The sequence below is a fragment of the Helianthus annuus genome, chromosome 14 (genome assembly GCF_002127325.2).
Source record: "Helianthus annuus cultivar XRQ/B chromosome 14, HanXRQr2.0-SUNRISE, whole genome shotgun sequence".
Classification (NCBI taxonomy): Eukaryota; Viridiplantae; Streptophyta; class Magnoliopsida; order Asterales; family Asteraceae; genus Helianthus; species Helianthus annuus.
In genome coordinates, this window is record NC_035446.2 from 99,174,205 (window position 1) to 99,246,293 (window position 72,089).

At 37.1% G+C, this 72,089-nt stretch overlaps 2 protein-coding genes and 1 long non-coding RNA gene across 19 annotated transcripts; 2 read left to right on the forward strand and 1 right to left on the reverse strand.

The window, feature by feature from the left end:
* Positions 1-5,780: 5,780 nt before the first annotated feature.
* On the forward strand, positions 5,781-10,726 carry LOC110905623. 5 transcript variants are annotated; one of them, XR_004878225.1, is made up of 8 exons: positions 5,781-5,921; positions 6,545-6,629; positions 7,139-7,181; positions 7,337-7,732; positions 7,802-7,889; positions 8,165-8,359; positions 8,432-8,535; positions 9,703-10,726. It is a non-coding gene; the product is annotated as an uncharacterized LOC110905623 (long non-coding RNA). The 5 variants fall into 5 exon arrangements; XR_004878224.1 differs by having other exon boundaries at positions 6,545-7,181; XR_002573279.2 differs by having other exon boundaries at positions 7,139-7,732.
* A 239-nt stretch (positions 10,727-10,965) lies between these two features.
* LOC110908762 (60S ribosomal protein L21-1) lies at positions 10,966-12,404 on the reverse strand. Its single transcript, XM_022153738.2, has 2 exons — positions 12,121-12,404; positions 10,966-11,365 (listed from the first exon to the last, which is right to left on the reverse strand). The coding sequence occupies exons 1-2, from the start codon at positions 12,355-12,357 to the stop codon at positions 11,108-11,110; spliced, it is 495 nt and encodes a 164-aa protein (XP_022009430.1). The 5' UTR covers positions 12,358-12,404; the 3' UTR covers positions 10,966-11,107.
* A 1,585-nt stretch (positions 12,405-13,989) lies between these two features.
* Positions 13,990-19,121, forward strand: LOC110908760 (nuclear distribution protein PAC1-like). 13 transcript variants are annotated; one of them, XM_022153737.2, is made up of 11 exons: positions 13,990-14,343; positions 15,176-15,353; positions 15,536-15,723; positions 15,804-15,948; positions 16,367-16,506; positions 17,006-17,116; positions 17,202-17,216; positions 17,945-18,040; positions 18,127-18,250; positions 18,366-18,530; positions 18,711-19,121. In XM_022153737.2, the coding sequence occupies exons 3-9, from the start codon at positions 15,691-15,693 to the stop codon at positions 18,127-18,129; spliced, it is 543 nt and encodes a 180-aa protein (XP_022009429.1). In that variant the 5' UTR covers positions 13,990-14,343; positions 15,176-15,353; positions 15,536-15,690; the 3' UTR covers positions 18,130-18,250; positions 18,366-18,530; positions 18,711-19,121. The 13 variants fall into 13 exon arrangements, 4 of the variants coding, with proteins under 4 accessions (XP_022009429.1, XP_022009427.1, XP_022009426.1 ...); XM_022153735.2 differs by lacking the exon at positions 13,990-14,343 and adding an exon at positions 14,350-14,853 and having other exon boundaries at positions 15,501-15,723; XM_022153734.2 differs by lacking the exon at positions 13,990-14,343 and adding an exon at positions 14,350-14,853.
* Positions 19,122-72,089: the final 52,968 nt, after the last annotated feature.

A 72,089-nucleotide genomic window follows, 5' to 3' on the forward strand; every position in this document is an offset into this window, starting at 1 on the left:
AAATAATAAGTGAAATTCCTGCAAATAATGAGTATAGAGATATAGTTCATGTGAAGGTTATGTAGGAATAATGTTGAGTATGCTTTATGCTTGGTTGAATGGATTAACAAAGGTCATATATGAGATGTGAAATTGATATGATTGTTCATATGTATAAGTAAATATGCTAATAAGAATGCAAATGCAATGACATGAACGTGTAGGAATCATGTCAAAATGGTTGAGAGCATGGAAGGCTAACGGGCTAAGAAGACTCAAGTAAAACAAACGCAAATACGGACGCACAAGGTAAGTGAATCCCGGACTTACACTTTAGATGTAAAATGTATTGTAGTATGATGATTATTGTGAAACTTGTGAGAAAGTATGAGACAATGGAAGTAATAAGGTAAGTTTACGGTAAATGAGTCGAAAGTAGTTAAGAAATAGTTTCTATTAAGTATAGGTAAGAAGGAATCTTACGTGATGATATTATGCATAAAGGTGAAATAAGTAGTTATACGCGTAGGTATGGGTCTAATTGTAAGTAAACAATTGGGATTCATAGGAGAGAATGACTATGAACACATAAGTATGGATAATTATGTGTATACAATTTACATGTATAGATGGGTGTGTTTAGGATTACAAGTAATATGTGTAGAATGTAAATTGTAAGTACATGTACAAATAGAAAAGGGTATGTATGCATGTATCGGAAGATAGTTAAATGTATAAATGAATGAGACTTGTTATGCGTATACATTGCTATGTTCGTATGAATGAAATCTAAAGATGCTAACCGTTTTCCTATTTAGAATGAAATAGGGAATGCAGGTATACTCGTGATGGAAGTTGAAGGTAGGCGCCAAAATCCAATGCGGGTGGTTTGAATGGATGGATGAATGGACTAACATAAGCGAGAGCATGATATGTTAACGCCTAATTATGCATGTTTAAATTTTATATATGATGACACCGGTTGCTAATGATGTGATTGTACGTGGTGTCTGCAGGTTGTACAGAACTGTGGATTCTCACCCTGGAGTGTAAAAGGTTGAAGATCGAGTCAAGAGATGGATTGTACATGTGGGCGCATGGTCACGTAATTTAATAGTAGTATGTCCGATTTTTATAAATTTATAGAAAGCATTAATGTATTTAAGGTAAAAGAGTGAATTAATGTATTTCTAAGTATGTTAGAACGAATATGATGAAAGAGAATTTTTAAGTTCGTATTTCCGCTGCGACTTTTGGTTAAAACGTGTTAGGGCGTTACAAGTTGGTATCAGAGCCTAGGTTTGAGCGAAATCAAGTACAAATGAGTGAGTACTTGAACTCAAACCTATGTGCTCTTGTGACTATTGACCCGTACAATCCAAGACTCGATCAAGACCGAAAGGTAAGATTTAATATAAGTAAGTATGTGAGAAGTTACTAATAAAGATGAATATTGAAAGGTGAGCTCGGTGGATAATGGGGATGTTCCGCAGTCGCAAGCTAGTACGAAAGCTAAGGTGTGTGGTATGTCAGGAAAATGGACCCCAGGTACACAAATTTTAAAAATTTGCAAGCATTAGTATGTAGCATACCCTTATATATGAGGGTGAAATCCTCGAAGGATTTATATGAGTGTGGCATGAACTTAAGACCGGTTCCTGGATATAAAGTGCTAATTCTCATGAAGGCACGAGACTAGTATGTGGATTGCACGCCTGGCCAGTGTGCAAAAAGCATAGGACGCTCGTGAGACCATGAGAGACACCACGTGTATGTCCGGACGAACTGGGATGGGGGTCGTGTGGGAGGGAAAAAGGGGTCCAACGATTCTTTAAGAATCGGGTTGAACATGAGAAAGAAAGAAAAGAATGGAAAGTATGAGTGAAAGGTTTTAATTCGTAAATGAATTCAAACATGAATGGAAAGGAAAGAATGGAAGGTATGAATGAAAGTTTGAATGCGTAGGTGAATACGGATCAAATTTATAAAGAATGGAAAGAAGGAACAAACGGATCAAGTTCGCGGAAAAAGTATAATTCGATGCAAGGTAAGTAAAGTTTACGCTCATTTCGTAGAATGCTTATTTGTTTCATGGGTGGTAAATACGATAAGGTAAATTGGAAATACGAGGTTCCGACACGAAATGATACGGGTCGGAATGAGTGAAAATGATGAAGACCATGCTTAATGGTAAAAAGGGGTAAAATGGTAATTTAGCCATGGAATGACGAAGGTACAATGAGTTTTATAAGATTTTGATATGATGTATGCCATAATGAAAATATAAGGGTAAAACGGTAAATTAGCTATGTGTAGGTAAGTGTATAGGGAAATTCAAAAAAGGGCACCCTATGGCGTAAGCAATGATGGGTTGAATGTGTAAGGGAAAGGTTTAAAGATTATGACCATATGGTGAAAATCTGTAATGAGTCAAAGGAGAGAATTAGTAAGTAAATACTACTTTAATTTCAATGCAAAAGGTTTGGGTCGTTTAGACCAAATGGATCAATTAATGATGATATAATCATTTGACGATGATGACTAATGAACGTTCGTTGAGTTTTATGTTCACAGGATGGATAGCGTATGGAAAGTTCGTTGCTATTATTTAGTAATTAAAAATGCAAGGTACTTAATCGGGTCGATGCTTTGACTCGGGTCAGGTATGTGTAAGTAAAATTTTAGTAAAGATGTGTGATTTTGGTCAATTACGTAGTTGAAAGTCCCTTGTCGTAAAAGAAGGGCTAAAAATTGACCAAAAAGCCCTCGAAAGGCAATTTGGGTAAACGACCCTTAAAGGTAGTTTGGAAATAAGTTTTATAAATGAATAAACCTTTTTGGTCGTGAAGAGGTGAAAGGTATGTGCCCTTTTGCTTAATGCCTTGTAATGGGCATTTTTCGTAAATTGTCAAACCGAGGGGTAAAATGTGGAATATTAGATTTTAGCAAGGTAGATCCACCACGGATATAGTTGTGGTGGAAAACGAAAAAAGTCTTAGTGTGAAAGTAGGAGGCATGAAAAGCTAGAAGCGAATAAAGGTGATCCATATTTAAAATAGACTTAAATACCCTTAACGGGTCAAAAAAGACATATGAGCGAAAACGGGTTTAAGAATGTATGTAAACCCGTGATATGAGCCTAGTACGATAGACAATGTTAAAATTTGGGGGTTCATGAGAAAATTGGGATCAAACAAACGTGTTTGTTTGATAAGTGCATAAACGGGTCGAATAATTCTTAAATGAATATTAAGCCGAAAGCTTGTAAGTTAAGAATTTTCTTAATCCGGGCATGGGATTTTGAGTCCATATGAAAGAGGACTAAATTTTGGGCATATAGGAAGAAACGGGAGGTTGAACGGGTAAATGGTTCAAAAGTTATGCGCGTTTAAGTATGCAAGAACGACGGAAAAATCTGCTGATGTGCAGGTTCCACCGTAAATTACGGTGGGTACTGGGGATGAATGCTTGCACCGTAAGACAGGGGGTTTGCACCATAACAAGGTTGCATCGTAAGTTACGGTAGTACCGTAATTTACGGTGGAGGTCAAAATTGAGCAAATATGTATGTGACATTGTGTAATCATTTTGGGATGCACTTTTTGGCCGAAATCAAGTTCTGATGCATTTTTGATAAAGGACTCCTTGGACCCCGCCAGGGGCTGCCGCCCCTTGGACCCCACTTCTCTCAGGGGTGCTGCCCCCGAACCCCTGTTAGTATAGAATGGTATGTACGTAAGTATGAGTTATGTATGAATGTATGCAAGTATGAAGTAATGTATGAAAGATATGCACGAATGAAGTTACATAGTAATGTATGCACGTATGAGGTTAGGTATGATTGTACACACGTATGTAGAAGATGTAGGAATGTATGTACGTATGAAGATGCGTATGTAGGTAAGTACGAATGTATGCATGAGTATACGTGTAAATGTAGAGATGAAGTAATGTATGAACGTATGTGGATATGTATGAAGTAGGCATGAATGTATGTACATATGCATAAGGAAAGAATTATCGTCCATGAAGGTATGAGGGGTATGTATGAATGTACCCATGTACGTAGAGGTGTAGGAATGTATGCAAGTATGTGCATATATATATATATATGTATGAGTATATGCACGTATGTAAGTATGTATGAATGTATGCAAAAACATATGAATGTATGTAAGTATGAATGAATGAATGAAAGTACGTATAAGGGTAGGTATAAACGTATACACATATGTAGATATGTATGAATGAATGTATATATGTATGCACGTGGGAAAGCATGTGCGTATGTACGACTTAGATACGTTCAAGTATTAACGTTATTAACCGTGTTTCCGTTGAGAAAGCAATGTAATGCAGGCACGAGAACATTGGATGCATGAGGAATTGAAGTTGATCTTAGAAAGGGTAAAGTTACGTTATGTTACGAATTGAACCAATTATGAACCTTGTAAGGGTTTTACGAGTACGAATATGTTATCATGTCTAAAGTGTTGAAGTGTTATGCGTGTTCGGTCCAAGTTGTTTGTTTTGATGGGTTAACTTACCATTTTGTCTAGTAAATGTTAATTAGTAAGTGTCTAGTTTGTTAGTAAGAAGTTTGGATCCTAAACTTTTGTGTAGTTTGTACAAAACGTTCATGGCGAACCTTATATGATCTTAACCTTTGTTATGTTGGAAAGTGTCGTAGTATTAATTATAACGGTATTGTTAAAAAACAGGGAGAAAAGTACTTACTACGAACGGGTCATGTCAAAATTTTGTAAAATTGTAAGAATTTTATGTTGTTGGTCGATTGAGAAAAATTTGGGCGTTTCCCATGTATAGTATAATGCTGATACAAATCAGAAATTTGTGAAGGAGATTGGGTGAATAAACACCAAGATAAACAAAAGAATTAAATGAATAAGATAACCGTTGATGTAAATATAAGAAGGATGAAGCGACATGCTGTAAGTATGCTCGGATTAGAAGTAAGTACAAAGCATACTCTAATATGTAATGACCCGACATGAACAGGTCAAACAAGCGAAAATGATATGTTAGGGAGTGGTCATGCATTGACCTGTTACAAATGGGTTAAACAAACCAAAGTTTTAAAGAAACTAGAAATGGGATTGAATGTGCACAAAGGAATAAAGCTTGTATGAATTTATGTATGTATGTATGTATACATGTACGAATGTATTCATGAAGGTATGTATGTATGTATATATGTAGGAACATACATGTAAATGTAAGTATATGAGTATTATACTTGATTTAAGAAAGTAATAATAGGACGTATAGTTATATATGTTTATGAATGAGACCCTTTTTATAAGATATGAGTGAATGCTTGCCATGGTGTGTGTTGTGAATGAAATGAGTGAATAGCCAAGTAGTGATGATCATCACTAGGGGACTAACATAAGGCAAGAATTCGAGATCTCAAAATACGTATATTTTAGAATTGTGCCAAATAAAAAGGACTGGTGTCAACTGGTCAGTTAAGGACTATGGTCCCGTGGAAGTAAGCAAGGTTTCGGGGACGAAACCTTCTTTAAGGGGGGTAGACTTGTAACACCCCAAATTCTCGTATGTCCTAAAAGTATAATGTATAGTGATGTTCTAACAGATTAAAATGGGAAACATATATATATATAGAATTATGTCAAAATAAAAGTTAGTAAAAGAAAGATGATTAAGTTAGAAAGTAAATTACCAAAGTGAATAGGGGTTAAATGATGAGGGACTAGATGTGTAAATATTGTTATAAACATGATAAAAAAAAGAAAAAGAAACCAGACTTGAGTCTGGTGTGCGATCGTGAGAAGACCAGGAGGGACTCCTTCCCTCTCAAAACCCTAAATCTTTAAAACTCCATCAATTGAAAGCCAAATTAGTGAAGAATCGAATGCATGATCTAAGAATTCTGATTATCTAAGTATTCTTGATCTCAAGTAAGTGAAATTTCTTGATTTGATGATGTTTGATTATGTGGGTTTAATGTAATTAGTGAATGTAATGCAAACATTTAGAACGATTAATGGTTGCTATGAATGTCTAGACACCAATAGATGCTAAATTTCGAATATGAGCATGATTAGGGCAAAACCCACTTGCATGTCAAGTAATGGTTAGAAATTGTGAAGTTTACATGTTAAATTGATTGTTGTTGATGAAATTGTAGTGAATAATGGATTTGGAACCATATGTTCATGGTCAAAATAGGAAATTAAAGATTAGGGTAATGATTTTTATTATTATGAAAGAATTAGTTGATCTATTTGAAGAATTTAGGATGAATGTGTTATAAATACTTGTACATCATGCTTAGTAAGTAGTACGCACACCAAGTGTTCGATGAAATGTCTAAAAGAAAATAATAAGTGAAATTCCTGCAAATAATGAGTATAGAGATATAGTTCATGTGAAGGTTATGTAGGAATAATGTTGAGTATGCTTTATGCTTGGTTGAATGGATTAACAAAGGTCATATATGAGATGTGAAATTGATATGATTGTTCATATGTATAAGTAAATATGCTAATAAGAATGCAAATGCAATGACATGAACGTGTAGGAATCATGTCAAAATGGTTGAGAGCATGGAAGGCTAACGGGCTAAGAAGACTCAAGTAAAACAAACGCAAATACGGACGCACAAGGTAAGTGAATCCCGGACTTACACTTTAGATGTAAAATGTATTGTAGTATGATGATTATTGTGAAACTTGTGAGAAAGTATGAGACAATGGAAGTAATAAGGTAAGTTTACGGTAAATGAGTCGAAAGTAGTTAAGAAATAGTTTCTATTAAGTATAGGTAAGAAGGAATCTTACGTGATGATATTATGCATAAAGGTGAAATAAGTAGTTATACGCGTAGGTATGGGTCTAATTGTAAGTAAACAATTGGGATTCATAGGAGAGAATGACTATGAACACATATGTATGGATAATTATGTGTATACAATTTACATGTATAGATGGGTGTGTTTAGGATTACAAGTAATATGTGTAGAATGTAAATTGTAAGTACATGTACAAATAGAAAAGGGTATGTATGCATGTATCGGAAGATAGTTAAATGTATAAATGAATGAGACTTGTTATGCGTATACATTGCTATGTTCGTATGAATGAAATCTAAAGATGCTAACCGTTTTCCTATTTAGAATGAAATAGGGAATGCAGGTATACTCGTGATGGAAGTTGAAGGTAGGCGCCAAAATCCAATGCGGGTGGTTTGAATGGATGGATGAATGGACTAACATAAGCGAGAGCATGATATGTTAACGCCTAATTATGCATGTTTAAATTTTATATATGATGACACTGGTTGCTAATGATGTGATTGTACGTGGTGTCTGCAGGTTGTACAGAACTGTGGATTCTCACCCTGGAGTGTAAAAGGTTGAAGATCGAGTCAAGAGATGGATTGTACATGTGGGCGCATGGTCACGTAATTTAATAGTAGTATGTCCGATTTTTATAAATTTATAGAAAGCATTAATGTATTTAAGGTAAAAGAGTGAATTAATGTATTTCTAAGTATGTTAGAACGAATATGATGAAAGAGAATTTTTAAGTTCGTATTTCCGCTGCGACTTTTGGTTAAAACGTGTTAGGGCGTTACAGCGAGAGAGAGAGAGAGAGCGACCGGTACAGGAGTAGAGGGCGACGGGGGATGTTAGCTCGAAGGCTTCCATGGCTCTGACAGTGACGAGGTTAAACGACTAGGGTTCCGATCAAGTTCCGGCATCTTTCCGGTAAGCCCTTTTCTCTTGCATGTTCTCTATTTGGTTAGATCTGACGACTCATGTTGATCTGATGAGTAGGTAACCTCCGGTGAGATTCCAGCAAAAATTCCAGGGAACGAACTTGAAGATGCATGTTTCTTTTTCGAGTAGACCAACAAACCCCGAGGTTAGGTTCTGTGATTTAGCGTTACTCCATTTTAGTTTCCATCATCTGATGATAGTTTTCCGGTTCTGCAACTGGCTGTTGATGATCTGATTTTATGGGCTCTTCAATTTTAGAGGAGACCGAAAATACAATATGTTGAAGAAACTTGCATGTTTCAATTTTAAGGAAACCCTTAAATTTGGCTGAGTAATTGTTATCTGCAACTACTATGTTTAGGAGTTTAAGCGAATATGCATATTCTAATGTAACTTAGATTCTTTGATTCGGTGTTTTAGAGAGCACGCACACGAAGGTACAAGCCAGATGCTTCTGATGACGACGATAGTGGATCCAAGGTAACGGTGGAAGTATACAACTAAGACAAACCCACGAGAGGTATAAACACCTGGGAAGCCGGAAACGAGGGACATCACCAGCGGTCTAGAGTTTTGCTGTCGGTCGCCACATGTGAGATAGCCATGCAATTTCTGGTAAGTTTTTGGTTTTCTCCATTTTCGACCAAAATTTCGCAATTAAATAATAATAATTGGTGTTCTTCGCAGGTTACCACAACCCAACATTTGCTACTTCAATCGCAGGCCTGATTAGGGCTCCAATCGAAGGTAGGCGTCTGATTAGGGCTCCAATTTCAGTTCAGAACGACCAGGTAACAGTTATAATTTCTTGATTTTGATATGTGAAACGGGTTGGTTCTTTTTTATGGGGTTGGGTTGTGTAAGCAAGGTGTTCGATGAAAGTCCTGATTGAGGAGTTTAAGAAATCATTAAAAAAGGATTATCTTCTTTGATGTTCATCTTCATGGTTTTACTATGTTTGCTGGGGAGATTTCTTGCTTTTTACTCTTATAAATTGAATCTTGGGGTTTGATAGCTTAGTTTTCTATGAACTGTTTGATGCATTTACATATGGGTATGGTTAACCAAAGCTTCAAGTTCAACATAATATTTGAGCAATATCTTAACTTGATAGACTTTTAGTAACCCAAGGGTTTTATTTGGTTTATCTTTCTATTACTTGGTAACACCAAACGCATTACCTTTATGCACAGTAACTTTTAGTAAACTCCAGATTCAACCAACAACCGTCCCAACGAATAGCCTTCTGATCCTAGGCGTCCACATGTGCGGCTAAGATTACCCCACATGTATATTGTAATCAGTGACTGAGTTTGAAGAACTATAAGGAGTTAGGGACACCCAATGATATTTAAAATTTATGAACACTTATTATTATTTTTATTAGCGGAGCCATAACTCATAAAGAGTTAGTGAAAAGAAATTGAAAAGCGTTTTTTTTATAATTTAGAGTTTATTTCTTCATTAATATGATTGTTTGACATCTTCCCATTTTGCGATCAAAATATGAAAAATTATGTTTTTTTTTCTTCCCATTTTGGATTTAAGCTCACACACTGTCATGGTTTTTATAGTTTTAGAAGGCAAAACCATGATTTTTTTGGAAACGCATGGATTTTTAGGTTACACACTTTTATGTTGAAATTTAGATGTTTACTCAGTATTGTTTCAGTTAGAGGCAGAGCCACATTAAATACTGTTTTGCCATACTTCATGAACATAATAGAAGTTTAGTTGCTCTTTAGATTCCGATTGAATATTGAAGATTGATAATTTTAAACAAAATCATACATGGGGCACACCAGTGGGAAAAAAAACATCAAAAGTTTCTGTCACATGTTTATTCACTAAGAAGCGCGTTGACTGTGAAAGTTAAAGGATGCTAACAAATTTAAAAATTTTCTATCGAAGTTCTGTTTTTAAACCACTGATTTTGACTTTCAATTATACATGTATAGGTTTGTGGATCAATGATGACAAAAGAGCAGCCACATGCAATGCTGATACCCATTGGATATTTTCTAATAAGGTATTGACTTCATAAGCCGAGCCTGTTCACTGGCCAGCCCTAGAAGCCCAACCCATCAACGATTTCCCCAGAATAAATAACGATTCTGAAACCCGAAAAGAAACAAGAACAACCCATGAAGCCCAAAAAAGGTCCCCAAATGGAACGGGTATCAAGTGCTAGGCTTAGAAATGATTCAATCTTACATATAAAAACTGGGTCACTGAAGGAATTTCTCACTTTAGGGAAGAAATTAGGCCAAGTGCAATTTGGTACAACTTTTCTTTGTATAGAAAAGTCAACCGGTCAACTATATGCTTGCAAATCGATTACAAAAAAAGGTTGACCGAAGATCAAATAATGCATCATTTGGCGGATCACCCGAATGTTAGAGCAATGAAAGGGGCTTATGAGGATGCACTCGCGGTTCATGTTAGGAATTATGTGTGGGTGGCGAGCTTTTTGATAGGATTATTCAAATTGGTCATTATACTGAAAAAAAAGGCGTCCGAGCTTACAAGAACGATTGTTGGTGTTGTGGAAGATTTCATTCTTTAGGTGTTATGCTTACGGATTTAAAGCCTGAAAAATTCTTGCTTGTGGATAAGAAAGAATAGATTACTGATGCAAGAAAAAATGTTTGTTCTTTTTGTTTTTAAGATTGAAGACCAGCGACAACCACCCTTAAAATAGCAACACTCCAACGGCTAGATACGGGAAATAAGAAGTTAGAAAGAGGTTAGAAAAAGAAAAAAAAGCGGCTAGAATAAGGAAGCTAGAGATGAAGAGGAACATGTTTGTATTAATTCACAAGTGATCAAAGCACAAACGAACGTGTTATCAAACCGTGAACGATCCAGTTTTGTGCACGGGCATTGTGTTACCAAACCGTTCAAATTCGGCTTTGCGCGTCGCAACGCGTGCAGAGAAAAAAACTAGTTGAAGATAAAATCAACATATTTAGCTATTTTAGTGTAGGTGATTGTTGATTGTAATTTTTTTAAAATTTATATTCCATCTAGTTATATCTAAATTTAAATCTCATTTTCTTGAAATTAATTTGTTAGCGAGCTTCAACTTCATCTATATAACAGCTTTGATTCAACTAGACAAGAATTTGTGCGATAATAACCTCTTTTATCCTAAAATCCACACTTCTTTTTTTCAACATTTTAGTCTTACCACTTCTTTTCTAAAGAAATATAACATCAAATTGTTCAAAAACACTTAACCCAATACTTGGCCTTGAATAACAACAAAAACACATCCAGTCTAAATCAAAGTTAAAGAACATAAAAAACACATAAATGTCATGAAACAAAAACTGACAAAAAGATTCAAAACAAGTTTTAAACTTAATATCCACCCTTGAGATCATTGACCACATCATAAGGAATAGGAGTCACAGTCTCTAGGGTGGTTCCTTCAACCATAAATCCCGGTTTGGGTCCAAGCGGCTGCCTCTTAGTACTGATCACCACACCCTTCGCCTTAGCCTCAGCCTTTAGTTGATCGTTCTTCTTGATCCTCTGCTTCAACTCTTCGTTGCACCTTGATGGCATCACATGCTCAATTCGCACATGAATCCTCTTCTTAATGATTCTGTTACCAACCTGCGATATATAAAACATACAATCTGTCACAAAATATTAAATATTTCAACTTCTTTAACAGCAAAGTGATAAAAAATGCTTCCTGTAACAAGTTCCACAAATAAATATACGAGAGAAATCAAGGGAACTTAGAGAACTCGGCCTTCCTATACGAGAGTTTTGCACCCATTTTTTCCCTCTAGATTAAAATGTTTAAAAGGACTGCCGTAAAAAAAAATCAAAGTGGTGTTTTTCGGCCCATTACAGCATTTACGGCTGCCATGAATGAAATAAAAAACAAGGTTTTTTTCGGAAAAGTTAATTTTTTAGTATTTTTGGTAAAAAAAATTGAAAAATCCTTTCGTAAGGCCAAGTTATCTAAGTTCACACGACTTGTATAAGTTTTAAGTTTAACTTAACCCTATATACATAAACACTGATTAACAGTGTTTAGCATTGCTTATTAGCAGATAAACAGCTAAATAAACAAACCCTACTTCTCACAAAATACAATACACAATAATTCAAGCAGTCTGCTTCTATCCAAACACTCAAAAACTTTTTATTTGTTGCATCAAAACAGTTTTAATAAACACACCAAAAACCTCAATTTTGTTCAAATTTAAAGGTCCAAAATATCACAGTGCCCTTAGAAAATCACATGTACAAACATTGTTACAGTATAATGCTTTCAGATCAGATGCTCTATATGAAAAGGAAACACATAGAAACATTGGAATTATAGATCAATAAAAAAGATGGAAAATAAAATTGACCTGTTTGTTCATCTCGACTCCAATAGCACGCTTGGTGACATTCCAGACCTGACCAGTGCGACCATGGTAGAACTTGTGGGGCATACCCTTGTGAACGGCGCCGTTAACCTTGATGTCGACGTAATCTCCGACATGGTAGGTTCTGAGGTATGTGGAGAGATGGATGGTTCCCTTCTTCCTGAACCCTCTTGCGAACAAATCCCTTGTTCTTGAGCGTAACCCGTGACCAGCCGGCATCTTTAGTTAGGTGGGTGAGATTGGAGAGGGTATTGAGTGTCAGTGTCGCGGCAGGGTATAATATGAGATGTTTGGTTGCTAGGGTTTTTTCGTTTGGGCTTAATGGGCTTGAGTTACTGGGCCTTTTATAACAAAAGTGTTTGATGAATTAATGGAGGTGTACATTTCGGGTTTGGGTTTGTTTGTTTGCTAAATTGTCTCAGATCGTAAACCAAATTGGTCTGGTCAACTTTTGTAAACCTGGTTTAAGTCAAAATTGATGAAAAAAGCAAATCGAAACCCAAATCGTAAAGTTCCCGTACAAATAATTTTAACATACAAAACGTACGAATAGCATGAAAAAGGCAAAAAAACGCGGTGACATTTTCGTGATTATTTGCTTGTAGGTGGTTAAAATTACTCTACACACGAACATTTTACAAAATTACTCTACAAAGATCAAAATTACTTTACAGGATCATTTGTAGAGTAATTCTGATAATTACTAATAATTACGAAAATGCCACTAAAAGGAATTGGTACCAGATTAGTAGATAATCGGAAGTTAAGAAGAGTAATTGGCTAACACCCAATCAGGGGCGAAGGATTTAAGGGGCGGGGAGGGGCGCCCACCCCCCGAACTTTTCGGTCAATAGTGTTATATATGTACGTTTCGTATAGAATTTTGTAGGTATATACGTTTTCGACCCCCGGTTTTTAAAAAAAAATTAGGTATATACGTTTTAGACCCCCCGGTTTTAATTTTTTTATTTATATAGCCCAAATAAAATATTTAATTAGTCCAATTATTATAGCCCAAATCATTATATTTGGTAGAACTAGATTATTAGACCCGTGTACTACACGGGTTTAAAGATATAAAATTATAAGTTATTTAATTTTATGGTGTCTTCATAAATTTATATAAATGATTTTTTTTACCATAGATGACGGAAGAGTTGGTCATGCGTAAAAACCAATTCTTTTAAAAACAAACCAACTTTACATAGAAATTGTCTTGTATTTTTATTTATCGTCATGGCAAAACATAGGGCGAGAGGAAACTGTCTTCTTTTCAATTTAAACGTAAGCCTTCTGTTTGGCAGTATTAAACGAAATCTAGGAATAAACATTCAAGTGCCAGTATTACCTCCGGATAATATAAGTGCCTCAATAACCTGATCACCCGGTGATAGGATCTGTAGTAGAGTTCCAGACATAAACTATTCTTTTGATCAATATAACTCCATTTAGGACATCTGGCGAGTATAGATTTGCATCAAAATTATTGTGAATATATTCTATCCTTAAACCCGTGTATTACACGAGTCTAATAACATTAAAAGTGTTTTTAACGCATGAAAGTAAACCAGTTTTCAAGTATCAGATTAACCTATTCTTTACCATTTTTATTATTATAATATAAAATAATAATTTATTTGATAGATGTTTTAAACATATAGTAAAAAAAATCATTTTAAAGAATAAGAAGGTGTTGTCACATTAACATTAAGTAGAACTGTTACTAATAACTAATCTATCTATTATACTAAATGAATTCTCTTAGACCACATGGACTATTCTTAGCCAATCAATTGGGTGATGTGGACACCCTCTTAGGCTAGATAATTGTTGATGAGCGCCAAACCCCCTTTTCCTTTATTCTCCGCTCTTTTTCTATTCTCTCACACAATGCATCTTATTTCCTCTTCCTTCGGTCATACGATTCAAACCCTAAAAATCAGATGGATGCTTCCCTTCAACGATTCCATTGAGAAAACCCTAAAATCTTCCATACGTTTTTGGCTTTTCACATACGCTTGGTCATAACCCTCTCTCTCATCCTCTCAAAATCATTCAAACGGCGAATCCTCTCCTGCGAAACCCTAATCGGCGATTCCTGTCCTCACGGAGAGCGGCAATAACAACCTCTACAGATCTCCTTATATCTTTCACGTAGCGAACCCTATCATTCATCACTCTCTCAATCGTTCTGATCTTCTACTGGTAACTAACATTTTTCATGCTTGCTTTTATCGTGTTTTACCCTACTTTTGCTTTGATTTTATGTTTGTAAACAAATATTCCAGATTTTTTGTGTATCGGAACAATTAGGGCTTTCGAATCTGATCAGTTTAACTCGATCATCGAGTGTTTGTTTGATGTAACGATTTGGGTTTTTTTCTTGCTAAATTGATGTTAAAAACATGTCAATTCGGGTTGATTTGGTGAAACTGATTGGGAGCAGCAGTCGGTTAGGGTTAGAAGGGGGTGTTGATGGTCGATTATGGGTGCAAGGGGGAGTGGTGCAACGATGTTGGTTGTGGTGGTTTCGCAGCGGTGAAGATGAGTGGAGGCGGTGGTTGGCTGCACGGATATGGTAGTAGATGGGTTATAGGTGGGTGTGGTATTCGTGCCATTAGCAAAAGAGATTTAAAAACAAAACTGATGATGCAACAATATCTTTACGAGATTTGATTAAAATTTGATTTACCAAGTGGAATTCCCCTGTCGAAGGTAACAAGTCTTGCTTAAAACTTATAATTTTCTTAGTATGATTTACCGTTTCCACATGTTTTTAGTATGATTTAGGGCTTTTTATACAAACTCATGTTAATAGAGTTGGGTGAAATTTGAAATTGTATTGAACTGTATTGAAATTTGTATCAGTAGAGGTCTTTGTTTTGGTTAAAATCTCGAACATACATTATTATTTTTACCTAAAAACAAGCTTATCGTAATATTGTTCTTTTATGCTGGTAAAGTGATTTTCATCATTTAAGCTTAATTTTTTTTGTATATTTAAAAAATTACAACCTTTGTTGTGTGCTTATGACAGGTTGAAGACATGGATCATGGAGGAACTATGTTTCCCTATACATGTATCCATACCGATCTGGCCCATTGAAAGACATTTATAATTTTTGAGATGGCAATGGATTCAAAACAATCACTATGCGGTTAGGAGGGGATGTGATTGTTGATGTGATTGTTTTCAGCCGTACATATTGGAACAAGTAATGTTTAATGTTGTTTGATTCTTTATTTGAGTTCTTTATTTGATGTTGTGGTCGATTGATTGATTTTACGATTACAAGATATGGCCGAATCGGTTGTGTATCCAGATTCGGTTAGATATTTATGACATTTTTTTCTTTCTAAAGTTGATCTAGCATTTGATTTCACCTTTGGATGATAGATGACGGAGTTGAAGGTGGATTAATTGCTTTATACGGGAACATCTAGAAAGCTGTGGAAGTTAATTCATCAAACAAGAATATTACAGTTATAATTGATGATATTTCTCTTCTGGAAGTGGCTGCTAATGGTTCTACAAAAGACATTCTAAATTTGATGCATTACTACCATACATTAACCACACAGTTTGTAAGACACCATTTGATCTTCATTCTGAGACATATAAGCATGTTGATTTGAATGTTTTAACTTATTTTTTGTTTTGAGAGGGTTGTACGATAATTACTGTTCTTCCTGAGGACATTTATTCAAGTGGAGATGGATTTACATTTCCTTTACAAATGGAGTACCTTGCTGACATCACCATAAACCGAGCCTTTGATAACCGGGTTGGCAGCAAATGTTCACGGGCAGGTATTTGCTATATTTTTTGCTCACATTCACCGGTAATAGTTATAGTTGTACAAACATGGAACACTGTTGTTGAAATTTGCTTATATGGTTAGTGTTAAATAGGATTACAATTCTTATATTGTTTCAGTAGTGATATATATTTTTTTGCAATAAAACGATTTGAGGTAGGGCCTTGTGATCCATTTGACCCGTTTGAATCTTTAGCAAAACTTATCTGAATCAACAATTCTCAAGAAATGGGTAAATGGGTTAAAAATGTAACCTGTAGAAGTTACTGTCTTCTATAATATTTAATATGAATGCATGATCTTTAAGGGTGAATACACATTTATGTTAAAATATTATACATTAACCTAACAAGGACACTTGATAATATATTGATTTCTTTATACTTCTGTTTTATTTTTTTTTTCTTCAGATTTTGACTTCTCACTAAACAACCAATACCTTGCGTCATCTTCACTGGATAAAACTGTGAGGGCATGGGATATTCCAAATGGTCTTTGCATACGAGTTATATATGGATTTACCTCCCAGCTTTGTATTCGATTTCATACGGTTAGTGCAAATCAACATTGCATATATCTTATATAGTTATGTTATAGGGAAAATTACATAAATACCATTTTTTAGCGTACATACCATTGGTTTTTAGTACAAAATACACTTCAAAAATTATGTGAAGAGTGCTAATGGATTTCATTTTAGGATTATAGTTGATAAAGAAAGATATTTTGGGCATACACTAATCTTAATCTATGTAACTAATTGCAAGTGAATAATAGTTTTCTTACACTTGGAAATGCAAACAGAGAAGTATGGGTAATAATGCAAACAGAGAAGTATGGGTAATAATGCAAATCTTATCCTACCTTTATTTTTGTGGGTAGATTGAATTTGAAAGAATAAAATAATAGTAACAATATAGGCTAAGTAACGTGTGTTCCAAGTTAGTTTAAGTTGTAATTAGACTATAAAACTAATTAACTAATTAAGGAAGTAAATGATAGTAATAATATTTTAAAATAATAGTCTGATCATGTATTTCCTATCTTAGGTATTCAATTTTAGTACAGGAATATTAATAAGTAAGATAGTTGTTGACGGTGAGGTTTATGCCCTCAATTATGACCATATGGGCCAGTTTATATTCTGCGGGGATTCACAGGTCAGCCTTTTTCAAAATCAACAAGTCAACTCTATCCTGATAACACAGACACACAAAGACTAAACTGTTACTTTTGATTTCTTAGGGTTCTAGATATTCAGTTAAGTGAACTCTCATCAAGGTTCCTTATTGCGGACACACCGCACAAGAAGTAGCATCAAACAAGAATCAGAATTTACGACCATACAATATAGAACATTTTCTCTTATGACACAAGGTCCAGTGGTTGATACATCTGTTGACAGATGTTAAAAATAAAACAATGGTTGATACGTCTGTTGACTTTGGTCAACAGATGGATGGAAACAAATGTTTGAAACCACTGTTGGGTTAAAACAGTGTTTTTTGGAGAAAAAGTGAAAACACTGTTTTGGGTTAAAATAGTGTTTTGAAACCACTTTTGGGTTAAAACAGTGTTTGAAACCACTGTTGGGTTAAAACAGTGTTTTGAAACCACTGTTGGGTTAAAACGGTGGTTTGAAACCACTGTTGGGTTAAAACAGTGTTTTGTAGAGAAAACAGATATTTAAAACCACTGTTGGGTTAAAATAGTGGTTTGACTTTGGTCAAACAGACTTTTGAACCACTAAAATAGTGGTTTACTCTTTTAAACAAAGTTTTTATTTTTTGTCATTTTTCTTTTTACTCTTTTAAACAAGTTTTGTTATGGATTAATGAAGTTATATAAGTTGTTAATAAATCAGTAAATCCAGTATGATATATAATAAACAAGTTCATTATATTATATTCATTAAGTAATTACTATTATTACACTATTTACAAAAATTCAATAATAATAATAATTTGGAGTTTTGTTTTTGTTTTAAGACATCTGGCTGGAGGAGACCTTTCCACATTAGGGATGAAAGAACTGAAGTAACTCGACAGCTGAGGATGGGGGTCGATCGTGTACGCTCTAGAAAGGTACGTTTTTTCTACCAATCCAATTTCGCTATAATTAATGAAGTTATTATTAACGTTAGTAAAAGTTATACCTGTAATCCTAATAGTAATTGTGGTGGTGGTGCCCTTTGATTGGTTGAACTGGTGGTTGCCTATGATTTCTCCACACGGTGCATAAGGAGCTCAGCTACATGTGGTTTTATATGGCTTAACGTACAAGCGTCTAGGAAGGTAAACCTTAGGGTTTCATTCTTAATAAGTAATACTTTGTACATATGAGTCGATATTTGGATTAAATGTTAAAGACTTATGATTACTGTATATGATTGTGATGCATTTCTTGCAGCTACAAGTGCAACAAGTGCTTAACGCTGCATGATAATGAGGGGAATTACTTATACACATACATGGGAAACGACCTCGGGCTAATTTGCCAAAGATAGCTGCTCATGGGGCGAAATATGCACTGGCACAGTCGTTGCCGCATAAGCGTAGCATCAGTCTAACTCAGGTAATGTTCAACGTAGGTTGTGTTATAAATGTAGTTTTGGCATAGTTTTTGTTACAATATGGGGTCGTTTGTGGTGTTTACAAGTCATACAGTGTCAAGTGTTTTGAATTGTGCTATAAAACTTTTTTCGGTCTCTTTAGGATTTAATCGTTAATGTAACATTGAAATCGATTGATGCAGATCATGAGTATCTCATGGCACTTATAGCACTTATAGGGTCTGGATTCTGGAATAGATGTCATGGTTGGGGTCTCTAATGATCGGTTCGCTACTGTTAGTTCGTCTACTGCTGCTTCTGATTTGTGGGTTGCTTAGAATGTCACAAGATAGATGGTTAAAAGTGGAGCTGATATTAAGTATGCCTGATCTATGATACCCTTTTCGTAGTTTTGTTTGTGTGGGTTGTTTGTTATGATGGAGTATGCTGGTTTGTTTTCATCTGGAAGTTTAGATGATGGACTGGTTGCTTTTTTTGGCGGACTGTAAATCGAGTGGTTTTGAAATGATATTATTAAGTGATGCCTTTGTAAACATTTAGTAAAGATGTTTGTTTGAGATTAATTTATAAAGTTATATCTTCCGATTACACTACATCTATGTAACTCAAATAAAGTGGCATCATCTTAGTAAACTTAGGGGGCGTTTGGTTCACGGAATGATTTGGAATTGGAATTGGAACTTTTATAGGAATTAGAATTTGAAGGAATTGGATTTGGAATTTAAACATTCCAATTGTAATTGGAAATTGTTGGAATTGGAATCTCAATTCCATTTTTTGTTGTGTTTGGTTGTCAAATGAGTTGGAATCCATCACTCCGGCACCCACAACCACTACGGGTCGAAACGGTTCGGATCGAAGTGGTTCGATTCGAAACGGTTTGCGTCGAAACGGTTCGATTCGAAACGGTACTGGTCGAAACGGTTCGATTAGAAGGTATCATCCTCATTGCATGTGGTACATCCTCTTTGGAAAGTTTTTTTTAGTTGTTTGTCACGTGCCTTTTACATTTACACCTCATGGGTGCAGTTTTATTTTATCTAGGTGGTCATTGTTAGCATTTCGTTTTTGAGAGTAACAGTCATGTTTTCTTATAATTTGTTCCAATTGGTGGGTTTCCTGAAGGCAATGATGACACATCTTTGTACACTAAGATAACAATGAGCCTTTAGCATGTCTTTATGGTGCGACCGAGATGGTCATGCTATAGTCATTGCTATCACTTGGTAATCGGGTACTGTGTTACCATGTTATGTGTGCTCTCTCATTGACGGAGCCTTATCATCATCTCATCCCAATTTCTAATAAATTTTTAGATTGTTATTTGCTGTTTTGGATCCTCATTTTAACATTTTGGTCAACTCTAATTAGTCATTCATAGTCATGGCGTTTTTCACTTAATGTTTTCGAGTTTTTGGTTAATTACTCTTTGTGTTGTGTTGGTTTCGTCTTCTTGACTTCCTATTTTCTTACTAATAATAGGGTTACGCTAAAAATCATTTTTTATGTTTCATATATATAGAATTTATTTTTTAAGTTGCCTTGCAAAAATATTTCTTGCCCAGCCAATGTATATAATGTATATCTTTCTTTGTATGGTTGGCTTTTTTTTCCCTTGGACCAGCAAGAAGTACGGCGGGGCGACCTCGGCCGCCCTCAAGAACGGTTTGATGACCTCAACAACGACACCAAAGCCTTACTTTCATGGTTACTTTTTGGTGAAAGCATTGGTAATACATTTTCATTGGGCAATTTTGAGCTTTTTTTATTAATCTTTGGTTTGATTCTTTAACGGGTTTTGTATATATTTTTTTTAATATGGTAGGGATGAATAAAGATTCAAAAGACTTCACCAGAGAGTTGTTTGATTCACTTTTTCGTGCCGAAATATGACTGTTGACTATAAATGAATTTTAGCAAGTATGGGTATGAAATGCAAATTATTTTAAATCAAAACATTTTTCTATTATTTAGCTCTGGTTTTAGCCATTTTTTTTTCATTAGTTCACTTTGTAACATGTACTTGAATTTTAGCATAGAAAATACAGTCAAGAAAATGGTGATATTTGAGTTTTTAAGTTTTTGTTTATTTTTTTTTATTTATCACTTTTATGGCTATTTCAATATTAACATAGAGCCACTAGTGTGATAATTGAACACCAGCCCTCATACGGGGCGGCATATAATAAGGCGATTTTGTGTTTTACGGGCCATATGATGGTAACACATGCATGTATTTCTGGTACGATTGTTTGTTTTGTTTTTTAAGGATGTTTGTAATTTTTTCATGACGGTATGTGTGAGTATTATATATGTTTCAAAATGTTCTTTACCTTCATGAAGGTTTTGTATATTTCGATTTGTTAGACTATTGGTTATAATTCGCTTTTAGTGTATATATTTATATGGTACTTAATTGTAATATCAAACTTTGTATATAGAACCTTTGTATCAGTATCGTCAAATAAAAAAATTCAAATTATTGAATACGTGCTGTTCTGTTCTGAACATCTTATATATAGTGGTAATATTAATGGGTCAGGTAATGGGTCAAAACATAAACATGTAACTATTAGCGTGAGTCAAAAGTAGTTGGGTCGAGTCAGTCTGCAAATATTTTTATCTTTTCATTTGAAAAAGTATTAGCGTGTTATATATGACCAAAAGGCATGAAAAGATCATGAATGCTTTAGTCGACAAACAGTTAATATGCAAAAGAGATGAGCGAGATGTACTATTCGGATGTGCTCAACGGTCTCAAAATATTAGATTTACCAAATCATAAGTTAACGTTTGAAGTTGGTGTTCCAGTAATGCTATTATTATGCTATGTTTAGAATGTTTTATGTGTTTAGTTGGTGTTAAGCCATCCGCGAAACTCGCGGGATCTTAGGCTATTTAGTATGAGTTATGCACGAAGATGACCACATAATTCTCTAGCAATACCTAGACTGAGAACCGGCTCAATAGAAGTCCGAAGATCTCGACGAGTCATAGTTTCTTTTATATGTAATGTTTTAAATTATGAAAATAGTTTCCATTAGCTCTTTTACAGGTGACTTTATATTATTCAAAATTTAGAAAAAAAAAAGTTTACATGTTTTATAGTTCTATAAAGAATCTCTTTTGATACTTATTAGGATGACCCGGTGACTGCGCATAATGTCGTAAGAATCTCATTTGATACTTATTAGAATGACCCGGTGACTGCCCATAATGTAGCTAGTACCTACAGTCATTACATATTTGATGAGTATTTTTTCAGTACGGGTCAAAATGGGTTAGTTTGACCATTCAACAATTTTTGTTTTCCCTTCAACGGGTTTGGAAGACCTTTAGCAGTAGCGTAAAGATTATCTATTTGATATGTTTCATGTTTAGGTATAGCTTTAAAGTTTACCTAACAGTGAATTTAGAGGGCACAATAACTTAAATGTTTTATTTTACTTTTTGCAAAGCATGTGTTTAACTTAGATACTTGCAAGCTTTTATTGGAATGCGACCTCTACCGAAGATCGCATGGCTTTGATCAATGGTCTATGTTAAGTGGTGTATTTATCCAAAGTTTTTTTTTTTATTTCATGTGTTTACATGTGTGGATTCGGATTGTGGGTTTTAAATGACTTTCTATCACTTGCTGGTGTTCGGGTTAATTTCGATACGTTTCCACACATTGTAGTTAAAGAAAGAATAATTGCCCTAATCCCTTCTATTAAGAAGATTCCTTTTGCTTTTTAAAGGAGGCAATTTTCACTGTTGTATGTTTCGCCAATGACAACCAACAAAAGTCAAGGGCAGTCACTTTCTAGAGTTGGTTTATAATTGAAACAACCCGTATTCTCTAATAGTCAATTGTATGTTGCTTTATGAAGGGTAAAAACACAAGATGAAGTCTAATCACTAATACTTGATAACAATGGTAAACCTACAGATAAAACAACTAATGTGGTGTATAAAGAGTTTTTCAACGAATTGTGATTTGTGCATATTGATGGTTAATAAAAGGTTTTGACCTGATACGTTTCAACACGTGTATTTATTGATAACATTTTATGTAAACGATTATGATGATGAGATATTATCTTTTAATCAACCCGTGTAATAGAAGATTCCTTTTGCTTTTCAAATGAGGCAATTTCCACTGGTCGTATGTTTTGCAATGACGATCAACAAAAGTCAAGGTCAGTCTCTTTCAAGAGTTGGTTTGTACCTCAAACAACTGGTCTTCTCTCATGGTCAATTATATGTTGCCTTATCAAGGGTGAAAACAAGAAATGGAGTCAAAATAGTCATACTTGACAACAACGGAAAACCTACAGAAAAACAACTAATGTGGTGTATAAAGAGATTTTCAACGAATTGTGATATTTGCATATTGATGGTTAATAAAAAGTTTTTACATGATCCGTTTCAAGACGTATATATATTCATAACATTTTATGTAAACAACGATGATGAAGCGATATTATCTTTAATCAACCCGTGTAATACACGGGTCCTTAGGCTAGTTATATATATTTAGACAATTCAAAAGTAAATGATTAATATCTAAGTAGACAATAAAACATTTATTAGTATTAAGTTGTTAAGGAATTTTTCTTTGTTTTGTATTAATTAATTAATAATAATAATAATAATAATAATAATAATAATAATAATAATAATAATAATAATAATAATAATAATAGTGAATTGAAGTTGAGAATAATGCCATGTGGCATTATGTAAAATCTTTTATTAGTATGAGAATGCCATGTGGCATTAAGTAGACCTTTTTATTAGTATTAGATACTAGAATGTATATTATATAACCCAAATCAAATCATTATATAGCCCAACTTAAAAGCCCACTCTATAAAAAAAACCCCAAATTCGTTTACTTTGGGACATCGAACAAAAGAACAGAAGCCACAAGCCAGAACTGCAGACGAGGAGGGGGGGAACACAGGTTCCAGAATTGTTCGACTTCAGCTTCTTGTTCGAGAACAGAAGCCAAAACACTGCTCGTTATTGTGGTCTTGTACTCTTGTTCGACTTCTTCAATCTTCATAAGGTTAAAGGTATGTGTTTTTTATCTTTAGGTTTAAGAGTAAACTGCTAAAATCGTCCCTGTGGTTTGACTCAAATTGCTAGATCAGTCCAAAATCAACTTTTTTTTTGCTAAAACAGTCCCTGAGCCTAGTTTCTGTTGCTATTTCAGTCCAATAAATTAACACCGTTAGAACCTCCGTTAATTAATGGGTAAAACTGCTAAATTCGTCCCTGAGGTTTGATTCAAGTTGCTAGATCAGTCCAAAATCAAGTTTTTTGAATTTGTTAATTATAAACTTATTTGGGTATATAATTTTGCTAGACTTGCATTAATTTTTTGAATTTGTTAATTATAAACTTATTTAGATTATAAACTTATTTAGGTATATAATTTTTCTAGACTTGCATTAATTTTTTGAATTTGTTAATTATAAACTTATTTAGATTATAAACTTATTTAGGTATATAAATCATTAATATCACAAGAGAAAAAATCCTCTTGTTAGTTATTTTGAAAAATTATTTGTTAGTTATTTTGATTATTATTATTATTATTATTATTATTATTATTATCATTAAATGTTTACTAATTATATACTTAAGTATTTAAATAAGATAATACTTAATTTAATTTAAATAAAATTAGTTTTAAAAATATAAATGTAGCTTTTTTGAAGAGCGTAATTTAACCGGCCCAGCCTTAAATACTGATTTTATTTTGATGTTGTTGTTGTTGTTGTTACCATGTAAATATTTAGTATTTATTTAAGGATTTAAATAAGACAACAGTTAATTTAAACAATATTTAGTTATGAAAAATACAAACATTATATGTAAATTTAAATATTAAGAGATTAACATAATTTTTATTTGTTTTTATTTAAATCGTAATATTTAATGTTTAATATTTATCAATTATTTTAATTTAATATTTGTATTATAAAGTTCTTTTATTCATTTTTTCTACTTAATTAAGTGGTTTCTTATTTAATAATACTTATCATTCAGGTGAGGTCGGACAACATGTCGTGCCAGAACAAGTCTCATAAAAAGGATTATTTTGGTTTGAGTCAAAACGGGTTCGGGTCAAACCAGTGTTTAAGACAGGTCAAATAAAATTGCGCTCTCCAAAAGAGCTACATTCTGTTTATATTTTTATAACTAAACACAAATTTAAATTATATATTTAGGGTAGACTTGTAATTTATCTTAAATTTTAAGACAATTAAGAAAATATATAATGCATTTGGTATAAGTATTGATGCATTAAGAACCTGTCATTTACCATTTTTTTCTCTTGTGATATTAATGATTTATTTAACGAACATAAATATAACTGGACCCGCCTTAAATAAGTTTATAATCTTGTGATATTAATGATTTATATACCTAAATAAGTTTATAATCTACATAAGTTTATAATTAACAAATTCAAAAAATTAATGCAAGTCTAGAAAAATTATATACCTAAATAAGTTTATAATCTACATAAGTTTATAATTAACAAATTCAAAAAATTAACGCAAGTCTAGAAAAATTATATACCTAAATAAGTTTATAATTAACAAGTTCAAAAAAACTGATTTTGGACTGATCTAGCAACTTGAATCAAACCTCAGGGACGAATTTAGCAGTTTTACCCATTCATTAACGGAGGTTCTAACGGTGTTAATTTATTGGACTGAAATAGCAACAGAAACTAGGCTCAGGGACTGTTTTAGCAAAAAAAGTTGATTTTGGACTGATCTAGCAATTTGAGTCAAACCTCAGGGATGATTTTAGCAGTTTACTCTTAGGTTTAATTTAGGGCTGCAATTTATGTGATTTAGGTTGAAATTAGGGGTGAAATTGGTCCGAATTTTTGCCCTAAACTTGTTGAATCTTTCTGTAACTATGTCTTTAGGTTTAATTTAGGGCTGCAATTTATGTGATTTAGGTTGAAATTAGGGGTGAAATTGGTCCGAATTTTTGCCCTAAACTTGTTGAATCTTTCTGTAACTATGTCTAGTTTTATTTGTTTAATCTTATTGTGATTTGATTTAGACAGAAATAAGAGTTTGAAATTTAGGGTGATTTGTTAACTTGTTTTGTTATTAGATTATGCTATGTGGAAGAATAAAATGATGACTTCTTTTTTAATGTTTGAGAACGTTTTTTATTTGATATTAATGTTTGACCCGACCCGACCCAAATCGAATCACCAACGTCCAATCCGAACATACACCTCGAAACTACGCGATAGAATTTTTTTTAGATTCATTACTTTCCGACCCCCCAAACTTTTTTTTCAAGCTTCGCCACTGCACCCAATGTTTATTATCAAGGAAACTTAACTCAAAACCTTGCAAAATTACAATCCTTACCAATTAGATTGGTATATATACCTAACCTAAACGCGTTAGACTATAACTAGGACGCCTATTAATTAATTACATGATTTTTATCTAATACACATCCTAACCCAACATGTATAGGATACTTTAGATAACAATCCACTAATTAATTAATATATTGTTTATTACTTGTCTTGCACTCTAAGCAATCCTCCTAGCCATCCTTCACGCATGTAAGCCACGGATTAGACTAGGAATTCCCAACATTCACCCCCTGAATTTCTGAGTCGTATAAGGGAGGTCTTCAACGCCAAGTAGATCCCGCATCTCCTTGAACTTGATTTTTGCCAATGCCTTCGTCAGTATATCCGCTCTTTGCTCGCTGCCAGATACATGCTCAACGACCACTTTGTTGTTTTCAACAGACTCCCGAATAAAGTGAAATCAGGATTTTATATGCTTGCTTCGATTATGGAACACCGGATTTTTTACTAAGGCAATCGCTGAAGTATTATCCACTTTTAACATCACTTTCTGCGGTTGTCTTCCAGTAACTTCACTTATCAATTCTCGTAACCAAATAGCCTGACAAGCTGATGAACTAGCTGCCCTGTATTCAGCTTCACATGATGAATATGCCACTATACTCTGTTTCTGCGAACACCAAGTAATTGGTGCAGAACCATAATAAAACACGTGTCCCGTTGTACTCCGACCATCATTATCATCAATGTTGTGACTGCTATCACTATAGCCGCATAACACACCTTCAACTTTTCTCGGATAAGTAATCCCGTAGCTCGCGGTTCCCTTCAAATATCGGAGTATTTGATTAATAGCTACCCCATGACTCTGTCTTGGACTTTGCATGTACCGACTAACCATGCCAACTGAATAAGCGAGATCCGGACGTGTCTGGAGTAAATAACGCAAACACCCAACTATTTTTCGATAACTGGTTGCTTCAACTTCAGCTTTTGATAACTTTAAATCTGGGTCCATTGGAACAAGAGCCAAATTGCACTCGTGCATCCCCGATTCTTTTAAAATCTTCCAGGCATAGGCTTCCTGTTTGATTTTAATTCCATTCGCACCTTGTGAAACTTCGATACCCAAATAATAAGTTAATTTTCCAAGATCAGACATATCGAAGCATTTCACCATTTCTTTTTTGAACTCATTAATAATAGACAAACTTGAACCTGTAACGAATAAATCATCAACATAGACGGCTAAGATTAATAAAGAATTACCCACAATCTTTCGATACACGGCTTGTTCTTTAGTACACCGATGGAATTTTAACGCCTTCAACATTGAATCTAGCTTAATATTCCAAGCCCGAGGTGCTTGTCTTAACCCGTACAACGCTTTGAAAAACTTGTAAACTTTGTGACTTCCTTTCGGTTTAACGAATCCTTCCGGTTGAAGTACATAAACATCTTCCTCCAAATCACCATTTAAAAACGCCGTTTTCACATCTAAATGGTGTATTTCCAAACCCTCCACGGCTGCAAGAGAAATAAGAAACCAGATCGTCTCGATTCGCGTAACCGGTGCAAAAACTTCATCAAAATCAATACCCTGTCTCTGCACGTACCCTTTTGCTACAAGTCTCGCTTTGTATTTATTAATTGTTCCATCCGCATTCTTTTTTATTTTGAAAACCCACTTTAAACCGATTGGTTTAACGCCTTTTGGTAAATCCACAAGTTTCCATGTACGGTTTCGTTCAATCGAATTAATTTCTTCTCGCATTGCTTTAACCCATTCCCTTTTTTAATTTTGCTTCGCCAAAATTAGCCGGTTCGTCATCAATTAAAAGCAATTCGCACGTATTTAATTCGTAGTCACTATATTTTATAGGTTAAATAGACTGACGAGTGGAACGCCTGACCTGAAATTCATCTTCTTGGCTGCTCTGGGCAGTTTCTGAGATGCTCTGGTTAGTTTCTGGGTTGTTCTGGGTAGATTCTGGGCTGCTCTGAGCTGATTCTATGCTGTTTTGAGCTGATTCTGGGCTGATCTGAGCTGATTCTGGGCTGTTCTGAGCTGATTCTGGGCTGTTCTGAGCTGTCTCTGACATCATTGGGCTTGAATTTATCGACCCAAAGCCAGTATCAATCACACTACCCCAGTAAACGGTAAAATAACCCGGTTCAGATTCACTTCCGATATAATTTTCAGCACTTTTATTCCACTTCCACCCTCTTTTTTCGTCAAATTCGACGTCTCTATTTACCACAATTTTTCGAGTTCTCGGATCATATAAACGGTACCCTTTGGACCCGGGTTCGCTTCCAAGATGCACCAAAATATCAGACCGGTCATCGAGCTTTTGAATATCCGTTTCGACTTTTGCTGAAGCAATACAACCAAAAACTTTAACATGTTCTAAATTTGGTTGTTTACCTTTTTATTTTTCATACGGAGTAGCTCCCACCAATGCACGCGTAGGAGACCGGTTAATTAAATAAGTCGCATGTCTGACCGCTTCACCCCATAAATAGTTCGAAACCTTCATTGCTTTCATAATACTTCGAACCATCTCCATAAGTGTACGGTTTCGACGCTCGACCACGCCGTTTTGTTGTGGTGTATAAGGGGTTGTCAAGTGTCTCGTAACGCCCTCTTCATCACAAAACGATTAAACGCCCGAGAAGTGAACTCTCCACCTCTATCGGTCTGTAAGGTTTTGAGCAAATTACCCGTCTTTTTTTCCGCCATCACCTTAAAATATTTTATTGCTTCGAATGCTCCACTTTTCTCCTTTAACAAGTACGACCACATATATCATTAGAAATCATCAATCAAAACTAAAATATAGCGATTACCATTCATGGTCGATGGGGAAATTGGTCCACATAAATCACCATGGACTAATTCAAGTGTTCGTGATGCTCGAAAAGTCACCTTCTTTGGGAATGGTTTTCGCGTTTGTTTTCCAACCATACACGCTTCGCACATCTTATTCTCATGACGAATCTTTGGAACTCCTAAAACCATCCCGTTGATTTGCTCCAAGGTCTTGAAACTAGCATGCCCGAGTCTCGCATGCCATAACCACGAATCTTCACTGATTTTCGCCATAAGACAAACGGGACTGCCCACTTTCAATTTCACCTTGTTCAAACGAGCCACTCGCATCAATAATTTTCCACCACTATCAAACATTGTTAGAAAATTACCTTTCATTCGAATTTCACATCCAAATTCGGTTGCTTGACCCAAACTCATCACTTTACTCTGCAAATCTGGGATATAATAAATATCGGTTAAAAGCTTTTGTTCACCGGTTTTACGTTCAAATAAAATCGACCCTTTTCCTTTAATCGTCACACGCGAACCGTCACCAAACTTCACGCTTCCAGTTATTCGCTCGTTTAGCTCTGCAAAATAACTCCGGTTACCCGTCATGTGGTTGCTGGCTCCGTTATCAAGGTACCTGATGACGGGGGTAGCACAAAACCAAAATAAATGACTTCAATACATGAATGCCCAAAAGGCAAAATGGTTCAAAGGTTAAAAACCTGGGGAACTGAAATAAAGTAATACGGAATAGTAAGCAGTCATGTCTCTGGATTACTTCACCAACTCACCAGCCACAAAAGTAACGCAGGTCCTCAGAGCACACTCTTTTATCCGCGGGGCAAAAGGTTTCAGCCCCCGAAAGGGTAAGTCCCTCACTGCAAGCATGGTCACTAGTCAAATGCATTCCTCTTTGGGAGATGTCTTCTCCTATAAATTCAGCACTTCATTTACTAAGCAGACAGTCCTGACCAGCCCTGATTATTTGCTTCATGCAAGTCACTTCGCATTGATTATCATGCAAGTCACTTCGCAGCTAAGATCTCTGGTCATTCGCATTGAGTTCTTGCTTCATGCAAGTCACTTCCTTTCACATCTAACACACACATTCCTTTTGCTAGTTCATCCGAATCTGAACATATTTCAGAGGAGGATCTTTAGCAAACAACAAAAATAAACTCGTGAACCTCTCTCCACGTCTTGCAAACGTGGGGGGACCCCACGACCTGTGTTAGGCAAAGTTGAACCCTTCAACCCTTTTGCCTAACCAGCTAAGCTACTACCCTTGGTCTATTATTTGTTGCATTAATAAGTTGGTGCCCACCGTGGGGCTACGCCACTATTTCTCCTCCAAAAGACCTAGTAGTGTAGCTCTTTTCTCTTGAAACTACCATGTCAGAAAGTGAATCCCCAGGAGAAGTAAATCAGGTTCTAAACACCTCTACCCCGGGTACTAGCCAAACTCATGTGGCTATACCAACTTCTTTCTCAACTCCGGGGAGCACTCCCGAGTTTCTCACTTTCAACACCCCAACTCCGTCCAGACCCGGAGTCCCTTCCCCCAACGTTGGTGTCTCTGATACCCCAGCACGTGTTGAACTTACCCCTGAAGGGGTTGCCAACAATTTCCTTGAGTTGAGGTCTCTCCTCAACCAATATGTTAGTAGGGAAAGGGACAAGGGAGTGAGGATTCATCTAGACTATGATGAGCCAGAACCAACGCTATCTCCCGGACCTCCCATCCCTCCTTTTATATCTAGGGATGAGGCTGGTCCCAACAATCCTCCAAATCCTAACCCGTATCTGTCTGCAAGGCCGAATCGCATAGTATACCCCCTCTTCTCATCCCAACCAACTGCAAGTGGTGCTCCATTGGGCCATGAGCTGACCCTTGACCAGCTCCTACAGTCCCTGTCGACGAGTATTCCGCCCTCAACAACAACTTCATGGGAGCAAGCCTTGTCGGTACTCCCCTTGGCACGAAGTGCCGTTATGAGCACCCCCTTGGGAGTTAACTGCTCTGTTGCACCCGGAAGCCTTCAAGGCTTCAACTTTATGCCCCAGATGATGACCCAGATGATGGCCAGTTTCCCGTGGCAGCAATTCATCAATCAGGTGCTGGCCACCCAGGGAAACAACAACAACGTGGGTGCAAGGGCTGAAGAAGATTTGGCCAAACCTTACAAGACAAGTAACCTTTCATGCTTTTCACAGCAAATAGCTGACTATGATTTTCAAACAAAGATCAAGATGCCGTCCCACATCAAGACATATGATAGAACCGAAGATCCTGAGGACCATCTTCAGATCTTCACCGGTGCAGCAAGGATTGAGAAATGGTCAAATGCTGAATGCTGTCTAATGTTCATGCAAACTCTTGTCGGATCAGCCAGGATTTGGTTCAATGATTTGCCTGCTCGAAGCGTTCGAAGCTTCGATGACCTCAGCAAGGGTTTTCTGGCCAACTTCTCCCAACAAAGGCGATATGTCAAAGATGCAACGGTGATCTTTCAGATAAAACAATGTGGTGATGAAAGTCTTAGAGAGTTTATCGAACGATACAATAAGGAAGGTCTCACATATGTAGGGGCAGACGAGAAAATGAGGGTAGCTGGTTTTATGAATGCTATCACCTCAAAGTATCTCACAAGAGATTTCAATAAATCCCTGCCCAAGACCTAGGAAGAAGCTCTTGAAAGAGCAGAAGCCCATATTCGGGGAGAGGAGGCGGTAGATATTAAAGAGCAAAAGAAAAGAGGTTCCAGTTGGCGAAGCAACAGCCCAGCTAGGAAAAGAGGGAACTTCAACTCCTATGACAGACGTCAAAAGGGTTCAGACCATCGAAGGCCTGAAGGTCGAAACCCTTCCACCAGGGAGAAAGGCATAAGTTTCACACCCATCACAAAGACTCCTCAAGAAATCCTTGCAACGGAAGAAGTCAAGTAGAACTTTCGGCCTCCTAGGCCTCTCCCTAAAAGCAGAAAAAATGAGAACTCCACACAATATTATGAATTTCATGAAGAAAAGGGTCACCACACCAATGATTGCTTCCAGCTCAAGAAAAGAATTGAGGAAGCCGTTAAGTCTGGAGAACTTGCTCATTTGGTGAAAGGGGTAAGGGACAAAATGGCTGAAGGGAAGGGAAAGGAAGTCAACATGGTGGATTTTGATGGGAGGGTTCCGCACAAGAGGCAACGGTTGGAGGCTTGGGAGCTTCAGTGTGTTTGCTTTCCTCCAACAGAGAAAGACCCCCTCTCAAGTCCTCTTGTGGTTGAAGCTACTGTAGGAACATTGCAAACAAGTAAAGCTTACATAGACACTGGTGCTGCCACCGAAATTATGTTTGAGAAGTTCTTCAACCAGTTAAGCAATGAAGAACGTTCAAGGCTTCAACCCTCTGGAACCTCCATAAAAGGTATTGCCGATATACCCCTTAAGCCTTTAGGGCAACTGACACTTGATGTTCGTTTCAGCGAAGGTCAGAAGGAAAGAATCCAACCACTCACCTTTGTGGTTATCAACATACCTTCAAACTATGATGTGATCATTGGAAGGCCGGGTCAGTGTGCATTCTATATGGCCGTGTCTGTTAGCCATGGCACAGTCAAATTTCCCACCGAGAGGGGGATAGCAACCCTTCAACCTTCTCAGGAGGCCTACCTGGTTGAAGGTGAAAGTTCCAAAAGTGAAGAAGATAAGCAAAGGCTAATCATAAATCCCAAGTACCCTAAACAAAGAATAAGGGTCAACCCAAGTCTTTCACAAGAAACCCTCTCGTATCTTGAAAAGTTGCTAACACACTACAGCGATGTCTTCGCTTGGTGCCCAGAAGATATGACAGGGATCCCTCGGAACATTGCTGAACATGAGTTAAGGATACCACCAGACATTAAGCCTGTGGTCCAAAAGAAAAGAAGTCTAGCGCCTGAGAGTAGCCTGGCTGCTTGCCAAGAGGTTGAAAAGCTTGTGTCAGCCGGCATTCTCCGAGAAGTCAAGTACCAATCATGGGTTGCAAACCCAATTATGGTCCGAAAGCCAGACAACTCCTGGAGGATGTGCATAGACTTCAAGGATCTCAACAAGGCTTGTCCAAAAGATTGCTACCCATTACCAGAAATCGATCTCAAAGTTGACTCCCTCACCGGTTACCCTTTCAAGTGTTTTCTTGATGCTTACAAAGGGTACCATCAAATACTCATGAAAGAAGAAGATGAGGAAAAGACAGCGTTCCACACTGATAAAGGGATCTTTTGTTATCGGAAGATGCCTTTTGGCCTCACAAACGCTGGAGCAACCTACCAACGACTAGTTGACAAAGCCTTTTCAAGTCAAATTGGTAAAAACATGGAGGCATATGTCGATGACTTAGTGATCAAAAGCAAGACGGAGTATCAGATGCTCGATGACATTCAAGAAACTTTCAAAAACCTCCGAAAGGTCAACATGAAGCTCAACCCTGAAAAATGTTCATTTGGGTTTGAGGAAGGTAAATTCCTCGGGCACATTGTGGGGAAACAAAGCATTAAAGCCAATCCGAGCAAGGTGAAAGCTGTTCTAGAAACCATACCAACAAGACACAAGAAAGTGGTTGAAAGCTTAAATGGGAAGCTTGCAGCCTTGAAGCGTTTTACCTCCAAGTTGGCTGAAAGGTCTTTACCCTTTTTCAAAACGCTCAATGGCTGCTCTGATAAGAAGGACTTCAAATGGACTGAGGAAGCTGAAGAAGCCTTCAACCAGATGAAATGACATCTGGCTTCCTTGCCAGATATTGCAGCCCCCAAAACGGGAGAGTTAATCTCGGTATACCTTTCAGTTGCTGAAGAGGCCATAAGCGCGGTCCTCACCATTGAGCGAGACAAGGTTCAGGTACCCGTTTATTTCTTCAGCAAAACTCTAAAATTGGCTGAAACCAAATATCCTCCCCTTGAAAAACTTGCGCTAGTGATATGCGCAAAATGCAACATATAAATTATATCAAATATGGCATAAAACTAACCCTTTTTAGTACTAATGTTGGAAAAAGTGTGTTTTTGTCTTCCTTTTGTATTTTCAGGATTAAATGAGCTCAAACTAACAAAAGAAGCAAAAAGACAGCAAAATCTAACATAAATACAAGAAAAGGAACAAAAGTGGAATGCCCGACTCCTCAACAACATCTTCCCAAGCAAAACCAAGGACACAGAAGACTGAACACGCCCCATGCTCAGCGAGCACGGGGCCGTGCCCAAGAAGCAGCAGAAAAGACAAACCTTTAGAAGCTTCTATTGCCCACCACGGGACCGTGCCCAGCGGACACGGGGGCGTGGTCAGACTCCTGCATGCGCATTTATTGTAATTGCGAATTACAATTAATGAGGAGAGAGACAAGGATGGACACGGGGCCGTGCCCAGTGGGCACGGGGCCGTGCCCAGAGCTTCTGTTCAGCCTATAAATAGGAGTGCTTGGAGACATTTCAACTCATCCCTTGGCACACCACCTCTCTCACACTTCACCCACCACCCACCACCACCATAACACCATCATCCACCACCATCATCCATTGTCCATCATAGAGTGTGTGAGTCGTCTCGGGATCTAAGATTAATCGTAAGAGTTCTTGACAATCAAAGGCCATGTTTGCCTAAGTCTCTTACATCACTTGGTGAAGACAAGTGTTTAGTGTAATACTTTTTATTTTTAATCTTTTGCACTTTTTAATTGGTTTTGTATTAATGACTTTAGTTATTAGTTTCTTATGTTGAAGGTGATTCTTCCTTATCGTTTGTCTGTGGTGTCTTGGCATTATTTTACTGTCTATATAAAATAAAAGATTTTCACCATTCATATCTCCACGATCTATATGGAGGTATGTTGACTACCTGGTCGGGGGTTAAGGGAACGGTTTGGTAAGAGTCTTGCCCTTGTTCAGCGTTTAGAGGTCCTGCAAGGGACCTGGGTCACATTTAGTAGGACCTCCTTTAATACCCAAAGGTATTGTATGGCGGGGGTCCAAACTCTTTGACCCCCTTATAAGTTAAACTACTATTAATACTATAACCCGGCTACTTAGGACTGTATCCCTGCTGACTCAGACTACTTAGTCGAGGGTAACGTCACCTTCAAAAGAGGGGCCTACCATAATTTGCATTAATAACTTAATTAATTATCTTTCAATAATCCGACCCTTTAGGATTGTATCTTTGCTGACTCAAACTACTGGGTTGAGGGTAACGTCACCTTCAAAAGAGGGGCCTACTACAATAACTAAGATAATCTCTTAAACAAGTGCAAAAGTGTGAAAAATAATCAAAGGTTACACTAACACACGAGTCGGATCCAAGTGATTCATCTTGTCTATCTGTTTTTATTTTTATTTTTATTTTCAGCATTTTAGTTAGTTTTATTTTCTTAGTTTAAAACTCTTTTTAACATTTTGGTTTGATTAGATGTTGAGGATAAACCGGTACAAAAGCTCTTGTGTCCTTGGACGACCTCGGTATCTTACCAACACTATACTACGTCCACGATGGGTGCACTTGCCCATATGTGTGTTTAGTGTTAGTAAATATCGTGTTTTATAAATTTAAAACTTGGCTAAACGTGTAAAAAGGGCTTAAAATATACATCTAAAATATATAACACACTGACACGCATCAAGTTTTTGGCGCCGTTGCCGGGGACACAAGGATTTTAAGAAAGCTTAAAATCGACGGCCTAATCAGTTTTTCAAAACCTTTTCAAAACGCGCGCACATTTTTCTGCATTTTAGCTTAGTTTGCATTTACAGTAGCCTAAACACGGGGCCGTGCTGCACATTTTTAGTTAGATACCCAGATACAGAGTCTGAACACGGGGCCGTGCTCACTGAACACGCCCCCGTGCTCAACGAGACCAGTAACTTTAATTAAAACGCCCAGATACAGACCCTGAACACGGGGCCGTGTTTACCAGACACGGGGCTGTGTCCAGCCTCTGTTTCCGTCTTTGTTTCTGTTTTCTGGTCCCGAGACTCAGTTGTGGTCTGCTGAGTGATTCTTATGGATTAATACTCAGGAGGTTACAACTACACCTATGAGGAGGATGATTATATGAGAGACTATTGCACTAATTGTGGAAACCCGCACTCGGTAAATGTTGTAACTTATTTCAACCATCCACTTCATACAACTATTATGAGGAGCCCAGGTACGAGCCATCAACTTCATACACACCCTATGAAGACCAAAGGTATGAACCTAGCCCCTCATACTCATATTTTGATGAACCAAGGTATGAACCTTCATACTCATACTTTGAAGAGTCAAGATATGAGCCACCACCTTCATATACCTATTATGAGGAACCATTGTGTGAACAACCCACCTCATATGAGTACTATAAAGAACAAAATTTCGACCCTTATCCATCATATGCTTACGATGAAGGACGATGGTGTGAACCATCTACTTCATATGGGTACTATGAGGAACCAAGGATCGAATAACCGGATTCAAGCTTTGAGGATCCCGATCCTTACTTTATCACCGACATAGCCGATAGGATAATAGAAAACCTTAAATTTATCGAAAGATGCATAAAAGAATCTCGCGCAAAGGAAGAGGAGTCCCACGTGAGAGAAGAATTAAAAAAAGGAAGAAACGATAATTGAGGAATTAAAAATGGAAGAGCAAACAAGTGAAAAACCGACACATGAGTTAAACAACGAAAGAGGTGAGGCCGATAACGTTAAAATCCAAGAAGAGTCTAATTTTGAAGAATTAATCTCTTGTCACCTTCTTTTGAAAACCATTGTTTAGTGTCAACTCATGCTAAATTTTTTAAGGAACTAAACACTAACGCGAAAATTGGAAAAATGGTAAGTGTTAAGTTAACTAATGATCAAACTTCACTAATAAAAGAAGACCCTTTTGAAGTTAACATTACACCGGTTCCATGTTTTTTTTCAAAATTCATTTATTAGTAATGTCACCATTGATAAAGATCTTTGTGTTAACATAATGCCTAATTACATTTTCAAAAAATTAAGTATTAATGATTTTGCTCCACTTCAAATACCCATTTTTCTATCCAATCGGAAAGTAATAAAATCAATCGGTGTAGTTGAGGACGTCTTGGTTCAAACAAATCAATTGGTTATTCCAACCGATTTCGTCATCCTCGATGACGCTCCTCTAGTGTTGGGAAGACCTTTTGTAAAAACTCATGAAGCTTTGAAAAACCGGAAGTTTAATAATCTACCTCTTCAACTAGGGGCATTCAAAAGGAACTGTCACACCCCCAAAATACCACCTAGGGAGTGTCCCTGTCAGGCGTGTGACAAACCAATAACGAGCCACTAATCATATTGAACCAATCATAAATGTTGAATAAATTCATCAATTATTCTGAAAAGTACCGTCAATAAGTTTAAATGAAACCAACATGTTCAGCGGAAGCAAATAAAAGAAAACATAATTAACTATTTCAAATTAAATGTATAAAATCAATAAACCCATCATTCGTATCCAATCAGCACGACCCATGACCACTCCAGCTACTTCAGACAGCAAGTTCCAAATCCATATAATCTAACGACCTGCGAGCATGCAACAAGTGTATCAGACAACGCTGGTGAGTTCATAGTTTTACGAAAACGTTGATTACCAAGTGTTTAGTTAATCCATTGAATTTAATTCCGAAAGTAATGTTGAAAACAATGTTGATAATACCCCAATACAAGACGGCTTCTGATTATTTTGCCCTTTCTCCAATGCTCCTATCAAAGCATTGGTCATGACCAGGTCATTAGTTCAACACCCGTCCTCCCAGGAACGGGGTGAGGTTGCCAAACCTAAGTAGCGCTACTAACTAATACCATGTTACCTTCCCGGTAACCAAACAACACGGAGGGACTTTAAAGGTGATAGGAAGAGTATATTATCCAACATTCACGTTTTACCCAAAAGACTTATCCCTCCCCTGGATACCCACTGACTGTCCCAACCACCGGGACGCATGCTCAAGAAAGATGAACTCACCTTGGTTTGCTCGGTTTGTGTTTATGTACTTCTAATATTAGTAACATGTTTGGTCCGTTACACGCGACCTAAAGTGCAATAGATTGTAAGTACGCGTATGTAAAGGTCATGCAATACCCTAATATCCAAACGAAAGTGTTCCATGTGATCTGGTTTGTAAATTTAGCACGTTATCATACAGTAACAGTTACACATTAGTTTCTCTGGTTGGGGATATGAAGTTGATACAAGTAATGTGACTTTAAAAGACACAGACCCCACAACTCGTACCTGACTTTTACACATATAATCTCTATGAATTTGAAGTTGATTATTATAAAAAAATTATGAACAACACCATGTATTAGGATTTATATATATCCTATTCAATTCACAAGAAGTAATTCCAAACATATCATGCTCGGCCCACTAACTCATATGCATACAAGTCCACATTGTTATTTAATGTTCATCCATAATCATAATTCATTAACAATATTAGCATTTTTTTACGAGCCCCTATCCCTAAGGCTTCGGTCCACTTCACCAACTTCCATTATCTCAACTAGACTAGGGTGTATGATGTGTTTATTCAATAAATGTTAATTTATCTAGTTAACCAACACGTGTAACTATGAACCAAAACACTAATTATGCAAATACTCATACATGAACCTAAGTCAAAAGTCTGTTATCATGCGATCCTTTATTTATTCGACAATCATCATTCAAATGTTACTCAGGAATATACATAATAACTATCGAATCACAAAAGTTGGTAACAAACATTCAAGTTTATATAATACACTAATCGATTCACCACCTATCCGATTATATTTCTCCGGTTCATATCATTCGTTCAATGCACCAGTCATTCGTCAAATCACCACAACCACAACAGTTTTATTGCCACTATCAAGATGTGCAAAAGGTCGAAGCAATTCAACAGTAATGAAAGGTATACATGAGAACAAGGATATCACACTTAGATTTCATGCGCATATCGATACCAATCAACACATAAATTCAAACAACTTTTAATACGTGATAACCTGGTAAATATCATACCCACACAGCCATAATGAATTATTAATCTAATAACACCTTGATCAAATATGTTTGTAATTATATATATCAAATAATCAATCTCTGAATACGAGGCATACACTAACCTGGAGTTGAATGGGGTGGGCTTCGATCGAAGTGGCTGCTGTCAAGGGTAGGGTAATGGGGAAGGAGAGTAGGGTTCGTTATTTGTGATTGAGAGATATACCAAAGGTTACGTACAACTCCAAATATAGTGCCTATTACCTAAACAAATGGGCTGATTATAATAATTCTTTGAACTACAAGAATTGGGCCGCATTGACCAACATATACAATGTTGGGCCGATACAGTGTGGAGCTTTAGAGTGTGAATATGTGGCCCACTACGCAGCCCAAAAATGCTAATACGTTACTTAACAAAGTTATCCTACGTGTAAGCTTAACGAAGTTATAACTGAACAGAACGTTTTAACACATTAGAGAGAGGGATAACGAGAAGTTAAGATCGTAAGATAAAATGTTACAAATCTTGGAGGTTTGGGTTGTCACATCATCCCCAACTTGAAAGAAATTTCGTCCCGAAATTTGACAAGTAATCCCAAAATGGAAAGACGCTAACTTAGGATGACTGTGGATTTTCCGCAGGTACTACACATTTTTCTATCCAATCGGAAAGTAATAAAATCAATCGGTGTAGCTGAGGACGTCTTGGTTCAAACAAATCAATTGGTTATTCCAACCGATTTCGTCATCCTCGATGACGCTCCTCTAGTGTTGGGAAGACCTTTTGTAAAAACTCATGAAGCTTTGAAAAACCGGAAGTTTAATAATCTACCTCTTCAACTAGGGGCATTCAAAAGGAACATAGATATTGAGCGTTCAATGAAATATCCTTTTGGCAATAATGACCCCCTAATTGAAGATGAAGATGAGCCACCCGATACAAGTGAAAAAGTTGACCACTTTGTTGAAGAAGAGGTCGCCATAGAACAAACCTTTAAAGTTCTTAATCTAGATGAGCCCCAAAATAAGGAGTCTCCTAAAGACCCACCTCTTAAGCTCAAAGAACTCCCAAAAGGTTTGGAATATGCTTTTCTAGACAAAGATGGTGGTTCTCCTGTAATTATTTCATCTAAACTAAATAATATAGAAAATGAAAAATTAATTAAACTTTTGAAAAAACATAAAAATGCGATCGCTTGTAGATATAAAAGGAATAAGCCCTTCCATGTGCACGCACAAAATTTTGATGAACGATGATTACAAATCCGTGATACAACCACAAAGGAGAGTAAATCTAAATGTCCAAGAAGTGGTTAAAAACGAGGTCATCAAACTGCTTGATGCCAGACTTATTTATCCTATCTCCGATAGTCCATGGGTAAGTCTAGTCCAAGTAGTCCCAAAGAAGGTGGGTATGACGGTAATAACTAATGAAAATAATGAATTAATACCAACGAGAACCGTCACAGGATGGAGAGTATGTATTGATTACAGACGATTAAATGAAGCAACAAGGAAGGATCACTTTCCTTTGCCCTTCACTGATTAAATGTTAGAACGACTATCCGGTCATAAATTTTACTGTTTCTTGGATGCTTTTTCAGGTTACTTTCAAATTCCAATAGCACCTGAAGACCAAGAAAAGACAACTTTCACATGCCCCTATGGAACTTTTGCTTATCGTCGCATGCCATTTGGTCTATGTAATGCCCCCGCAACTTTCCAATGTTGCATGGTGGCCATTTTCCATGACATGATAGAAAAGACAATGGAAGTCTTCATGGACGACTTTTCTATCTTTGGAGATTCATATGACCAATGCCTCGATAACCTCGAACGAATGCTATCCCGATGTGAGGAAACTAACCTCACCCTTAACTGGGAAAAATGCCATTTCATGGTAACAGAGGGAATAGTACTCGGCCACAAGATCTCGAGCGAAGGAATGGAAGTTGATCGAGCAAAGATTGACACAATTTCTCGATTACCTCCACCATCCTCCGTTAGAGCAATCAGAAGTTTCTTAGGGCATGCCGGATTTTACAGACGGTTTATCAAAGACTTTTCAAAAATTTCAAGACCTCTAACAAAATTACTTGAAAAAGATGCGCCTTTCATCTTTGACAAGGATTGCAATCAAGCATTTCTAACCCTCAAGGAAATGTTGGTCAATGCACCTATCATGATAGCGCCCGATTGGAAACTACCTTTCAAAATCATGTGTGATGCAAGTGACTTTGCTGTTGGAGCAGTCTTGGGACAGAGAAGAGAAAAGTATTTCCACCCAATTTATTATGCTAGTAAAACACTTAATGATGCACAAGAGAATTACACAACTACTGAAAAAGAATTACTAGCCATGGTATTTGCTTTTGATAAATTCCGTTCTTACCTTGTTCTTTCTAAAACTGTAGTTTATACAGATCATGCAGCTATCCGATACCTCTTCAAGAAACAAGATGCCAAACCCCGTTTGATCAGGTGGATTCTACTCCTCCAAGAATTTGATATTGAAATCAAAGACAAAAGAGGAGTAGAAAACACAGCAGTAGATCATCTTTCGCGCCTAGAAGACCCAGCTTTAGAGGCAACCAGGGACGAAAAAATCAACGAAAAATTCCCAATAGAGTCCTTGGAGATGGTGGAATACAGACAAGAACCATGGTATGCCGACTATGCTAATTACTTAGCTAGCGGTATAGTCACCAAGGGATGGCCACATCACCAAAGAAAGAAGTTCTTTGCTGATGTAAAGCATTACTTTTGGGAAGACCCTTATCTTTTCAAAATGTGTGCTGACCAACTCATCCGAAGGTCCGTACATGGGAACGAAGCAAGAAGAATACTCCGCCATTGTCATGAAGGTCCATACGGAGGACATCATGGTGCTGCCAGTACAGCACGAAAGGTATTTGATTCAGGATTTTATTGGCTGACCATTTACAAAGATGCGAAAAATCTTGTCAAGACATGTGATCCTTGCCAAAGAATAGGTAATATTTCTTCCAAAAATGAAATGCCACAAAATGGCATTCTCGTTTGTGAAATTTTTGATGTGTGGGGACTCGATTTCATGGGACCTTTCCCACCGTCAAAAGGAAACAAATATATACTTGTGGCAGTTGATTACTTGTCTAAATGGGCCGAGGCCGAAGCCCTTCCAACAAATGATGGAAGAGTTGTGGTAAAATTTCTGAAAAAATTATTCTCTCGTTTTGGAACACCTAAAGCATTAATAAGTGATAGAGGTACCCATTTTTGTAACCATCAACTCGAAAAAATCTTAACAAGATATGGGGTCTATCATCGGGTCTCAACAGCAAATCACCCTCATACAAACGGACAAGCCGAAGTGACTAATAGAGGTTTAAAACGAATACTTGAAAAAACCGTAGGATTAAATAAAAAGGAATGGGCCGATAAATTAGATGATGCTTTATGGGCATTTCGTACTGCTTATAAAACCACTATAGGCACAACCCCATATAAGCTCGTCTATGGAAAAAGTTGTCATTTGCCGGTAGAAATAGCTCACAAAGCCTACTGGGCAATAAAAAATGTAAACTTAGATCTAGAAATTGCAGGAAAAAATCGATTTTGTCAAATAAATGAATTAGACGAACCAAGGAATTATGCATACTCTAACTCGGAAATTTATAAGGAAAGAATGAAAAACTTACACGACAAATACATTAAACCTGATGAATTTCGAGTAGGAGATCAGGTTCTGTTGTTTAATTCACGACTTCGATTATTTCCGGGTAAACTAAAATCTAGGTGGTCAGGACCTTTTTCCATCTCCTATATTTTTCCTCACTGTGCAGTAGAAATTAAATCTCGAAATGGAATCCCATTCAAAGTCAATGGCCAACGGCTAAAACTCTATCAAGGATCCATTGAGGATGAAGAGGAAGAAATCTCGCTCCACACGGTTGACGACTAAAGGCATCAACATCATACCTGGTAAGTTACGAACAAGCAAGTAAACATCGAGAACGGTAAGTCTTCGAACCACGTTTCTGGGAAAACAGGGCACTCACACGTGCACTTAAAAAAAAACTTTGCTCGGCACGGGTGTTGGTGCAGTTGTCTGTCGACTACATCTTCGTTCGAGTCTTACTGTCTTAGAATGATAGAAATTGTGAGAATTGTATAGGTTTTAGATGTTGGATCGCTTATAGGGTCAAATTAGATGTTAGGGTCGCTCATAGGACAATTAAGAGTATGGACCGCTCGAACGGCAAACAACTTGGACCGCTTATATGGCATGTTGCATGAACCGCTCGAGTGACATGTATGGGCCGCTTATTGGGCCTGTCCAATAAGCGGTCCCAGAGGTCTATATATACCCTTGGGGCGATTCTAGTTGAAGTAACAGTCAGAGAAATCGTGCCGAAGCTTTGTCGGTGCGAGATTTGATCTGTAAACGTCAGATATTAGTAAAACAAGTAGTTAAAGTGATTTGCCTGCTGTTTCTACCTTAGTTTCTTGTAATTCCGCACCTGAAACCAAGGAGAAAGCCTCTGAACGACTCGTTCGGGTCATCACACGATCCTACAAGTGGTATCAGAGCCCAGGAAGAGGTTCTCTGCAGAAATTAGCCGAATTTCGTCACTTTTTCTTACTTCTACACCTTCTTTTTCTGATTCGAGAAGATTTCACGGTCGGAATTTGCTCAATTTTTCACAGATTGTACTAAATAGTATCGAGATAAACCCTAGAAAGTTTCAGATCTAAATTCAAAGTTTTAGTGGATCAAAATTGGAATTGAAGTTGAACCGCTCGTTCGAACAGCTCTTGGACCGCTTATCCGGACGAATCAGGAACCGCTCATTCGATCGGATTACCCTTGAATCGCTTATTCGAACGGTTGAGGATCGCTCATTCGAAAGATCAGGGATCGCTCATTCGAAAGATCTGGAACCGCTTATCCGAACGATCAGGCTTATCCGGACGGATCAGGAACCGCTTATCCGAACTTGTTTGGACCGCTTATAAGACTGGTTGTGGATCGCTTATCTGAATCATTTCTGGATCGCTTTTTCAGACAACTTTTGAACCGCTTATTTGTCATCTGGATTGCTTATCTGGACCGCTTATTTGGCTCAATTGCTGTTTGATTCGCTTTTCTGTCACATTTAGATCGCTTATTCGTCAACAAACACGTGTCGTTCTGTTTTGCGAAACATAGCAATGATGTTTGATGAACAGGAGAATTATTATTTCGAAAGATTTAATAACTGGAATAACGGATTTCTAGATGAGGGGTATAGAAAAGTGAGCAAAGATGGTTGGGCAAAAAGGTTCAAATATTTCGTGTGTCTGAAAGACGAAACGTTGGAGGATCTTAAAGATAGATATAGTGTTTTACTGAGTTATATGAAAGATCATGAGATATACCCGTCAAATGTTGAAAAATTGGAGAAATTTGCAGATGCATTACCGATTGAATGGGGTGAATGTTTGAGGAATTTAAGGGAGAACTCAAATTTTTCAAAATTACCTCTAAATCAATTCATCAGCAAACTTCAAGCTCATGAACTTGAAACCAGAAAGAAAAAGAAAGAAATGATCAAGGTTTTGGAGTATAATGTGCTAGATCTAAGTTTAGATGTGATTGAAGAGATGCACAAAAGGATTACTAAATGTATCAGGACAAAACATGTGCTGAAATACGATTTCAAACGAGGTTGTTATATTGATAATAATGGAAATCCTTTTGATTTCGTTAAACTGTTTTGTGCAGGTACATTGATAGCAAAGGAAGAAGAAACTTCAAAAGCTGAAGAATCGGTGAAGAATGAAACAATGTGCTCAACATGCGATAACTTTAAGACTGACAATGACAAACTTGTGAGAGACATAGAAAGTTTGGCATTTGAAGTCAAAAAGTTGAAAGACGAGAAGCACATTGCTGAAAATCAGATTCTTTCTCTGGAAAAAGATTGTGAGAAGTTGAAAGCTGAAAATGACAAACTGTTGGTTGATTTTAACAGTTTGATTTTGAAAAATCAAGAATTTGAGGGGCAAGTGAAAATTCTTGAAGACGGGAAAAATGTATTTAGTAAAAACAACATTGAAAAACAAAAGATGATAAATTCCCATCTTCAGAAGATTGTCGAACTTGAAAAAGAAGGTGAAAGCGCTCAAAAGATAATCAAAGAGTTGGAAAAAGAGCTTGAAATCAAAAAGAAATCGTCAGAAGATGAGGATTTCTGGATAAAGCTTGAAAACAAGAATCTTAAAGCCAATGAATCAAAATTTCAGGAATAGATCAAAATTTTGATAAATGAAAAGTCTGTTCTTGAAAATTTGAAGGTTGAGAATGAAAATTCCATCAAGTCTTATCTTGAGAGAATATCTCAGCTTGAGGAAGAAGCTAAGAATTCCAGGACCAAGATAGATAAACTTGAGAAGAAATTGATCAGTTTTGCGACTAAATCTGACAAGTTGAATATTCCTTGTCCAAAACCGATCAATTCTGTTCCGATGAGTGAAAAGGCTACAAACTTTGACAAAGTCAAAGTCAAAGATTGTGATGATAAAACTGATGAGGAAAATGAGAAATTTTATTCAGCAGATGAGTCTGTGACAGAGTCTGATGATGAAAATGTTAAGAAAGAAAAACAAAAATTGTTTTTAAAGTTGAAAGAAAAATTTCAGAAAACTGTTCTGCAATCAACTGAAAAAGGTGAATGCTCCAAGCAAAAACCTGTGAAGAAGATTGTAAAACAGAATCAAAACTTTAAAAATGAAGGAAAAAACTCATCAGTGCGATCATCCAATCAAAAGAAAAAATTACAAAAAATAGAAAATGAAAATTCAAAATTTGTTATGTGCAGAACAAACCACAGTGCAAAAGCGTCAAAACCAGCACATTTGAGGAAGGAATATCACCAAGCCAGACAATGCTATGATCTGAGCATTTGGTGTGAAAAAGGTGGTAACTGGTATGATAACAGGGTGTGCTACAGCTGTGGATATCAGGGGCATATTGCTGTTAACTGCCAATACTGGAGTTATGAGACCAGGAGGTGCTACAATTGCAATATCAAAGGTCACATTGCCAGAGATTGCCCAAAGAGATCGCATGAAAGATTGAGGGCTAATTCTCAGAAAATGGCAAAGAAGAAACCAGTCGTTGTCAAGCCCAGAGAATTGAAAGCTTCGGGCCAAAATGTCAAAGAACAGAAGGTCAAAGAATCTAAAGTTCAAGAAACAAAAGTGAAGCTGTCTCAAGGGCAGAAAGACCGACTGAGAAAGAAAAGGAAGAAAGCCAGAGAATATCTGGAGAAGATTTTGTCCTCGGGTTCATCCGACAGATCGAAGAAAAGTTCTGATGAATCAACTCCCTCAACTACAAAGTCAAGCAAGTCGAATTCATCAGATGCAAATCTGAGGACAAAAGAGGAGAAAAAGAAGAAAGTGAAATTTTCACTTCCTGGCGATGAATCTGTTTCTTCGGAAACAAAGGAGCCACATGTCGGCGATGAATCTGACTCATTAAAGTCAGACAAGCCACATTCAGGCAATGATTCTGGTATGGTAAAACCAGAGGAGCCATGTGTTGAGGTAAAAGTCGAGAATTCTAGTTTAACAATGGATGAGAAAAATTTTCCACCATTGTTGAACAAGAATTCAAAATCACCCAAGGCTGGTCAGGCTTGGGTGAAACTTTTCAAATAGAAAAACCTGACTTGCCGGAGCTCCCAGGTTTGTAAGCGTGGAGCATGAATCGGCATCTTTTTAAATCTGTGTTTGAAGATTTTGCAGGAATTGCCGGAGCTCCCAGGTTTGTAAAAGTGGAGCATGAATCGGCATCTTTTTAAATCTGTGTTTGAAGATTTTGCAGGAATTGCCGGAGATCCCAAGATGGTATCGTGGATCATGAATCGGCATATTTCTTGAATTTTATTCGGTAACGTCAATCATGCAAACGGTAAAGAGGTTTGGTTGTGTTTGTGAATGTTTTACAAGTGGTACAGAGGATTCTGGACTGCATATGGTAAATCAAGGACATTAACTTGTACTTGGATTTTCCTACTTTTGTGTAGAAAATAAGATGATGAAGTAACCCCGTAACTAAATTGTTTGGTAAACAAACTAAGTTTTCCGGAAAAGCCATTTTGATTAAAACAAACGTAAGTGTTTTGAAATCACAATGGGAAAATAGTTTGTTGTGAGGGGGAGTTCTGATTGTTTACGCCAAAGTGGATGGAGAATTGAAGTGATTCTCATCATGTTGTCAAGTTTGTACAGTTTGTTTCAAATTTTCTCAGAAAATCAAAATTGAAACATATTTTGATTTTAGGGGGAGAAAAATTTTAAAAAAATTAGAAAATTTGAAAATGTCAAAAACAATAAAAATTTAAAAATGAGTTTTTGTTGTGAAAAAGAGGAAATGATTGTAAATCAGTGGACTATCACAGCACGCTAAAGAAATGTAATGCCAAATGTGATAAACGGTCTCACTAAAGATGTGACGATAGGCTCAGCTAGACTAGTAGATTTGCGATAACGATACAAACTTAAATGTAAAAGCCTAGTTCTAGTGGGAAACATGGTTGAAAGCATAGTACTTAGTTTTGTCCTTCTTGACTGTGTGCCTACTCGGTAATCGCTGAATGCCAAAAAGCATAAAACTGGTTGAGTTTGTGAACTTTCACAACTTTGCTGAAAAGTCGATGTGATTGTGCATTTCATTTTGCAAAGATTTAAACTTGTTTGATTTTTTTATTTTGTTTAAGCATCGGACATCCTCTGCGTATACGTGAGTATCGACCTGGATGTTGTTGCCTAAACGTTCTGCTTTATTTTCTTTGGTGTTTCGTTTAAGCTTTGGACCTCCTCTGCGTATACGGAAGTATCGACCTGGTGGTTAAAGCCTAAACAACTTCAACTTGTTTTATTTTCTTATCTTGTTTAAACATTGGACTTTCTCTGCGTATACGGAAGTATCGACCTGATTGTTAATGTTTAAACATTCTGCTTTGGTTTCGCACATATCACAGTTGATGAAAGTTTAAAGGCATTACTTGAGTTAGTGTATTGCATGATGAGGGGATATGCTGAGATCGTGGGGTCCATAAGAACTTAGTGCATAATTAATATACCTTAAACGTATCAGTAAGCATTTCGAAAGTTGTTAGATTGAGCTTAAGTGGACAACAATATCGTCAATCAACGTGAATCGTTTAGAACTTAAAACGATTAGAAGCTTAACGGTGCTCGTGACGTGTCTCAAAAACTGATATGATCCTCTTGCACAAACTCACAAAAATATGTTTGTTTTGCATTTAAATTTTTGTCTTTGCATTTATGTTTCATATTTTCAAAAATCCAAAAAGATTTTCGACAACTGATGGTGAAGAGCTGATTTTCGAAATCTCAAAGGCTAAACTTGATGAACAGACAGGTTGGTTAAGTCATTTGAAATGTTTAAAATGATTCATTAGATTGAATCAGAAATTGAAATGTTTCAAATTTATGAATCTGTGGTTAATTGAAAACAGTATCACATGATTAAGTTGATTCATTAAGTTGAATCACAATTATTCTGGTTTGTGATAGAATGTTTGAGATGTATGCAGATGGTGCAGATGATGAGCTGAACAGACAAATGATAAGCTGAACAGAGAAAGCCAGGAGATAATTTCGATGGTGGTAACAAAATCCCAGACGACTTTCCTAGCAAGGTGTTAGGGGGAGTCTGATGAAGGTTATAGCCAAAGAAAGATAGATCCAGGCAGAATTCTTGAAGAAGACCGAACTATATCCGAGAATGTCTTGTTGAAGACTCTCACTGAAGATTCCGTCAACATTCAAGGGGGAGTCTGTTGGTGCAGTTGTCTGTCGACTACATCTTCGTTCGAGTCTTACTGTCTTAGAATGATAGAAATTGTGAGAATTGTATAGGTTTTAGATGTTGGATCGCTTATAGGGTCAAATTAGATGTTAGGGTCGCTCATAGGACAATTAAGAGTATGGACCGCTCGAACGGCAAACAACTTGGACCGCTTATATGGCATGTTGCATGAACCGCTCGAGTGACATGTATGGGCCGCTTATTGGGCCTGTCCAATAAGCGGTCCCAGAGGTCTATATATACCCTTGGGGCGATTCTAGTTGAAGTAACAGTTAGAGAAATCGTGCCGAAGCTTTGCCGGTGCGAGATTTGATCTGTAAACGTCAGATATTAGTAAAACAAGTAGTTAAAGTGATTTGCCTGCTGTTTCTACCTTAGTTTCTTGTAATTCCGCACCTGAAACCAAGGAGAAAGCCTCTGAACGACTCGTTCGGGTCATCACACGATCCTACAACGGGGCCGTGCCCACTGGACACGGGGCCGTGTCCGCGCAACTGACGGGATAAAAACCCCTTTTCACAAACAGTTTCATTCCACACGCCCCGTTTCCCCGAAAAAACGCTCTGGTCCAGGCGATTTTTCGTAGATTTTCGACGTTTCCTCTCACTCTAACAACATCAAGGTATGATTCTATCATCATTAGAAGTTAGATTAGTTACTTGCATGTAGTAAAAACATCAAAAATTTTGGGGAAAATCTAGGGTTCTTGAAGTTCATCCGGATCGAACCTCAAATTTTTGTTTTAATCTATTAGCAGTAGTTTAGATTAGTATAATAGGAAGTAAATACACTTATATTATTGATAGATTTGCCCAATTTCTCATGAAAAACCCAAACCCTTGTTTTTGAACTGAAAAAGATAAAATCGAAGTGGTAAACGGTTTGTTTTGGGAAAAAAGGCACTTGGGGTTTTATTTTCGGGGGAAACCGCAACTACTAGGCCAAAAATTTTCAGATTTTCGGGACCGGAACGAAAAATGCAATTTTTGAGTAACAGAAGCCTGGACACGGGGTCGTGCCCGCTGAGCACGGGGCCGTGTTGTAACACCCCAAAACCCGAATATTTATATTCGTTAAATGTTATGATATGGTACATCAAGAAATAAATGACTAGGTTATTTAACCTAGTTATGAGTATGGTAGAAACAACTAAAGGATGAGAGTTGTGGCAATTATAATGAGTGGCAAACTTGAGGGACCAAAATGGGGCAAGATGAAACTTGAATTAATATATGAAATATACACCCACAAACACACATAATCGTGTGTTCTAGAAAGAGCAGGGGCTCTTATGGAGCCAAAACCCTAACATGGAAAATCACCAAATTGAAAGGCTAAACTAAGCTTAAATTCACAACCGAGCATGGATTAATGATCACCTTCACGAGGGGATCATAAGGTATGTCTTAAAAGTTAGATTGGTGATTATGCATGAAGTGGGTTATGTTGTAAATCACAAATTGGTATGAGATTGATCATGTATAAGGGTTAGAATCATCATATATAACATAGGTTATGTATGGTTTGTGTTAATTTGATGATTAGTGGTGAAACCCATTAGTTATGGTGATGATGATGACTTGAAGGATCACCCATGTCCAATTCTTGCTTAATATTGATGTATTTTGATGTGTATGATAGATTCTTGTTAGAGGAATTGAAAGATATGTGATACTAGCATGTTTGATGTTTATGCATGAATGATTCATGTTGATTAGAAGGAGGAATTTGATGAATTATGTATGAGATTAGGAGATTGTGCATGAATTAGTTGTACTTTATGTTTAAAAGGTAGTACATACACCAACGGTATGATGAAATAAGAGATAATTGAGTTTAGATCACTAGTAAGTGATTAATAATGAAGTTATGAAGTTGGTTTTAGATAATGTGATGTAAATGGATGATTTAATTATGTTAATGATGTTTGGAATCATACTTGGGTGTGAATGTTTAAAGAAATCGCATAAGAAATGATAAATTAGCATGTTATAAGGTTGAATGATAAATTCCATATAAAATCCGTGTAATGAAAAGGTTGTGATGAATGATGAATAAGCTAACTATCTTGATAATGATATATGATAGTTGAGGCTTGATAAGCGACATGGAAGCTTGGGAAAGAAGCGGGTCAAATGGAACTTATGTGCACGGGAAGCGTACTCAGATGCAAGGTAAGTAAGCTTACACCCTTTTGTAGAATATTTATTCGTTGTATTGATTACGAACATGGTAAGTAAACATGTGAAGTATGATGTTTTGACAAGTATTTGATACGGGTCGGAATATGTGGGTATGATAAGGAAATTAAAGTTGATGTTTAAAAAGGGTAAAATGGACATTTGGAACTAACGGGTCAAATGGTGGAGATGTCATCATTTGGCATTATCGACTAATGAATGGTTTTGTCAAGTATTATGAATTCACAGATTTAATAGCGAAAGGATCTCGCTGTTATCATCGAACAATTTGGTGGACGAAGTATTAAACGGATCTTAGCTTTGATCCGAGCAAGGTATGTGTGTTTAAAGTTGTAGTTAAGTGATAGGGATGGTTGAATGTGCATTGAAGTCCTTTGTTGAAAAGGATGGAGCGAAGTTGACAAAAATGCCCTTGATAGGTATATCGGGCAAACGAATTTAAAAGGTTGTTTAGAAACAAGCCATTAGATTAAATGATTACTTTGTATATGTATGAAAGCGAAAAGTATGATTTTTACGAGTCAAGGTCCTTAAAAATGCGTAAATACCCTTAACGGGTCAAAATAACATTTAGGTGGAAATGGGTTGGGATGTTGTAAGAAACCCGTGATTGGGACCTTATATGATAGACGACGTTGAAATTATAAGGTTCATGAGGAATTTAGGTTAAACAATCAAGTTATGTTGATATATGCATGAACGGGTCAAAATTTGGTAAAAGGGTAATAAGCTGAAGGTTTAGAAGTCATAAATTATGGTAGTCCAAATATTGGATTTTCACTCCATGTGATGGAGGATTAAATTACGGTTGTGTAGGAAAAAGAATCGAGTAAAACGGATAAACGGTTTGAAAGTTACGACCGTTTTCGTAAAAATAATAAGCCGAAAACGTATAAGTTAAGAATTTCCTTAACCCGGATGTTAAATTTCAAGTTCACGTGATAGAATGTTAATTTACGATCATGTAGGAAGAAACGGGAGGTAAAACAGACAAACGGTTTGAAAGTTACGGCCGTTTTCGTAAAAAGGATTAAACCGGTAAATCTGTAGCTGGGCTGCAGTGTAACCTACGGCTCAGCGTAGGCTATGGTACTGGAAGGGCTGTTTTGTTGATTAATCTGTAGCTGGGCTGCAGCGTAATCTACGGCTCAGCGTAGGCTACGGTACTGGAGGGGCTGTTTTATTGATTATTAATGGACTGTAAGCTACGGTCTGTAGACTGTAGCCTACGACAGGATTGATAAAATTGTTATATGTTGTTGTTTGATGGTGTATGAGGTAAATTATGATATTTAACAACTTTTTACACTTATAATACTAACATTTAAAGTTTTTAAATGTGGTTTGGGTCTCTAAGTATAGGGAACTCATTCTAATCAATTTCTAAAGCCTTATAAACAATGTTAAGATAAATTTGATATTAAGAAAGATAAGGAAGGCATGTATATTTATGAAAGTATGAGAATGTAAATCGTTGTGATAAAAGATTATGATCTACACGATACGGTATGATCGTCAAGGACGATGATGTATAAAGTATGCATTATAAAGTGAATGTAATATGCTAACATGAGTTCCAATATTATGAAGAGATGTGAAAAGTCAAGGAGGAAACTTATTTATGTTTATGATATGTGCTAACGTTATGAATGTATGTGGTGAGCGCAGGTTGATCGGGTCACGGAGGATTAACAAGGGACAGAGATCATGGACTGAGTCACATAAAGGATTGTACGGGGTGTCTAAGAATGTAATTTGTTATACATAAGTTATGTTTTATTCTATAATTGAGTTAGTTTGATGTATTCAATATAAAGGAGTTATTTTAAAAGTGAACTTTCAAGTAAGACATAAGGTTTATAATGAAAGAAATTTTATGGCATGAACTTCCGCTGCAAATTTTGTCAATTACGTGTTAGGGTCTTACAAGTTGGTATCAGAGCCCTGGTTTGAGAGAATCAAGTACAAGAGTATAGGTACTTGAACTCAAACATGTGTGCTCTTATGATAATGAACCCGTACAATCCATGACTCGATCAAGATCTAAAGGTAGAAATTGAATGAAAGCGTGTATGTATGCACTCATATGAAGAAGCTAATGGTTTTGTATGTGCCAGGTAAGCTTAAAAGTTTGAAGAGGATGATCCGTGAATGCAGTCTAAGATGGACGCTAAGGCAGGCAATGATGCGAATGGATTGACGGACCCCAGGTACACAATGTTAATATGTATGGGTACCATTGTTAAAAGAAAAAGGAAGAAATCTCCTTGGGAGGGTAAGTACTAAACGGAAGACAATGATATTGTCTTGATAAGATTGTAAAAATGTAGCACGAACTGAGACCCACTAATGCAGACATAAGGCGATGATTACCTGAAGGCACGAAATTAGTATGTGAATTGCGCACCTGGCCAGTACGCAAGAAGCATATGACGTTCATGAGACCGTGGTAATTATCGCAGGTATGTCCGTTAGAATTGGGTAGCAGGTGGGCGTGCGGGTGAAGTGGGTAGTAAGACTCTCGGGAAATTGAGAGTACTATGTAGGAATGAAAAACATGAGTGATAAGAATGAAGAATGTTGAATCCGTAAGAGAGTACGGATCAACAAGATATGAATGAAATGATTGAATCCGCGAGACGGATTCAAGGAATGAACGGTATGAATGAAATGTTTGAATCCGCGAGACGGATTCAAAGAATGAAATGTGTGAATGCAATGTTTGAATCCACGAGACGTATTCAAGGTATGAAAGGCATGAATGGAATGTTTGAATCCGTGAGACGGATTCAAGGTATAAAATGCATGAAGGGAATGTTTGAATCTGCAAGACGGATTCAAGGAATGAAATGTAGAAATGATAAGTCCGAATCCGCGAGACGGATTCAACATATGTAAGGAATAAAAGATGTGAATGATATGTTTGAATTCGTGAGATGGATTCAAAGCATAGAAGGAAGAGAATGTATAAATGGTATGTTTGAAACCGCTAGACGGATTCAAAACATAGAAATAATGAAAGGTATGGATGCTGCGATTGTGTTCGCAGGACGAGTATAAAATATAGAGATGATGAAAATAGCCCACATCGCGATGTGTCAATAGTTTGACCGTGGTTGTGTCAAACGAATCATGTGAGTAAATGTAAAATAACTGAATGAAAGAATGATCATGATTGGCACGCAAACCTAAATTTTAAATTTAAAATGAAAGAAAGAAGTTTTGAATAAGTTATGTGTTAAATGTGCTGGTAATCAACTATTGGGAGTCAAAATGAATGACGGGCTAATACCCGGACAATGATTTAAGTACGCACAAGAAGGGTAGGTTTTGTTAAGAATGCTGAAATGATGTAAGGACTGTTTGAATGAAAAAGTGCAAACTGTTAAATTTGTTGACGATAATGTTAGAACCTAGAGGTGATGAAACCCATCGATTTTGTGGGAGGTTGTGCATGAGCGAAGGCACATTGCACGGATGAATGAAATCTAGCCTGGTACGGCTAGTGCACGTGAAGAATGTGGATCAATCTGGGTTATGGATTGTCGATGAATGATATGAGATGAGGTTAGTAAAAAGTTTAACTTATGTTGGATAAGTATGAATTGGTAAATTGAGTACGACCTATGAAATGAATGTTGGAATGGGCATGGTATAATATGGAAAGTTTGATTTCTAATAGTTGACATAAGAATGAAAACTATGTCTTTAAGAAGTGAATCTTAAAGGTTTTAAGTAAAATATACGAGTATTAGTTAAACTCTCGTATGATGAATGTGCATGATACGTATACTTATGCAAATTAAGTAAATGCACGAAATGAGAGGAATAGTAATGTAGAATGAATAAGTGAGTTGAAGGTAACGTAAGGGTATGTATTGTACCATAACTAAGGAAAATGTAGAATGATGTTAACTATGGAGTTAAGCATGTAGGCGTGACTATGAAATAATAGTTTTATTTTGATAACGAAACAATAATTATATGACATACAGTGTATGTATGGAATGTAATTTTAAAATACGAGATAAAGGTATTAGATTCGTTATAAACGGATCATACGAATGTATGTATTATTACAAGTTTGAAGAAGTATGTATAGTGACCTGTCACTAACGGGTCAAAGAAATGAAAAGGATGTGTGAAAGTATGGTATGTAAGGTATGGACTGTTGTAAAGAGTATTTGTGCGATGAAAGCAAGAGTGGCATGTCCAACACGATTTATGAATAAAAGTAGATATAATCGAGTTGCTATGATCAATGAATGCGTGGAAGTGTTATGTTTGATTAAGAAAGAAAGGATAGGACGTACGGTTATATTTGTTTATGCATGAGGCCTTTTTATAAGGTGTGAGTAAATTCTTGCCATGGTATGTATTGTGAATGGAATGAATGAATAAACATGTAGTGATGATCATCACTAAGAAACTATCATGAGGCAAGAATTTGAAGTCTAAAGATATATATTTTAGAAGCGTGTTAAATAGAAGGAATGGTAGTAACCGGTAGGTAAAGGATTATGGTCCCGTGGATATGAGCAAGGTTTCGGGGACGAAACCTCTTTTAAGGGGGGTAGACTTGTAACACCCCAAAACCCGAATATTTATATTCGTTAAATGTTATGATATGGTACATCAAGAAATAAATGACTAGGTTATTTAACCTAGTTATGAGTATGGTAGAAACAACCAAAGGATGAGAGTTGTGGCAATTATAATGAGTGGTAAACTTGAGGGACCAAAATGGGGCAAGATGAAACTTGAATTAATATATGAAATATACACCCACAAACACACATAATCATGTGTTCTAGAAAGAGCAGGAGCTCTTATGGAGCCAAAACCCTAATCATGGAAAATCACCAAATTGAAAGGCTAAACTAAGCTTAAATTCACAACCGAGCATGGATTAATGATCACCTTCATGAGGGGATCATAAGGTATGTCTTAAAAGTTAGATTGGTGATTATGCATGAAGTGGGTTATGTTGTAAATCACAAATTGGTATGAGATTGATCATGTATAAGGGTTAGAATCATCATATAGAACATAGGTTATGTATGGTTTGTGTTAATTTGATGATTAGTGGTGAAACCCATTAGTTATGGTGATGATGATGACTTGGATGATCACCCATGTCCAGTTCTTGCTTAATATTGATGTATTTTGATGTGTATGATAGATTCTTGTTAGAGGAATTGAAAGATATGTGATACTAGCATGTTTGATGTTTATGCATGAATGATTCATGTTGATTAGAAGGAGGAATTTGATGAATTATGTATAAGATTAGGAGATTGTGCATGAATTAGTTGTACTTTATGTTTAAAAGGTAGTACATACACCAACGGTATGATGAAATTAGAGATAATTGAGTTTAGATCACTAGTAAGTGATTAATAATGAAGTTATGAAGTGGGTTTTAGATAATGTGATGTAAATGGATGATTTAATTATGTTAATGATGTTTGGAATCATACTTGGGTGTGAATGTTTAAAGAAATCGGATAAGAAATGATAAATTAGCATGTTACAAGGTTGAATGATAAATTCCATATAAAATCCGTGTAATGAAAAGGTTGTGATGAATGATGAATAAGCTAACTATCTTGAGAATGATATATGATAGTTGAGGGTTGATAAGCGACATGGAAGCTTGGGAAAGAAGCGGGTCAAATGGAACTTATGTGCACGGGAAGCGTACTCAGATGCAAGGTAAGTAAGCTTACACCCTTTTGTAGAATATTTATTCGTTATATTGATTACGAACATGGTAAGTAAACATGTGAAGTATGATGTTCTGACAAGTATTTGATACGGGTCGGAATATGTGGGTATGATAAGGAAATTAAAGTTGATGTTTAAAAAGGGTAAAATGGACATTTGGAACTAACGGGTCAAATGGTGGAGATGTCATCATTTGGCATTATCGACTAATGAATGGTTTTGTCAAGTATTATGAATTCACAGATTTAATAGCGAAAGGATCTCGCTGTTATCATCGAACAATTTGGTGGATGAAGTATTAAACGGATCTTAGCTTTGATCCGAGCAAGGTATGTGTGTTTAAAGTTGTAGTTAAGTGATAGGGATGGTTGAATGTGCATTGAAGTCCTTTGTTGAAAAGGATGGAGCGAAGTTGACAAAAATGCCCTTGATAGGTATATCGGGCAAACGAATTTAAAAGGTTGTTTAGAAACAAGCCATTAGATTAAATGATTACTTTGTATATGTATGAAAGCGAAAAGTATGATTTTTACGAGTCAAGGTCCTTAAAAATGCGTAAATACCCTTAACGGGTCAAAATAACATTTAAGTGGAAACGGGTTGGGATGTTGTAAGAAACCCGTGATTGGGACCTTATATGATAGACGACGTTGAAATTATAAGGTTCATGAGGAATTTAGGTTAAACAATCAAGTTATGTTGATATATGCATGAACGGGTCAAAATTTGGTAAAAGGGTAATAAGCTGAAGGTTTAGAAGTCATAAATTATGGTAGTCCAAATATTGGCTTTTCACTCCATGTGATGGAGAATTAAATTACGGTTGTGTAGGAAAAAGAATCGAGTAAAACGGATAAACGGTATGAAAGTTACGGCCGTTTTCGTAAAAATAATAAGCCGAAAACGTATAAGTTAAGAATTTCCTTAACCCGGATGTTAAAATTCAAGTTCACGTGATAGAATGTTAATTTACGATCATGTAGGAAGAAACGGGAGGTAAAACAGACAAACGGTTTGAAAGTTACGGCCGTTTTCGTAAAAAGGATTAAACCGGTAAATCTGTAGCTGGGCTGCAGTGTAACCTACGGATCAGCGTAGGCTACGGTACTGGAAGGGCTGTTTTGTTGATTAATCTGTAGCTGGGCTGCAGCGTAACCTATGGCTCAGCGTAGGCTACGGTACTGGAGGGGCTGTTTTATTGATTATTAATGGACTGTAAGCTACCGTCTGTAGACTGTAGCCTACGACAGGATTGATAAAATTGTTATATGTTGTTGTTTGATGGTGTATGAGGTAAATTATGATATTTAACAACTTTTTACACTTATAATACTAACATTTAAAGTTTTTAAATATGGTTTGGGTCTCTAAGTATAGGGAACTCATTCTAATCAATTTCTAAAGCCTTATAAACAATGTTAAGATAAATTTGATATTAAGAAAGATAAGGAAGGCATGTATATTTATGAAAGGATGAGAATGTAAATCGTTGTGATAAAAGATTATGATCTACACGATACGGTATGATCGTCAAGGTCGATGATGTATAAAGTATGCATTATAAAGTGAATGTAATATGCTAACATGAGTTCCAATATGATGAAGAGATGTGAAAAGTCAAGGAGGAAACTTATTTATGTTTATAATGTGTGCTAACGTTATGAATGTATGTGGTGAGCGCAGGTTGATCGGGTCACGGAGGATTAACAAGGGACAGAGATCATGGACCGAGTCACATGAAGGATTGTACGGGGTGTCTAAGAATGTAATTTGTTATACATAAGTTATGTTTTATTCTATAATTGAGTTAGTTTGATGTATTCAATATAAAGGAGTTATTTTGAAAGTGAACTTTCAAGTAAGACATAAGGTTTATAATGAAAGAAATTTTATGGCATGAACTTCCGCTGCGAATTTTGTCAATTACGTGTTAGGGTCTTACACGTGTCCAGCTCACTGTTTGCAGTTTTTTCCAAAAATTACACTGTTTCGTGCTAACTTTTGGTGTATTCTTTCAGATGTCGAAGAAGTTTACGAGATTCAACGCTAATGAGCTCGATGCTAGGGCCAGATATGATACGCTTCAAACAAGACCCTAGGAATACCCAAGGCAAGCATGCACGGACCTGTTACTCATGGTGAACCAACTTGACCGCTTCAACAACCTCGTTACCGGACCGATCAGGGTTGCTTTGACCACTCGACTCCGGTCAGTACACCAGTACACTTTGGAGTTCTATAGTACCTTCACCTTCACTTCAAGGTGTGACCCGTTCGACAATGAGGGGGTTGCATTCCGATGTAGTGGGACAAGGTATTCGATCTCTATGGCACAATTCGGGGCAATAGTGGGGCTGTATTCAGAGGAAGATTTGGGAAATGAAGAAAACACCCGGGGAATGCGAGAGTTGGATGAAAATGAACGCCAGGCTGCATGGGCTCAGATTGGCGATGGGTTTTACAATCCGAGCAGTACTAAGAGCACTAAGCTAAGGGATCCGCTCTATCGCTACATTCACAGGCTCCTTACTTACTCTCTTAGTCAGAGACACGACAGCAGCGGCGTTGTTGGGTTGAGAGATTTGGTAGTCCTACACTGCATTCACACCCGAAGAGCCCTCGATGTTCCATTCCTCCTACTCCAGAACACGCACCTGAACCGGCTTGCTCATGCACCAACCCTTATCTTCTATGGGGGATGGGTGTACCGCCTCTTCAAGCACTTCACGAACATCCCTAGGTCCTTCCAGAGAAGCCCATGGTTGGGACGGGTCGATGTGCACATTTGTCGTGCTATGAACCTAATTTATGAGGCGGAAGATGGGTCGGTAAGCTTTCAGAGAATGCAAGGCCATGCATGGAACCCGCAAGAGGCGCTAGTCCTTCACGCTCCACCTCCCCAATACCAGTACCAACCCCACGGTGATCCGGGGCAGTCCTCCTCACAAGGAGGTGGTTTTCCTAACCTTCAAAGTTTACATGATCTTTTGCAGGAAAACCTTATGTGCATCAGGAACACCTACAACCTCGCCAACAACACATACCACCGGGTCGGAGCCATTGAAAGAAACATCATCCAAGATGACATCGGAAGCATCCGGGAGTATATGGCGGGTCATGGGGGAGGAGGTGATGACAGTGATGAAGACATGGACTAGGAGGATGAAGAAGGAGTAGGAGTGGACGGTTGGTGAGCCCACAGGTTAATTTCCCTTTCTATCAGACAATTTCCGGCCTGCGTGCCGAAGTGTTGAACAATTTACTTTCCCTAACTCTTTTTATTTTCTGCTTTTGTTTTTACTTTTAACTTGATGGTTTGATGTTTGACTTGGTAATTTTGGACGTTTGGTATTGTTTGGTGTGGTATTTATTGATAGAACATGTAACGCCCTGTGTTTTTGTACTTTCTATTTATAGCTTGTCTTACTCGTGTTTCTAATTTTGGAAGCTTTGTATCATTGTACTCGTTCCTTCTAGTACTCGTTGTAAACTCGAGATTTTGATCATGAATGAAAACTTGCATTTCCTTGTTACATACTATACATACACCATAATACGATTAATCATGAGATCATTTGATACTTCTTTGTGATACTTACAAACATATGTTGAACTTGTAAATATGTGACATATACTTGTCACTTACAAACATGTTACATACTAGTACATTACACTTTTTACCTAGTTAAATCATGTTTTATTTCATATTTCACCTTGTTACAAGTTAGGGGAAACATTGTTGCATATTATTACACAACTTAACTAACAAAATTACTCATTATAATGTTTTAAAAAAATAAAAAAATAAAGAAATATGGCAGCCCCAATTCAGCAAAATTCAGCCCCATATAGTTGGGTTTTGTGGGCTAGTTTCAAGGTGTAACCCCTTCTAAACACTTCCAAAGCCCAACCCATTGAAACCCTAATCCTTCCCCGTATAAATACCACTTATAACCAGCCTCTCTACCACTTTTGCAACACTAAAAACTCTCAAAACATCCTCCAAATCGTAGCTGAAATCAAAGGTTCGAGCAGATTGACACCCCTTCACAAAAATGAGCATAACTCACTCATTTCTTAACGAAATCACTTGATTCTTTTTACTACTTACTTGGATAATCATGGGGTTCGATTCCTAGACTTCTCCTTGGAGAAATCAGACCTGGAAATGCCCCGAAATCATCCATAAACTTTCTGTTTATTTTTATGTTCATCAAAAACTTGTTAAAACCTATGTAACTTGTGTTCAACACATCTCATACCTATGTCCTAATGCTTACAAATTATCCCATGGTTGGTTAAGCTTAAAAACAAGGTTGAGACATTTAAAATCAGAGGATTAAACCTCATAAACTTGGTGTTTTGTTTAGGGTTTCAACCCACAAATCATGTCAAACATAGCCTTTGATACATGAGTGATTATGGAACAACTTGGGTTGTCCCAAACCTACAATCCTCACGTGATTTGATGATTTCTACTAGTTAGTTTACTTTACATACTTGTAATGACCTTAGTTCATTACCCTCCTTGGTTGTTTTTACATCAAGTGTAGTGGTGAACATCAAAGGGGTACCTAAATGGAAGTCTTGTCTTCCTACCCCATCCATGACACATACGACTCAACTTGAGGTACCTAAATGAAGATGTAATCTTCTACCTCTTACTTGAATACTTGAACATTTGGACTTAATAATATGTGTATATTATACAACCTAAATACTATCTATGTACACTCGAACCTTTGATGTTGAAATCATATTCATTTGTCAAAGTAGTAGGATAATCATCTAAGGACCTAAACCTTGCTATGATTCTTATGAGTGTTCAACTCATGAAATCATTATCACCCTCGTGGTTACCAAGTGTCATGCAAGTGTATTATGGGAAGATGAGTATTTTGATATAATATTTTATAACGTTTTCATGTCACTTAAATTCCGAATCTTCCGAATTCCCCAAACTCATACGCTTTGTTTCCTTGTGTAGAGAAACAAGGTGCTCCAACTAGCTAATTCAACCACCAACTTGCTCTCGGATTCTCAAGTCACAACTTGTAAACCGTGAGTATACTCGTATTTCCCCCTTTTTACTTTTACCACTTTTGGGGTGTAACATGTTTACTTATCAAAAACTTACACATGAACATTTTGCTTAAACACATGAACATTCCTATAACATGCTTGTATACGTGATGGCTTGATACTTTAAACTTGGGTGAAACTTATGTGTTGAATTTATTATTAACTTCGTACGAGCCAAACCGTGACATATGTAGCGCTATAGGATTAACGACCCGCCCTTTATCATCGGTAATGTCATGAGCATATTGCGTTTCCTTGGTTTGATATGTTAGACACATGCCATGTTTAAATGTTTATCTTGAATCACATGCTTGCTATGAGGAATTGTTCAAGACTTATCTTTTGCTATGTACGTATCAAACTTGTATACTCGCCTTTGCATTTGCATTGAATTATTTTAAACATGTTACAGGTTGATGAGGAAGATGCTAAGAAAAGAAGTAGCGTTGATGCATAGATACACATATAGACGTTAGGGTTTAATATGTTGTATCAATTTTGTTATGTTATCATGTTATTTTTGTTAAACTTGTTGTATTTGAATTTCTTGTATTGTTGACTATTTGAAGTTATGAAATGAAATTGGGATTTTCTAAATATTGTCACAAATAGCGTTATGATGTCTCTAGCAATCTTCACACTTCGTCTCATCCCGATGTTTCCGCCATTGGTTGGGGTGTGACAGAACAGGTACAAATGAGGCTTAGAGTACTAAACATTAGTACTACTAAAGCCAGGACAGGACAACCGAAGAATGAAACCTGTTTTTTTCAGCCTTGCAGACTGTCCACACGGGGTCGTGTCCAGCCGACATGCCCCCGTGTCCACCTCCCAGACCTGCTGTTTGTTTAGTTTTCTGCAGATTTTTACCAAACACGGGGTCGTGCCCAGCGAACACGCCCCCGTGTCCAACTTCTGTAAGTTTTCGTTACTGGCACCTGAACACGGGGCCGTGTCCATCCAGCACGGGGCCGTGTCCAGACTGCCAGTAACATAAAATTTTGCTTTTAACGCCATTTTACACATTCAATCAACCTAAAAACTTATTTTTGGGACACATTGAGAACAATGTGTAATTTAAGTGTGGGGGGGATGCTAAAACCTTGAATTTTGCAAGTCCTAAACCTTCTCTTCTACCTATTTCATTTGGGAGTGAATAAAGCCACATTATAAAGAGTTTTGCTTGAGGACAAGCAAAGATTCAAGTGTGGGGGTATTTGATATGCGCAAAATGCAACATATAAATTATATCAAATATGGCATAAAACTAACCCTTTTTTAGTACTAATGTTGGAAAAAGTGTGTTTTTGTCTTCCTTTTGTATTTTCAGGATTAAATGAGCTCCAATTAACAAAAGAAGCAAAAAGACAGCAAAATCTAACATAAATACAAGAAAAGGAACAAAAGTGGAATGCCCGACCCCTCAACAACATCTTCCCAAGCAAAACCAAGGACACAGAAGACTGAACACGCCCCGTGCTCAGCGAGCACGGGGCCGTGCCCAAGAAGCAGCAGAAAAGACAAACCTTTAGAAGCTTCTACTGCCCACCACGGGGCCGTGGCACGGGGGCGTGGTCAGACTCCTGCAGGCGCATTTATTGTAATTGCGAATTACAATTAATGAGGAGAGAGACAAGTGGGCACGGGGCCGTGCCCGAGCTTCTGTTCAGCCTATAAATAGGAGTGCTTGGAGACATTTCAACTCATCCCTTGGCACACCACCTTTCTCACACTTCACCCACCACCCACCACCACCATAACACCATCATCCACCACCATCATCCATTGTCCATCATAGAGTGTGTGAGTCGTCTCGGGATCCAAGATTGATCGTAAGAGTTCTTGACAATCAAAGGCCATGTTTGCCTAAGTCTCTTACATCACTTGGTGAAGACAAGTGTTTAGTGTAATACTTTTTATTTTTAATCTTTTGCACCTTTTAATTGGTTTTGTATTAATGACTTTAATTACTAGTTTCTTATGTTGAAGGTGATTCTTCCTTATCGTTTGTCTGTGGTGTCTTGGCATTATTTTACTGTCTATATAAAATAAAAGATTTTCACCATTCATATCTCCACAGTCTATATGGAGGTATGTTGGCTACCTGGTCGGGGGTTAAGGGAACAGTTTGGTAAGAATCTTGCCATTGTTCAGCGTTTAGAGGTCCTGCAAGGGACCTGGGTCAAATTTAGTAGGACCCCCTTCAATACCCAAAGGTATTGGATGGCGGGGGTCCAAACTCTTTGACCCCCTCATAAGTTAAACTACTATTAATACTATAACCCGGCTACTTAGGACTGTATCCCTGCTGACTCAGACTACTTAGTCGAGGGTAACGTCACCTTCAAAAGAGGGGCCTACCATAATTCGCATTAATAACTTAATTAATTATCTTTCAATAATCCGACCCTTTAGGATTGTATCTTTGCTGACTCAAACTACTGGGTTGAGGGTAACGTCACCTTCAAAAGAGGGGCCTACTACAATAACTAAGATAATCTCTTAAACAAGTGCAAAAGTGCGAAAATAATCAAAGGTTACACTAACACACGAGTCGGATACAAGTGATTCATCTTGTCTATCTGTTTTTATTTTTATTTTTATTTTCAGCATTTTAGTTAGTTTTATTTTCTTAGTTTAAAAATATTTTTTAACATTTTGGTTTGATTAGACGTTGAGGAAAAACCGGTACTAAAAGCTCTTGTGTCCTTGGACGACCTTGGTATCTTACCAACACTATACTACGTCCACGATGGGTGCACTTGCCCATATGTGTGTTTAGTGTTAGTAAATATCGTGTTTTATAAATTTAAAACTTGGCTAAAAGTGTAAAAAGGGCTTAAAATATACATCTAAAATATATAACAAACCTTGAATCCTAGAAGCTTTTCACCGATGGGGCTTCAAGCATTGAAGGGTCAGGGGCTGGGCTCATTTTGATCAACCCAGAAGGGATGGAATTCACATATGCTCTCCGTTTTGATTTTCAGACCACTAACAATGAAGCTGAATACGAGGCACTGATCGCCGGCTTAAGACTAGCCAAAGAAATGAAGGTCCAAAAGCTTGAAGTGTTCACAGATTCATTGCTGGTCTCAAGCCAAGTAAACGATAGCTATGTTGCAAAAGAGCCTAACATGAAAAAATACAGGGAGAAATCCAAAGAGCTGATGAAAACCTTCCAAGAATGCAACAGCAAGCAAATTCCCAGGTCCCAAAACAAAAAGGCGGATGCCTTGAGTAAGCTTGCATCTCTCACCTTTGCCCACCTTACCAAGAAGGTGTTGGTAGAAGTGCTAAGGGCCCCGTCAAGCGATGAATTGGAGGTTCAAGACGTAGTCACCGAGGAAGAACCAAATTGGATGACTCCAATCAAGAAATTCCTTAAAAATGGTGAATTGCCAAGAGATCAAATAGAAGCCGAAAGGGTCAAGATCAAAGCAAGGCAATATGTGCTACAAGGAGAAACCCTTTACAAAAAGGGTTATCTTGCACCTCTGCTAAGATGTGTTGGTCCTGAGCAAAGTCAGTATTTGATCAAAGAAATTCACGAAGGTATATGCGGAGCCCATTTTGGTGCCAGGTCGGTGGTTGCAAAACTCATGAACCTTGGGTATGTTTGGCCCTCGATGCATCGAGATACCAGTGAGCAGTTGAGAAAATGTGATGCCTGCCAGATTCATGCACCAATCCCAAAAAGTCCCAAGCATAACCTCGTCCCAATAACCTCAGCACGGCCATTCTATAAATGGGGGATGGACATTGTCGGTCCATTTCCCCCAAGCAAAGGCGGATTAAAATTCTTACTGGTGGCCATAGATTATTTCACCCAGTGGCCGAAGGTTAAACCACTTGCAAAGATCACGGGCAAGCATGTAACGCTCCGCATTTTCGAACCTTTATTATTTTAGCAAGTCGTGTTGTACCTTCCATATTTAGACTCTTGTACTCTCTTTGTAATCTACTTTCGTTTCGTTTGTAATTCGAGACTATTGATCATAATGAGAACGAAACTATTTTGTGTAATCATCTTATTTGAACGAAATAATATTCAAGGATTCTCGATTCTATATTTATCGACACTTGACACTCATTAAACTAATTGAAATTATTAACATGACGAGATTCGGATCCTAAATCTCGAAACACAAAAGCTTTATGAAACGAATAATCGTTTAAAGATTTTTTTATATATAAATATGGTTATTTATCGCTCCTATTTTAATTAGTTAATTAAGTTAATTAATATTAGTATATAAAAAAAATTATTTTATAATATCTAGTTAGTCCCGTTTAAAAATTAAATTTAGTAAACTAACTTAGTTAGTTTAAAACTATAAAGGTAGTCTTCTTTCTTTTTATAATATAACATTGTTATTTAAAGTCAAGGGTGGTTTGTGCAATTACTAAAAGTGTAAGGTTATGTTTAAATAAAAAAAAGGAAACAAAATGCTGAAGACCCCAGGATTCGAACCTGGGTCTCCAGCCAAACCAACACACAAACTAACCGCTGGGCTGCAGCCTTCTGATGGTTGTAAATTCGGCCCAAATATGATTTAAACACTCCTTAAAAGGCCTGATCAGCGCGACCAGACCCTTTAGCTCGAGATTTTGATCATGAATGAAAACTTGCATTTCCTTGTTACATACTATACATACACCATAATACGATTAATCATGAGATCATTTGATACTTCTTTGTGATACTTACAAACATATGTTGAACTTGTAAATATGTGACATATACTTGTCACTTACAAACATGTTACATACTAGTACATTACACTTTTTACCTAGTTAAATCATGTTTTATTTCATATTTCACCTTGTTACAAGTTAGGGGAAACATTGTTGCATATTATTACACAACTTAACTAACAAAATTACTCATTATAATGTTTTAAAAAAATAAAAAAATAAAGAAATATGGCAGCCCCAATTCAGCAAAATTCAGCCCCATATAGTTGGGTTTTGTGGGCTAGTTTCAAGGTGTAACCCCTTCTAAACACTTCCAAAGCCCAACCCATTGAAACCCTAATCCTTCCCCCTATAAATACCACTTATAACCAGCCTCTCTACCACTTTTGCAACACTAAAAACTCTCAAAACATCCTCCAAACCATAGCTGAAAGCAAAGGTTCGAGCAGATTGACACCCCTTCACGAAAATGAGCATAACTCACTCATTTCTTAACGAAATCACTTGATTCTTTTTCCTACTTACTTGGATAATCATGGGGTTCGATTCCTAGACTTCTCCTTGGAGAAATCAGACCTGGAAATGCCCCGAAATCGTCCATAACCTTTCTGTCGTCCATAACCTTTCTGTTTGTTTTTATGTTCATCAAAAACTTGTTAAAACCTATGTAACTTGTGTTCAACACATCTCATACCTATGTCCTAATGCTTACAACTTATCCCATGGTTGGTTAAGCTTAAAAACAAGGTTGAGACATTTAAAATCAAAGGATTAAACCTCATAAACTTGGTGTTTTGTTAAGGGTTTCAACCCACAAATCATGTCAAACATAGCCTTTGATACATGAGTGATTATGGAACAACTTGGGTTGTCCCAAACCTACAATCCTCACGTGATTTGATGATTTCTACTAGTTAGTTTACTTTACATACTTGTAATGACCTTAGTTCATGACCCTCCTTGGTTGTTTTTACATCATGTGTAGTGGTGAACATCAAAGGGGTACCTAAATGGAAGTCTTGTCTTCCTACCCCATCCATGACACATACGACTCAACTTGAGGTACCTAAATGAAGATGTAATCTTCTACCTCTTACTTGAATACTTGAACATCTGGACTTAATAATATGTGTATATTATACAACCTAAATACTATCTATGTACACTCAAACCTTTGATGTTGAAATCATATTCATTTGTCAAAGTAGTAGGATAATCATCTAAGGACCTAAACCTTGCTATGATTCTTATGAGTGTTCAACTCATGAAATCATTATAACCCTCGTGGTTACCAAGTGTCATGCAAGTGTATTATGGGAAGATGAGTATTTTGATATAATATTTTATAACGTTTTCATGTCACTTAAATTCCGAATCTTCCGAATTCCCCAAACTCATACGCTTTGTTTCCTTGTGTAGAGAAACAAGGTGCTCCAACTAGCTAATTCAACCACCAACTTGCTCTCGAATTCTCAAGTCACAACTTGTAAACCGTGAGTATACTCGTATTTCCCCCTTTTTACTTTTACCACTTTTGGGGTGTAACATGTTTACTTATCAAAAACTTACACATGAACATTTTGCTTAAACACATGAACATTCCTATAACATGCTTGTATACGTGATGGCTTGATACTTTAAACTTGGGTGAAACTTATGTGTTGAATTTATCATTAACTTCGTACGAGCCAAACCGTGACATATGTAGCGCTATAGGATTAACGACCCGCCCTTTATCATCGGTAATGTCATGAGCATATTGCGTTTCCTTGGTTTGATATGTTAGACACATGCCATGTTTAAATGTTTATCTTGAATCACATGCTTGCTATGAGGAATTGTTCAAGACTTATCTTTTGCTATGTACGTATCAAACTTGTATACTCGCCTTTGCATTTGCATTGAATTATTTTAAACATGTTACAGGTTGATGAGGAAGATGCTAAGAAAAGAAGTAGCGTTGATGCCTAGATACACATATAGACGTTAGGGTTTAATATGTTGTATCAATTTTGTTATGTTATCATGTTATTTTTGTTAAACTTGTTGTATTTGAATTTCTTGTATTGTTGACTATTTGAAGTTATGAAATGAAAGTGGGATTTTCTAAATATTGTCACAAATAGCGTTATGATGTCTCTAGCAATCTTCACACTTCGTCTCATCCCGATGTTTCCGCCATTGGTTGGGGTGTGACATATTGGTATCAGAGCCATAACTATAGGGAATTAGGAAAATTGCCATGCTTTTGCCCTAGTCTATAGTTTTAGGAACTTTGTCTCTTATTTGTTGTTTAAAACATTTGTACTCTACCTTACGTGCTTCCTAGCTACACTTCTTGTTATTAAAATTATATGCCTTTCCTAAGGCTAACATGAATACACTTATGCGATTTTATAATCTCTTTACATTAACGAGATGAATTTACCAAAATAGGCGTGAAACCCACAATTTGGTAAACGACTCTCATTCCACCTTTTATCTATTTTGCACGAAATTTCACCATTAAGCTAGGAGTGAGATCCACAACTTAATGGTAATTTCCATTTCAAATCTAGTGGACCCTTGTCAAAGTGTCAAAATTTTATTTTGGCCGACAAGTACCAACCACATTTAGGGTACGAAATCGTCAAGCTAGGGGTGAAACCCGCATCTTGTCGATTAAGTCCCATTCCTTGATTTTTATTCTCGCCAAAGTCCCGAATGTTCCAATCATTTAGAGATGTGTAGTAACCGGAAGGGTAAGATATCGTTAATCGCTTCTCGACGAGAGTATCTTACTTATAGGCCAAAGCACAATATCTCTAAATCGAAAGGACTTTCGACCCACTTTGAAATTGTCGATGTTTCTCTACCCGAAACATTCCTATGTTTTATTGAGCCTCTCTTTTATGTATCTCAATTTATATGTGATTATATACTTGAACGTTCATTCGTTTCGAAATGTCGTTTTAATCATTTCGCACGTTACCGCAATCACAAACAATAATAATCCTCGTGAACAAACTAAATTTATACCCCTTTACGCAACTTATGTGTTATACTTGTCGAATGTATGTTGGAAACTTATGCTCTATGTGAACTTTACTTGGTACATGAACATTTACTTGCTTTTACATACACAAACCTTGTTTTCGATTATTGATCAAAGTCTCATCCTTTCCTTCTCTTTCAATCTTTTAGATGTCGTCTAGCTCCTCCAAGAGACTCAAGTCTAAGAAGGGTTCGACTTTCTCCGCCATGTCTCAAAAAGATTGCATGAAATTTATGGCCAAACAATTTGCTAAAGTCCTACCCGACATCGTTAGCAAGATTCAAACTGATTCACCGCATGGATCTGTTGACTCAAAGGCAGACAAACCCAAATCGACCTTCCAATTTAAGCACTTCATGGCTTGTAAACCCTTAGAATTTACTGGCAAGAATGGCGCTACCGCCATGATGAACTGGTTTGATGCCATTGAGCTTACCTTCTTGCAAAGTGGTTGCCCTGACGAACTAAGAACCTTGAATGCAACTGGGGTGTTTCGTGAAAAGGCACTCGAGTGGTGGACGACTGAACGCAACAAAAGGGGAAACGAGGTTGCACATGCTATGCATTGGGACGATCTCAAACAGCTTATGAAAGACCACTTCTGTCCTCCTCATGAACTCCAAAAATTGGAGAACGAATTTTGGAACCTTACTCAGAAGGGGAGCGACATGGATGGCCTGATTACGCGCTTTAAACAACTCAGTGTTCTCTGTCCTGGACAAGTTGAAACCGTACCCAAAACCGTAGCCAAATTCGTCCGTTGTGTTGCACCTTCCCTGACAAACCACCTTGCCTCTGCCAATCCCCAAACCATTGAAGATGCTTTTCGTATAGCCACCGAACTTAACAAAAATTGCGTTCTTCATGGAACCTTTGACAAGGTTTCAACAAAGAGTGCACGCCAAGCTACAATTGACACTTCTGATGAGCCCAAACCCTCCCAGCCGTCTAAGAAAAACCAAGGCAAGAAGCGGAAGGCTTTGAGCCAAAATTGTGCGGTCGTCACTCCGCCAAACCCACAACCCCTACAAACCGTGCCTGCTTTTACCAACAATGAAACTCCACGCAAGGTTTACACTGGAACGCATCCGAAGTGTGGCAAATGCCAGTATCATCACCCTCTAAACGCTCATTGCCGAAAGTGCGACAAGTGTGGCCGAAGTGGGCATACTTCTCCATACTGCCGCGTCCCACCACAGGCTTACCAAAACCAAGCCCTTCTAGCTCCCAATCAAGTCGCCCCTGTGCGAGCATGCTACACGTGTGGTGATACTAACCATATGGCCAACGTGTGCCCTCAACGTTACCAGCCACAACAACCTCGACAGCAGCAACCGCAGCTTCAACAACAACAGCAACAGGTTCAAGAACCCGCTAGAGGTCGAGCTTTCCTCCTCACCACTGCTCAGGCTCAAAACGCGAACGACGTCATTACTGGTACGTTTCTCGTTAACCATGTCTATGCTTCATGCTTATTTGATACTGGTGCCGATAAAATTTTGTGTCGTTAGAATTCGAGTCTTTGCTCAAGTGTAAACGCTCTAAGTTGCCAAAATCTTTCGCTGTCGAAGTCGCTAATGGTAAAACCGTCGTTGTCAATTCTGTTCTCTCCAATTGCTCGTTGATTCTAAACGATCATACGTTCTCAATCAATCTCATACCCATGCAAATGGGTAGTTTCGACGTCATAGTAGGTATGGACTGGCTTAGGCGAGTTCGTGCTGAAGTTGTCTGTTCTGAGAAATTTATTCGCTTACCTCTTCCAAATGGTGATTCTCTACATGTGTATGGCGAGAAACCTTCTCAAGGTCTCAAGCTTATGTCGTGTATCCAAGCGAATAAATGCTTACGCAAGGGTACTTTCGCCTTTCTCGCCCACATCGTGGAAAAGAAGGACAAAGGCCCAAGCATAAGTGACGTTCCCGTCGTACGTGACTTTCCGGATGTATTTCCCGACGATCTCCCTGGTCCGCCTCCTGCTCGTTCTGTCGATTTTCGCATCGACTTAGTGCCTGGTGCTACGCCTGTCGCTAAGTCCCCCTATCGTTTAGCACCCTCTGAGATGCAAGAGCTCTCGAGTCAACTCCAAGAGCTTCTTGACAAAGGCTTTATACGCCCTAGTACTTCTCCTTGGGGCGCTCCCGTTTTGTTTGTCAAAAAGAAAGATGGATCATTTCGTATGTGTATTGATTATCGTGAGCTCAACAAGCTCACCATAAAAAACCGATACCCTCTTCCTCGCATTGATGATCTCTTCGATCAATTGCAAGGCGCAACCTACTTTTCAAAGATCGATCTTCGTTCTGGGTATCATCAACTTCGAGTACTCGAAGAAGATGTACCTAAAACCGCCTTCCGTACACGTTATGGTCATTACGAGTTCGTGGTCATGCCCTTTGGTTTGACCAACGCACCCGCTGTTTTCATGGATTTAATGAACCGCGTGTGCAAAGCATACTTGGACCGTTTTGTGATCGTCTTCATCGACGATATTCTCATCTATTCCAAGATGCAAGAAGAGCATAAGCGACACTTGCACCTTATCCTTGAACTCCTTCGTACTGAACGTCTATACGCCAAATTCTCCAAGTGTGAATTTTGGCTAAAAGAGGTTCAATTCCTTGGTCATACCGTCAACAAACTTGGAATTCACGTTGATCCCGCTAAAATCGAAGCTGTGAAAAATTGGATCGCACCTAAATCTCCGTCTGAAGTTCGCTCGTTTCTTGGTCTCGCTGGTTACTATTGTCGTTTCA

Coding starts and splice junctions, on each gene's coding strand:
- LOC110908762 (XM_022153738.2), bottom strand. CDS start 12,357: ATGCCGGCTGGTCACGGGTTACGCTCAAGAACAAGGGATTTGTTCGCA. Junction 11,366..12,120: donor GAGTCGAGATGAACAAACAG/GTCAATTTTATT, acceptor TATATATCGCAG/GTTGGTAACAGAATCATTAA.
- LOC110908760 (XM_022153737.2), top strand. CDS start 15,691: ATGCATTACTACCATACATTAACCACACAGTTT. Junction 15,724..15,803: donor ATACATTAACCACACAGTTT/GTAAGACACCAT, acceptor TTGTTTTGAGAG/GGTTGTACGATAATTACTGT. Junction 16,507..17,005: donor TTTGTATTCGATTTCATACG/GTTAGTGCAAAT, acceptor TTCCTATCTTAG/GTATTCAATTTTAGTACAGG.